Source organism: Nelumbo lutea, chromosome 2 (genome assembly GCF_056320005.1).
Source record: "Nelumbo lutea isolate HS-2025 chromosome 2, American lotus-T2T, whole genome shotgun sequence".
NCBI classification, from domain to species: Eukaryota; Viridiplantae; Streptophyta; class Magnoliopsida; order Proteales; family Nelumbonaceae; genus Nelumbo; species Nelumbo lutea.
The window spans coordinates 103722032-103782979 of record NC_142685.1 but is presented as its reverse complement, the minus strand read 5'-3'; the positions used below and the strand labels follow the sequence as shown (position 1 = coordinate 103782979).

The 60948-nt window shown below is 37.3% G+C and overlaps 2 protein-coding genes across 3 annotated transcripts; both read left to right on the top strand.

Annotated features, from left to right (window-relative positions):
- The first annotated feature begins 628 nt into the window (after positions 1-628).
- CCD1 (carotenoid cleavage dioxygenase 1) lies at positions 629-35486 on the top strand. Its single transcript, XM_088971095.1, has 14 exons — positions 629-993; positions 1924-1994; positions 2158-2172; positions 2490-2601; positions 3959-4058; positions 4253-4315; positions 4715-4825; positions 4910-5094; positions 24383-24521; positions 31044-31161; positions 31248-31349; positions 31943-32194; positions 34558-34669; positions 35174-35486. Exons 1-14 carry the CDS (start codon positions 694-696, stop codon positions 35201-35203), a joined length of 1710 nt encoding a protein of 569 aa, XP_088827221.1. The 5' UTR covers positions 629-693; the 3' UTR covers positions 35204-35486.
- A 20615-nt stretch (positions 35487-56101) lies between these two features.
- Positions 56102-59201, top strand: LOC148872445 (cytokinin riboside 5'-monophosphate phosphoribohydrolase LOG1-like). 2 transcript variants are annotated; one of them, XM_088971639.1, is made up of 8 exons: positions 56102-56217; positions 56358-56513; positions 56644-56741; positions 56857-56887; positions 56980-57079; positions 57184-57254; positions 57364-57507; positions 58866-59201. In XM_088971639.1, the coding sequence occupies exons 2-8, from the start codon at positions 56379-56381 to the stop codon at positions 58953-58955; spliced, it is 669 nt and encodes a 222-aa protein (XP_088827765.1). In that variant the 5' UTR covers positions 56102-56217; positions 56358-56378; the 3' UTR covers positions 58956-59201. The 2 variants fall into 2 exon arrangements, with proteins under 2 accessions (XP_088827765.1, XP_088827764.1); XM_088971638.1 differs by lacking the exon at positions 56102-56217 and having other exon boundaries at positions 56251-56513.
- Positions 59202-60948: the final 1747 nt, after the last annotated feature.

Below are 60948 nucleotides of genomic sequence, written 5' to 3'. Positions count from 1 at the left end.
GTCCTCAATAAATCAGTCCAAGAGTTGAAGAGAGAAGCGGTGAGGAGAAAACAGACCAGTACACCTGAGACCACCGCTGTTGAGAGTTGCAGCGGCGGTTAAAAGAAGAGGAAGAAACAAAAGATGGGGAAGAAGAGAAAGAGAAGGAGAGAGAAAAAACAAAGAAAAAAAAAGGGGGAAAGGGGATAAAAGAGCAGCATAGAGAAAATAAGAGAATGAGAGAGCTTCAAGAAGGTCGCTACTTGTTAAAACTCTGTTGTTGCTCTTACTCGATGGAAAAGGGTGGGGACAAGGACTTCACGCCGTTCCTTTCTTCATCAAGAGGAAGGGGAAGCAGGGGCAATTCTAGTAGTTTAAAATATTTTAATGATACTCTGACAATTAATTAGGGGTATTTTTGTAATTTTATTGGTTTTTCGTCTAAATCAATGACGAAAGGGGGATTTTTATTGAGTTCTTTAAAAGTTCGTGGGAATTTTTTGTTAAATTAAAATTACAGGGGAGGTTTTTATGATTATCAGAGACTTCATGGGACACGTAATGTTTCCAATCGCTGGCGTGTCCACGTCTCATTGGATGGACTGTTTCGACCACTGACACCGTATGCCTTGCTCCGTAGTGTCCACCCACTGAAACGGTATCATGAATTCATGGTAAATTATCGGTCGTCTGTCACAGTATCACCACCAACTTATGTATATTTTCGTTTTTGGCGGTAGTCTGAGAGAGAGAGAGAGAGAGAGAGAGAGAGAGAAGAGAGAGAGCTCTGCAATGGCGGAGAGTGAAAAGAAGAGCTCATATGGAGGAGAGATTGTATACGTGGACCCGAAGCCGAGGAAGGGAATCGCTTCGCTATTTGTCGACTTGGTGGAGAAGTTGATCGTGAAGTTAATGTACGACGCTTCGAAGCCTTACCACTACTTATCCGGGAATTTTTCTCCGGTTGATGAGACTCCGCCTTGCAAGAATCTGCCTGTTAAAGGATATCTTCCGGTGAGATGGATCTATAGATATACTCTGACTCTGTTTTGTTGTTGTTGTTTTATTACTTTGTGATGTGATGACGTTCTTCTTCGCCTCTCTAAATAGAATGATATATTTATTTTTAATTGTGTCTGTTTGAATATCTGAACTCACGAGTAGGGAGATTCTGTAAATTATTAAATTGTCATGTTGTTTACTTGGTATGACTATATTATATTTATTTATTTATTTATTTTATTAATTCAGATGCTGTTTAACTTAAAATTGTCAGCTTCCGAAAGTGAATTGCTCTTTCATCAGATGAGTTCAGTTTATTTAGGTTTGTTATTGGGATTTTGGCTTTCTCTAATGAGAAAAATAATAAGAAGAAAACTGTTCAGATGTGTTCATTATATTTAAACTGTTTTGCTCAAAATTTTTCTGTAAAGGGGAAGAATTTAAAATTTCATGGTTCTTCTTTCTTGGAGAAGAATGGATATACTGAAGGCATTGGCAGTTGCTCTATTGTTAATATTTATTTGTTGTATTATGTTCTTCGACCACTCTCGTCATGTTGAGCTAATTAAGAGAAGATTATTTTCTTGAGAGCCTTTTGTCATTGCTTCTTGGCATTCATGGTTTTGTCAGGCCTTAACTTTACAACTCCTGTCATTTGGATGAAAATATGTAATTCCTTGTCCAGAATGAGAGAAAGTATTAGATATTACACTCTGCATAGGCGCACACCCAACGGTATAAAAAGGAAGAAGCCTCAATATTGAAACTTTTCCGTCTGTGCTTGTTCTTTGGGTCCTCTATAAGAAAAGGAAAAAAAAAAAAACACTGTAATATTCTTTATTTCATTCAGATAAGCTAAATGGTTGATAATTTGAAATTCGAGCTGTGCTTTTCTTTGTCATTGCAATGACATGGCATAAAGTGGAGAGTTTTGCATTACAGGAGTGCTTAAATGGGGAGTTTGTGAGGGTTGGTCCCAATCCAAAGTTTTCTCCAGTGGCTGGATATCATTGGTTTGTATGCTTCTTTATTTTGGACCAATTTAAAGTGGAAAAAAACATCTAACGTTATAAAGAAAAGAACAGAAAATATGGTTTAGAACTTATATTTGTTTCCTACCTTGATTCTGAAAGTCATTATTTTCTCTGATGGATTGTATTTGTCATCTGTATGCAGGTTTGATGGAGATGGGTGTGTAATTTCTTCTTTCTTTCACAACTGAAAAGGAAATTTTTGTTAAGTTCATTTTTTTTTTGAAAATTTGATTTGTCTGATTTAAAAGGCATGATAAGATGGTTATCATGTTCTACAATTTGATTTGGCAATTGGTTACATGTATTTCTAGTCCACTCTTCACTCCTCGGTTTACTGAGATACATTTATTTTATGCTTTTCTTGATCATAGTGTCCTTTTACCATCTCTGAACTGAACTTCAGAGAAAACCCTGAAGCCATGTTGTAATTCTGTAAGCCAACTAATGACCTCTGATAATTTCCTAACCATTCAGAATGATTCATGGTATGCGTATCAAAGATGGAAAAGCAACCTATGTTTCCCGTTATGTGAGGACTTCACGTATAAAACAGGAAGAGTTCTTTGGAGGAGCAAAGTTTATGAAGGTATATTAGGATACTTGGATGATTATTTTACATGTTTCCCGTTGTTCATTTAGTGTTTTTTTAGAAGTTCAATCAGAAGTAACTCTAACCTGTCTGAAAAGATTGCTATTATTTTTAGTCTTAATTCTCCAAATCTTAATTTCATGGCATGGCATGAGTCAGTGCCTCTTCTGCAATTCTATTTAGATTTTCTTTTTCCTGAGTTTTCAATGGCACCATAAAGGGTTTGCTTTTTATTTTGAAGATAAAATAAAATAAATTTTATTAAGTCAAAGAAGCAATTACAAGGAAGGTGATAAGCAATCACCCGAGGGGAAGCAAAATCCAGAGAACCAAGCAAAGAAACCCCAAGCCCCAAAAGGAAAACCACCCCAAACAAGAATAATCCTTGTGACCCAGCTAAGAAGATAAAAAACCACACTTCAACACTAAGGCAAAACCTAGATCCTACAAACCAATAGTGACACCCGCCAGAAACCCACACTTACTGCCCAATCCCAACCCGGACTCCCATTCATAAGGGTTTGCTTAGCAGTGTCTAACATGAATATTAACTTGTACTGGTTTCAGATAAAGTTCAGCTAAATGTTACTTGTTGAAGAATAATTTATTCATCATCATCATTATGACCAATGCTGATTTGAGGCAGTCGAAATTGTTTGCATGAATATTCTCCCATAACTATACTCTATCTTGGGCTGTAACTTGTCATAAGCTACATCTTCAAATCTTTTCTCAATACCTCAAACTCATGGTCTTTGTTTTCTTCTTGTACTTTTCACTTGTACTGGTTTCAGATAAATTTTAGCTAAATGTTACTTGGTGAAGAATAATTTGTTCATCATCATCATTATGACTTCCAATCCTGTTTTGAGGCACTTGAAATTGTTTGCATTGATATTCTTCCGTAACTACACTCTATCTTGGGCTGTATCTTTGCAAAAGCTACGTCTTCGAATCTTTTCTCAATACCCCAAATTCATGATCTTTGCCTTGTTGTACTTTTAGAAACTGAACTTTCAGTGTGCCACTTCTGAAGGGTGCACCATTTGTCTTTGTTGAAATTTGGACATGACCAACCCTGGCAGTCCTTTACCTATATTCTCTTGTTTCTGTAGTTAGATTATGTAAAATGCATTCCTCAACAACTTAATCCTTTATATTCTTGCCACCATCTTTTATTTGTCCATGTCATCTGTTCTCTGATTGATTGGATGTCAGTAATGGAAAAGAGAGTTTTATGTGTTGAACAATCTACTAACCATAATCTCAACTAACTGCTAATTGCTAACTGCACCTTCATGTTGCACGTTCTGAAGATCCTATGAACTTGATGTCTGTTTTTTGTCGTCTGTAGATTGGAGACCTCAAGGGAATGTTTGGTTTACTTATGGTTAATATTCAACTTCTTCGAAATAAACTGAAAGTATTGGATGTTTCTTATGGAAAAGGCACAGGTAAGTCTGTTGGCCACATGGGTGGTACTAGGTAACTGTACTTACCATTTTGTGCCCTCTGTGCATCCTTTTATGTAGAATGATCACATCATATAATTACTACAGTTATACTGTTGTAACTCCACAAGTGACATGTATTCTTTATGAGTTTAAGAATGATAGTTCTGGAACTGAACTATTGTTTCCTTGGCCAGCTAATACTGCTCTCATATATCACCATGGTAAACTTTTGGCTCTTTCAGAGGCAGATAAACCTTGTAAGTCTTCTTTTCCTCCTTTTCTTTTTCAGATAAAAAATCCTATCACTCTTGCTCTGTAGTCTGTACTAGCATTTGGAATGAAATTCTTATCTCTCTCTCTCTCTCTCTCTGCATTTCTTTTCATTTCTCTCATTATGCATACATGAATATGCTCCTCCACTCAGAGTGTCATATGGGTAGTCACAGTCAATAAAGAACAATATTTTTCATATAGTTGCCACTTCTATGTTGATGTAACAACTACCAAAAAATTTAGGCTTTTGAGTTCATGTAATAGTCGATTCTGAACCGTCAGCAATAAGTTTGTCAAAATATAGACTACATCCATCTTGTCAGTGCTTTTTAATTGATTTAAAGTATACAATTAGAAAAAATTATCTCTTTTGTATCCTGCAGATGCCATTAAAGTTTTGGAGGATGGAGATTTGCAAACCCTTGGAATGTTGGACTATGACAAGCGATTGGCACACTCATTCACTGCTCATCCAAAGGTTGACCCATTTACTGGTAAGACCTATCCTCAAATAACAAATATATTTTGCCCATATGTTATGATAATTTCATTTTGATTTTTAGCAATCTTGCATACAGGAGAGATGTTTACCTTTGGTTATTCACACGATCCACCATATGTCACTTACCGAGTCATTTCGAAGGATGGTTTCATGCATGATCCAGTACCAATAACAATATCAGATCCTGTCATGATGCATGACTTTGCCATCACAGAGAACTACGCAATTTTCATGGATCTGCCATTGTACTTCCGTCCAAAGGTAGTGGGATTGTTGGTTATGAAATTTTTCTTAAGATATAAATTGTCCTTTGATATTAAGTGGTCAAAGTATTATTAGGAGTTTCTGATGCTCAGAAAAAAATGAAAATGGCCTCAAACATTCAGACAGCCAAGTTTCTTCTGGTTTGAAGAATACTTGAGATTTTAAGCATGTGACTCCAAGGAAAAAAAATGTAAAATAAAGTGAGAAGAAGATAAAACTAAGAAAAAGAGGGAAAAGAGTTGTGTAAATGTGTGTTTTCTTAACCTGATTTGATGACTTTCTTATTTGCATTTATATGAGGGACTACAAAATACAAATTACAAATCTGCCCTTAATTAAAGCTGCCCATTGCTAGATTAATTTCAGACAAAAACATCCTTGGGTACAAAGCCATCTGTCAACATGAATAATGGAATATTTGCTGGGATGTATATGATTTTTTCCCAATTTGGTCATCATTAGCTGTTATGAATATTTCTTCCTCAAATATAAATACCCTTGATATTAAGTGGTCAAGTTATTATTTATCACTAGTAATTTGTGTCCTTCATAAAATGATTAGTCCAAAGGGCCATGTTTCCACACGTCTTGGAGATTTTTTTTGGTAGGCCACAAGCTTTTTATAATTAGTGATAGTACTTGATGATGGTTGTTGACTTTCTCCAACAAAGTTAATATATTTGAATCAGACTTTTTATGTTACCCTTCTAGGGTTTCATGCATTCAACTAGGAAGAAGAAGAGCTTGGGAGGGTGTATCGAATTATTGCCTCCACCCTTGAGGAGCTAGTTATATACAATTACATAAATGCCTCTTATTAGTGGGCAAAGAATAAAAACAACCTACATAAAGACCATAAGGCCCACACACAAGGGAAATAAAATAAAGAAAATAAATGCATAGCATACAACCTTATCTAAACTCCCCTTCAAATCGATGTGGGGAAAACATCAATTTTCCCACAAGGAAGTCTTGGTGTGCATGGGTTATGGATTTAGTGAAGATATTAGCAAATTACAGCTCAAAGGATATATGTGGAAGAGTGATGTTTTCTGCCGTAAATTGATCATGAATGAAATGACAGTCAATCTCTCCTAGAGAGGACAGGATGATTAAAAAAAGGATGAGCACTCAAGGAAGGTAACATCTTTAGAAACATACCTCCGACTAAAATGAGGATCAAAACATCTATAGCTTTTCTAGACAGGAGAGTGACCAAGGAAAACACATTTAATAGACTTAGGGTCAAACTTATGTCTCGAAGGATTCATATCATGAACAAAATAGACATACTTGAAGACTCTAAGAGGTAAATTGAAGGTAGGTTCATTAGGAAGAAGTTGATGAGGGGATTGAAGGCTTAACACTCTTGATGGCTTCCGATTAATAAGATACACAATAGTCTTGACAACATCTCCCCAGAAGCAAGTAGGAACATGACTTTGGAACAATAATCCACAAGCAACTTCAGCCACATGTATATTCTTCCTCTCAACAACCCCATTCTGCTGTGGAATATAACTTCATGAGATTTTGAATAGTGCCCTATCTTTAAGAAACACACAAAGATGATTTTCAAAGTACTTTGTATTGTTAGATCTTGTTATCTTAATTCTTTTCTCAAATTGGGTTTCCACTATATTCTTGAAATTTTGAACAATAATAGGAATTTCATCACGGTGTTTCATCAAGTAAAGCCATGTATATTGAGTGCAGCCATCAATGAAGATAATAAAGTATGTATACTCACCCATGCAAAGAATGATATATGACCCTCAAACATCAGTATGAATAAAATGGAAAGCAACATTACTTCATCTATTACTCGCAAAATATGTGGTTTTACATTGTTGGATAAATGACAAACTTCACATTGAGGATTCAAGTTGGAAACTAAATTGAACAAATTTAGAAACAAAAGTTTTACAGGCTTAAGGACATATGACCAAGATGATAGTGGCACCATTGCAAAAGATTCAATTTCTCATTGGAACAAGATTCATCCTAGCTCAACAATCCATATTTTGAAGCTTCATAAAGAAGGTAAACTCCATCGACTTCATGCCCACTTTCAATCATCTTCCCTGTGACCAGATCTTGAAAAACACAGTGGGTAGGAAAAAAGGTTACAGAGTAATTATGGGACTTGGTAAGAGAAATGACAAGTAACAAGTATTTATGCAATTGAGGAACATGAAGAATAAATCCAAGGGAAAGGTTATGGCTAAGTTTGACTTCTCCCTGACCCCAAGATAGGGGTCTGAGATCCACCTGTAACAGTGATCTTACCCTTCCCAGGAGTTAACTTATATGAAGTAAAATGTAAAGGCATAATAGTCATATGAGTACTAGTCCCAGAATAAACAATCCATGGATTGGAGGATGTGGAACAAGCAAGTGCAGTACCTGTGTTAGCACATGCACTAGATGGATTACTAGAGCTAGATAAGGACGATTTCCCACTCTTTTCCAAGTGCAGTAGAAGACTCCGAAGTTTATCCGTCATGTCATAGGAGTCATGGGAGGGAATGGTCACATCAGAAGACTAAACCTCATCACCAACTATGGCCAAATGAGCATTGCCTTACTTTCCAGTTTTAAACTTGTCCAGTTTCAAGTGAGGATTGAATTTCCAACATCTTTCTTTAGTATGTCTTGGCTCCTTGCAATATTCACAGATGACATCATTAGTCTTCTCAGTTGTAGGATTTTTACTACCTACAACTTGGCTTGGGCTTAGAGGACATAAAAGCAAAGTGCTCAATCATAGAGGGCTGCATAATGGCTGCTCGTCTACTTTCTTCCCCTTAAATAAAAAAGTAAGTAGTACCTAGAGAGACAACACCCGCACTCAGGATACTTTACGTAATGAAATCAAACTTAGGATTCAGGCCAGCCAAAAAGTCAAAGAACTTGTTCTCCTCAATGTACTTGCATTGATGAACATCTATGGGATCCTTCAATTCAAGGGCTTTCAAGTGGTTCATTTCTTTCCAAAGAGACTTTAGAGAGGAGAAATACATAGTCATTGTTCTCTCCTGTTAAGATGTGCCGAATAGGGGTAGTTTAGTCTTCTTCTGTTTACTAAGTAACTTGCTTATGTGGCAGTGTTATTAGAGTTACTCTGCCCCACACTTAAGTAAGGTCGTTTCTGTCTTTGTAACTATGATTAGAATCTAATATAGATTAAGGGGGTCGACTGAATGGGTTAACCATCAGATTTTCGACAGACCCTTCTTCTCTTCTTTTTTTTCTTCTTTTTCTTCTTCTTCTCCTCTTCCTATTCGGACTACTGTAGCAACAGTCGAAACATGGTATCAGAGCAATGCTCCTGACCTAAGTCAATTGGTAAAGCACCTCAGCATTGTTCGTGACTCTTCACCTTCGTTTCTGATCAGTCGATGGAGAGAACTGGTTCACCCTAGGTCAGAAACATTACAGCTTGTCTCTCTGTTGCGCATAACCTTCTTCAACAAGGAAAGTGACTTCAGTAGTGAATGGTTGATTGATATTCTCAAAGGAAGGTCGATTCTCTCTTCTTCTAGTGTTACTTATATTTTTGGGTAGAAACCCTACAAGAAGCTGTTGTACTGAGTAGAACCTAGAGAACTAGGTTCATTGTTGCCCTAGGAAGGGTTGCGTGTGCAGTAGCCGAATGGTGTAGGGCTGCTGTAAATCGTTGAATGGTATTAGGGCTGCTGTAAATGGCCGAGTGGTGTAAGGTAGAATGCAGTGACCTTGCCGAACTCCTTGTGGTTGTGTAATGCCCTCTTAAGTGTGTTAAATAAGTCTGAACTGGGTGCATCAAATTTGGCTGTGTTGTGGTGCTTGAGTGGTTGTAAGAGGGCCTCTACTTGTGATTAGTGAATGGTAAACTGATGCTTATGTGGGAAGTAAGTGTGTGAAGTCAGCAGTAGTGTGAATAAGAACAAGTGTGTGAAGTCAGCAGTGGTGTTTAGAGGCTGCAATAGGGGCTGAAATATCAAACTGTGAACAACATCAATCAGCTTGTAGCTGAGAAGTAAAGTTAGAGACAACTGTGAAAAGGTACAATGGCAGCAATAGGAGATGGCTACAATGATCAGAAACCTAGTGTAGTAATTTCCTCCGACTACCTAGGAGTACAAATGACCTCAATTAAGCTAAATGGGGAGAACTATGTTCCATGGGCTAAATCAGTGGAAGTTTTTCTCAAGGCAAAGAAGAAAGCAAAGCATGTTAGAGATGAGAAGCCACTGGTTGACTCTCCAGGGTTTGATGATTGGGAACAAGAAGATGCTCAAATCATGACTTGGCTGTGGAATAGTATGGAACTCAAAATTAGTGCCAACTTCATGTTCCTTGATACGGCTAAGGATATATGGGAGCATGCTAAGAAACTATATTCTGGACAAGATAACACAACAAGAGTATATCAGCTGTATCAGGAGTACTTTGATTTACAACAAGGAACCAAAACACTAGAAGAGTACTATGTCTGCATGAAGAATATAAGGAATGAACTCAATGTTTATCATCCCCTTACTCCAGATATTCAAGTTCAGCAACAACAAAGGGAGCAGCTAGATGTTACAAGATTTTTAGTGGGGCTGAAGTCGGAATATGAACCAGTTAGAGCTCAAATATTGGGGGGCTCTACTCTTCCTAAACTTGAGGAAGTATTCTCAAGACTTCGTAGAATCTCTTTGTGCCAGACAGAGAACCCCACACAGTATGATAGATCAGCACTTGTGACAGCTAGAGGTGGTGGATATAGTACAAGAGGGGGAGGTCATTCCAGAGGGGGCCGTGGCAATTCCATGATTGGTAGGGGTGGCCGTGACTCAGGGGGAGGCCGTGGTAGAGAAAAAAATAACTCTACAAGGAAGTGTACTCATTGTGGTAGGGATGGGCACACAGTGAATTTCTGTTATGATCTACATGGCCCTCACTCTAAATGGGCTAATCATGCTGTAACAGGTGAGGTTGCTATTAGTGACAGTAAACTGGCAGACCTAACTCCTTCCACATCTACATCTACTTCTAGGAGGGAGATGGTGAGTGTTCCGCGTGATGAGTATGAACGGTTCCTTCAAACTACTTCACAGCATACCACTGCCACATATGCCCAATCAGGTATCGCTTGCATGTCATCTAAAACTCCTTCCTAGATTATTGACTTTGGAGCCTCAGATCATATGACCGGGACTCCAGGTGTGTTCTCTTCTCTTGCTGAAACCTCCACACCACAAACTGTTACACTTGCCAATGGGTCCTCATCTCCCATCTGTGGTGTTGGTAATGTTGACTTGGCTTCTGTCCCTTTATCATCTGTTTTATACGCACCTAAGTTTCCATTCTATCTTATGTCTGTTAGTAAAATAACCAAAGCTCTTAACTGTTCTGTTACCTTCTTTCCTTCCACTTGTGTTTTTCAGGATCTCAAGTGGGGAAGAAGATTGGTGGGGGGCATGAAACTGGTGGATTGTATTACCTTGACGGCGGTAGATCTTCAATTGCACTTCAGACTTCCCTTACTCCTCTACAATGGCATTGCCGACTAGGACATCCATCTCTCAAGGTCCTCAAGATGTTGGTTCCATCATTGAGTCAGTTGTCAGTTTTACAATGCGAGTCATGTCAGTTTGGTAAACACCGTCGTGTGTCCTTCAGTCCAAAAGTTGAGAGTTGTATGTTGAGTCATTTTTCTTTGGTTCACTCAGATGTTTGGGGTCCGATCAAAATAGAGTCTTATAATGGGTACAAGTATTTTGTCTCCCTTATTGATGATTGTTCAAGAATGATATGGATTTACTTAATGAAAGAAAGAAGTGAATTATTTTCCATTTTCAAAAATTCCATGCTGAAATACGCACACAATTTGGTGTTCCAATCAAAGTTCTCTGTTCAGATAATGGTCGTGAATACTTTCTTACTGCATTTCAACAGTATTTAAAACAACATGGCATTATTCATTAGACCTCGTGTGCTTTCACCCCTCAACAAAATGGGGTGGTTGAACGGAAGAATCGTCATCTTTTTGAAATTGCTTGGTCTATGCTTCACCACATGCATGCTCCTAAACGGTTTTGGAGTGATGCTGTACTCACTGCATGTTTTTTCATTAATCGGATGCCCTCTTTTATTCTTCATGGTCCGTCCCCCTTCTCCATCTTGTTTTTCACTTTATCTCCGTTTCCATTAACTCCTCGTGTCTTTGGTTGTGTGTGTTTTGTTCATAATCTGAGTCCTGGAATAGACAAGCTAGATGCACGCTCAATTAAATGTCTCTTCCTTGGCTACTCTCGGACTCAAAAAGGATACAAGTGTTATAATCCTATTGCCTGAAAGTGCTATGTCTGCCCTGATGTCACATTTTTTGAATCTGTCCCCTTCTTCTCCAGTCATGAAGCACCCTTGTCCTTGGTTCCGTTCGTGTCCTAATTTCCTTGGCAGTTATGTATGATTGGCCTCTCCTTCAACTTGACATAAAGAATGCCTTCCTCCATGGTGATTTAGTGGAGGAGGTATATATGGAGCAACCACATGGGTTTGTTGCTAAGGGGGAGGGTGGTAAGCTGTGCAGGCTGAAGAAAGCAATTTATGGGTTGAAGCAATCTCCACGTGCTTGGTTTGGGAAGTTCAGCGAAGTGGTGAAGAGTTTTGGAATGAAGCAATGCCAAGTTGATCACTCAGTGTTCAGCTATGACTCAGAAGATGGGAAGATTTTATTAGTGGTCTATGTGGATGTTATTGTCATCACTGGTAGTGATAAATTGGGGATTGACAAACTAAAGGTATTTCTGCAAAATCATTTTCAAACAAAGGACCTTGGAACATTAAAGTATTTCTTGGGAATAGAGGTTGCCAGGTCAAAACAAGGTGTGAATCTGTGCCAAAGGAAATATGTCCTTGATCTATTGGAAGAAACATGACTGTTAGGTGCAAAACCGGCTGAGACCCCTATGGAACCAAATGTTAAGTTGAGCAGTGATACAGGAGAAGTATTTGAAGATCTTGGAAGGTATAAACAACTAGTGGGAAAGCTGAACTATCTGACTATCACGAGACCCAACATCTCTTTTGCAGTCAGTGTGGTGAGCCAATTCATGCAGAACCCTCGTATACCTCACTGGGATGCAGTCCTTAGAATTGTGAGGTATCTAAAAGGAGCTCCGGGCTGTGGGCTATTGTATAAACCAGGAGGAAAACTTGAAGTAGTTGGGTATACAGATACAGACTGGGCAGGCTCAGTGAGTGGCAGAAGATCTACTACAGGTTATTGCACATTTCTGGGAGGAAATCTTGTGACATGGAAGAGTAAAAAGCAGACGGTTGTAGCCAGAAGTAGTGCTGAAGCCAAATATAGGGCCATGGCTCACACTACCTGTGAATTAGTGGCTGAGGAATCTCCTACAAGAAATTGGGTTTCACATGGATAAACCTATGAAATTGTACTGTGACAACCAAGCTGCACTACATATCTCATCCAATCCTTTCTTTCATGAGAGAACAAAGCACATAGAGGTTGATTGCCACTTTGTGAGAGAGAAGGTTCTTGCTAGAGAGATAAATACAGAACATGTGGGCTCCAATGACCAGTGGGCAGATTTGTTTACAAAAGCTCTAAGCTCAGGGAAAGTGAATTGTCTATGTAACAAGCTGGGATTATATGACATATATTCTCCAGCTTGAGGGGGAGTGTTAAGATGTGCCGAATAGGGGTAGTTTAGTCTTCTTTTGTTTATTAAGTAACTTGCTTATGTGGCAGTGTTATTAGAGTTACTCTGCCCCACACTTAAGTAAGGTCATTTCTGTCTTTGTAACTATGATTAGAATCTAATATAGATTAAGGGGGTCGACTGAATGGGTTAACCATCAGATTTTTGATAGACCCTTCTTTTTCTTCTTCTTCTCCTCTTCCTGTTCGGACTACTGTAGCAACTGTCGAAACATCTCCCCTTGGTGCATACTACAAGCTCCTCTCGTAAGATGATATATTCTAGCAATATGGGTTATCCTGTTCCCACTTTGCAAATTTAGGGTCTTCAATTTTTGGCTTCATCTCCTTGCCTTTAATGAATCCTAACTTACCTCTCCATGTGATAGTAAGTTTATCTGATTGGGGCCACTCCAAAAAGTTGGTCCTATCAAGTTTTACAGTGATTATCATACCACTAGAGACATCAACATTTCCAGGAAACACATTGGAACCAATTTGTGCAACCTTTGGTGATTTCATACCTCACAAACAACTTTCTCGACAACCAAGGAGCACCCCAACATCCAACTAGAATACAAACAAACCCCAAAATAAAAGGCTCAAACTTGGTTGAAGGCTAGAAAAGGGGCCAAAAAGCTGGCTGGCGGTAAAATAGAGGGAGAAAAAAACTCCCAAAAATTTTTTAGTGCTCAGAAAAGTACAGGATCACTTCCTATCACTCCCAAAATATAAAACAACCTAGAAGAACTAGGTTTTGTAGGATAAAAGCCCATCAATCAAGAGAAGCAAGCTTCTAAACCAGATTTGGAATTTGTGATTTTCCACTTGAAAAATCCATAATAGATCATAAGGGCATCAAAAAGTAATGAGAGATATACCAAAGTTCATCTAAGACCAGGGCGAATAAAACCATACAATTTTTAGAGATTGCCACCGTCACCTGTACGGACTTCTGATGTCATCCGATGACAGTCTAATGTTAGTATCTCATCCTCCAAGCAAAAAACAGTAGAGAAAGACTTTCCCAAGAACTTCTAGTTGTTTTGATACCAACTTGCAATATCTATGGTTTTGTTGAGAAAGAAATACAAGAAGAAGAAGAGAAGAGAGAAAGAAGGTTTGAATGAAGAAGAGAGTTACTGTTCACTCTCTCAAACTTGTGGTTTATAAGAGAAATTACAAGTAAGCCTTCACATGGGCGTCCAAATACAAAAGAGCATGAAATGAAAAAGTTACCGTTGCCCCTTACAATCTCAACAGAAAGGCACCAAGGTCAAGCCATAGGCAAGCCAACCTAATTTTAACAGTCTGAACAGTCACAATGAGAATGGCTATGAAAGATCCATTGTAGGAATTATCAATAATCTACCTAGTGGTTGTTCTCCTGCATTTCAGAACACAAAGAAACTAGATGAGTTAGCCTCAAAATACATATAGTTGTCATAGATTACACACATGCAAAAGGGAAAGGAATGAAGTATCACAATGCCCTTTTTTACTCCTAGTGGAGGACAGCACTGAAAATTTTATTAATAATCAGCAAAAAATAATCATCCTATGAGGGAGAGGGTTGTAGAAACCTTAACCCTCTAGAAAATCTGTACACTGATTTATCAAACCTAACCAATATTTTGTCATATTCAATTTAAAAAATCCATGAAAGATAAACTATCCTATTCACAGAAAACAGATATCCCTGAACCATCATAAAAAATTAACTTTTGAATATGAACAGGAAGACCATCTAAGTTATTAAAGTATGTACTGTCTTGGATATCACAAGCAAGGTCTGCTAAAGCATCTGCAACCTCATTTCCCTCCTATAAGGTGTGTGTTAGAGAAACAACCATCCCTTCCAACGCTTTCTCCAACTGTTGTTTCCATACCAAAGTTTCCATGCCTTGTAGGAATGTACAGTCCCAATATTTAGGAGACCAATACTTTATACTTTCAGGGAATTTAAAACTCATGAGGCAGGAATTCTAGAAACTATACTCTTGTCATAGTGTAAGACTGTGGGGAAGTTCTCATTTCATAGCAGTTAATACAATGTGGATTTGGATTCATTTGAACTATCATATCCAAATTCTTTAATGGAGGGAAAAGCGTTTCATCTACACACTGTGACCACCTTTGGAAGAAGCATGTACAAGAGTACCTTGCTTTTTCCATTGTTTGCAATAAAGAGTCTTGAGTGAACATGCTCAAAATATTCCCAACAATAGTGAACATGCGGAAGAAATTAATGTATTCTCCAGCCTAGCTGAGTTCTGGCTATATGTTTTTTTTTTTTGAGAAGGTAAGCATGGAATTATGTTAAAAAGAGAAAAGTATGCAAAGATTCTTGTTCTGGTTAATTATACAACAGAATCGAATATTTTTTTTTCATTATTTTCTTTTCAGAAGGTAAGCACAAAATCTTGCTAAGAGAATGGTACACAAGGATCTCGTTCTCTCTCTCGCTCTCTCTCTCTATCACTCTTTCTTGTATGTGCAGCTTAATCTCAAGAAGTCCCTTGCTGCTTCTCCCTCTGTCCTCCTTTCTCTAACTTCTTCTATTTCTTAGGGTAGAGTTCATTGTTGCATGGACTCTCCTAAATGGATGAAGTGTCATGTTGGGCATACATTAGGTTCCAACACTCCATGGATTTGTGAAGGAAACTTCTATGTGACATTTTTCTTTTTCTCCTTATTCAACATAAACAAATAGCTGATGTGCATATGGAATGCCATTTTTCCTATAAAATGTTATCAACAAAGCTAATTTTTACCTAGGTTTATAATGTTAAAATTCAAAACAGTATGGACTGTTTTAATAGTTTATACTTTTCTATAGGTGTCTTGACAGTCCTTGTTTCTTCATTTTACTGACTCAGACACTTGGACACATTAGATCTGATTTCCATGCCCATGTCTGTGTCCATGTGTTATGGGCCTGGGAATAGGATCTTGTCACGGGTCGGTCCACAGGGAAAACCTTCTGTTTTCCCTTGTTCCTCCCTGCTCCTGATGAACCTATCTTGGCGCCCTAATGGTGATTTGTCCAAGAGATCACCTAACTCTCCTTTGCTCTCTTTCTTGACTGAAATTTTCGATGATTTTATTCAATATTCTCAGCTCCTTAAATAGGAGATTACAAGAGATAAGAGTCCTACTTTTAGGAAGACTCCCTACTAATCTATCCTACTGAACTGATAAGATAAGATAAGATAAGACTCCCTTAATCTATCCTACTGATAAGATAAGATAAGACTCCCTACTAATCCATACTACTGAACTGATAAGATAAGAACACTGAATAGATAAGACTCCTACTAATCCCTACTATTGAAAGCAGATAAGGTAAGAATAAGAAGATCCAACACATATTTCTGCTAAGAAATGAAGACACCTTCTTTAGATTGAGCAACTTCAATGCCTAGAAAATACCTCAACTCCCCTAAGTCTTTGATCTCAAATTCAGAGTTAAGTAACTTCTTGATATTATTGATTTCTTGTGTTTCACTACCAGTAACAACAATATCATCCACATAAACAATAAGAAATGTGACCAAAGTATATCTCCTCTTAATAAAGAAGGTATGATCTGATTGAGTCTGAGTGTATCTATACTGGACAAGATCAACCCTAAACCTATCAAACCAAGCACATGGAGATTGTTTCAAACATACCAGGGAGAGAGACATCTTCAATTTGAGAAAGTGACCTCTTTAGTGAGGTTGTTCCAAACAAAGTGATATTGTTTCAAACAAAGAGGGTATGAAATTGAGAAAGTGACTTCTTCAATTTGCACACTTTGCCTTGCATCTCCTTACCATACATACCAGGGGGAGAGACATCTATACTTCTTTAGTGAGGTCATCATTCAAAAAATGCATTTTAAACATCAAACTGATAAAGAGGCCAATCATGGTTCACTGCGCAAGATAAAAGAACCCTCATAGAAGTCATTTTAGCAATTGGAGAAAAGGTCTCAATGTAATCTATCCCATGCACCTGTGTATATTCCTTGACAATAAGATGCAACTTATATCTCTCAATCGATCCATCAACATGATACTTAATAGTGCAAACCCATTTACACCCAATAGGTTCCTTCCTAACTGGCAAGTCAACAATGTCCCAGGTATTATTTTTATAGAGTGCTTCTATTTTAACCCTCATGGCATCCCTCCATTCTAGTTTGGCTAGGGCTTCGATCACTAACTTTCAGATGGGTTAAGAGGAAATAGAGGCTGGAAAGGAGTAGTAGAATGGGGACAATAGGTTGTAAGAAAGATGTTGGAAATACAATGAGTTGTACATTTATGCTTACCTTTTCTCATAGAAATGGGAAGGTCAAGGTCTAGAAATGGGGGTGCTAGTGGTAGAGATGTCAGACCTGTCCTGTTTAGTGATTGGGAATACCTAAGACTCAACTAGAGGTGTGAAAACAATCTGTGCTTGCCTTAGTCTTTGTCGCTGATACCACCTTCGGAGAATAGGATGAGTGGTAAAAACAATACTAATAGAAGGAGGAGGAACAAGAATAGGAGATTTGGAAGGAGAGAAATCCTCCACGGGAATGGGAGTAACTGTGAAAGGCTCAACATAAAACTCACTCGGAGCTAGCAAAGGAAGGGATGAAGAAAACGGTTCAAGAGGAGACTCCTCCTTAGAAGGATGACTATACTAGGGAACTGACTCTGCAAAAGTGACATCCATGGAAACAAACCGGAAGCCACTAATGGGATCAAAACAACAAGACCCTTTCTGTGTGAAGGCATAACCAAGGAAGATACACTTTCGAGCCTTGGGTTCAAACATGTCTCTTAGAACTGGGAATGTGGACATAGAAAGTGCAACCAAAGACACATAGAGGAATGGGAAAGACCTCAACACCGACAAAGAGGACACCTAATGGAGACTTTAACCTTAAGACTCGGAAAGGCATACAATTAATAAGATGAGTGGTTGTTAAATCTGCACCACCCCAAAATTTCACCGAAACATGGGTAGCAAAAAGAATATTCTTTCAACATCCACAATATGTCTATTTTTCTTCTTTGCTACATTTTGTTGTGGAGTACAGACACAAGAACTCTGATGAACAACCCCAAATTTTTTCATGATAGGAGGTAGGGTCCTCAAAATATTCCATAGCATTGTTTGATCGGAATATTTTGATGCGGGTATCAAACTGAGTGAAGATATATTCGTGGAATTGCTGCACAAGTTTAGGCATATCAGCACGAGAGCACATAAGGTAGATCCAAGTATATCATGAAAAATCATCAATAAACAGGATGAAAAATTTATAGCCACCCATGCAAGGTAAATGATAAGGTCCCTACACATTAGAGTGAACAATATTAAAAGGAATAGTCGGTTTTTTATTGCTTGTAGGATAAGTGTTCTTATAATGCTTTGAGAACTCATAAGATTCACAATGTAGACTCAACAAACTTATTCCTTTAAATAATTCTGGAAACAATTGACTCAATGAAGAAAAAAATAAATTACCCAAACGATAATGACATAACGTGACACGACTAGTGGACTTTGAAACTAAAGTAATTCTCCGAGGTTGTACTTGACTTTGCTCAATCATGTCTAATAAATATATCCCAACCACCTTTTGAGATTTCAAGTCTTGAAAACACAATATAAAGGATAAAAGGTCACAATGCAATTCAAGGATTTAGTTAAATTACTATTTGGAAAGCAAATTGGTATTAAGTTTAGGCACGTGAAGAACAAATGATAAGGTTAGGGTATGTGATGTCTTGATCTCTCCCTTTCCTGTGATAAGGTCAAGAGAGCCATCAACAAGGGATATTTTGTCTTGGCCAGAAAGGAGTTGATAAGAGGTGAACAAGTGTGAAACACTAGTCATGTGGTCATGGGCACCGAAATCAATTATCCAGGGGATTTTATGAGTACCTAAGATAGAATCATGATTTGTAGTGGCACAAATACTTGAGTGTGCATATGTAGAGGAAGGAACGATCTTTGATGAAGTAGATGTTGTAGTAGACTCCAAGTGATTGATTATTCAGCCATATTTCACATACTCAACCCTGGTGGTTGCAAGTTGTTCTCCCATTGACTTCTCACCACTCTACCCCTGTTCACTTTGTGAGGCGGATACATTTGCATTTCCACCTTTTTCCATTTTCAAATCTTTTTCCATAGTTTTTTTTCTTGAGTTTGGCATGAATGAGCTCTGGGGTGCAACTTCCAACATGTGTCTTTAGTGTGTTTAGGCTTCTTGCAATACTCATAGATAACATCTTTCTTCCCAATGTTGACCTTCGGCTTCATATTGACATTAGCGTAGTGATCAACTTGTGACTATATAGACTGAACCTGTCTTTTGCTTTCCTCACTACTCACCATAGCATAAGCTTGAGACAAATTCACCTCATCATTTTCCAAAACATTCTGCCTCACATTATCATACTCCGGGTTGAGTCCAACGAGGAACTCAAAGACTCGGTTTCTCTCCACCAACTTTCTATGTGTTTCTGCGTCCTTTGTATAACCCCAAACTACAGTCTCCATGAAATCAATCTCCTGCCAAAGAGATTTCAGCATTGAGAAGTAGATGGCTAAGGGCTTCTCCCCTGTCTTAGATTATTCACATCATTCTTCAATTTGTAGGTCTAGTCAACATTCAACTTTTGGGAATAGGTCTCTATGACACTATCCCACACTTCTTTTGCAATTTCCATCCATAGATAGTGCTAACTAATATGTGGCTGCATAGAGTTCACTAACCAACCAACTACTATGCAATTTTCCTACATCCACCTTTCATGGGTAGGATCATCCTTCTCCGGTTTCTTCTTTCTCCTAGTAATTTACCCCCATTTCCTTGTGTGTATTGATTGAGACTAGGCTAAGTGATTGGTTCCATCCAACATTACAATGGTCGTTAGCTCACTGCCCCTAATAGTCTCCACAGGCTCCCCATGTCCAAATCCAGAATCTTTGGGATATTTGGCATCTCCTCCAGTTTGCTCCATTGAGTAAATGGATGCAATCAAAAATCAAATTAAGGTTTTGCTAGGCTAGATTTTCTATTTCAATCAACAAACTACTCTTCAATCACCCAAAACTAGGGTTTCATAGGACCTGACTGGATGGGAGAAGGAGAGAAAGTTCAACTGCTCCTATCAGAGGCTTCAGAACTTTGTCCAACACAAACTGCCCTTAATAGAAATCAAAGAGCTCCCCTTTGATCCCTAAGCGCTAGCTTCAAATTGTTTCTAGGACTTGTAATAAGATTTCTCCAGTTATCTAGGGTTTTTGGGAAAAAACACCAAGAATCTGCCCTGAGCTTCAACTAAGGATGAATGTCACCACAAAACCTCTCCAAAAACCTTCCTAATTGGGCTACATAAGTTGCTAATTAATCATCCAATCAGTTATCCATACACATTGTGTATGGGTGGGCTAAGAAAGAAGAAAGATGTTGAAGGTGAGAACCCACTCTGATACCAAGTTGTGAAACACACCTGCAGTAAATCAGAAAAATATAGAAGAAGAAAAGAAAGAAAGAAGAATGGAAGGTTTGAGCAAAAGCTTGTGGAAGAAGAAGAGGATGGAAGAGAGAAGAGAAGATGTTCGAGGCCCATAACTAAAAGAGTATAAACTTAAAACATAACTTAAAAGAAATAAAAACACTAAGGCTCATTTGACCCATTCTCACTACAAGTGTTATCAATTTGGTGTAGGGATGACTAGTTGTTTTGGTTATATCCCATAAATAAGTCACTATAGATTACAAATATGCAATAAATGAAGGATATCAAACATTTTTTTTTTACAATCTTTATTTTACAAACATTAGAAAACTAGGTTAGATAAGCTAGGATAGGGAGTCAAGCCTTTACTTTTTCAAAGAAAGATTGAACCTTTGACCATTTAATGTACCCTTGTGGAAATTTCACACCAGCACAACAATGATTAAAACAAAAGAAAACTTAAAAGAACCTATCCTCCACTTTCATCTTTATTGTCTTATTTTTATTTTATAAACTATTAACCAACCATATTCCATCACAAAAACTTGAAGCAACAACATGCATATAAACAATAAAATCATATATTATATTAAGTAGTTAGAGATAAACACAAACATACACACACACAAAAAGAAAACTTTGAAGTAACTTTGTGGTTGATTAGTTGACCTAGTTGTTAATTAACTGAGGGGTTTTGGAAACCCGTATTGGAGAGATTACTAGAAAACTGGCCTCTTGGAAAAGGAATTATATCTCAATGGGGGGAAGGATAACTTTGATCAGGGCCCTCTAGAAAATCTCCCAGTTTATTTCCTCTCTACTTTTTGTGTCCCTTTTAAGATTGTTGGGTAATTAGAGAAGATCATGAGAGTTTTTTTATGGGAACCAGGGGTTGAAAAGAAGGATCACTTGGTTAGTTGGGAACATGTTAGTAGGCCAAAGGAGAAGGGGGGACTTGGGTAAGGTAATTTGGTTCAAGAAAAGCTAGATCTCTTAGGGAAGTGGTTGTGGAGATTCCCACGTGAAAGTGAAAGGCTTTGGCATAGGGTTATTAAAAGCATACATGGGCAATCAGACTGTGGCTGGGATGCAAAGGTAGCCTCTAATGCAACTTCAACCTCTCCTTGGAAAGCTATCTATGGGGTATATCCCATCTTCTTCAATCTCATTTGGTATGATGTGGGTAACGGACTAAAAGTCTTGTTTTGGGAGGATATTTTGGTTGGGGGCAACCCCTCTTGGAGTCCAATTTTCTTTGCTCTATGCACTCTCCACTTACAAACTTGAACCTATCTCAAAATTCGTGATTTTCTCTGAATCAGGTTTAATTTGGGACATTGGTTTTATAAGAGGGCTTAGGGATTAGGAATGTGATTCTCTTATGCTTTTATTGGCTAGACTTAAGTCAGTTTATTTGGGTCAAATTTTGGAGGAAAGTAGAGTGTGGTCAATTTCCTCAAACATGGGTATTTCACTTGTGCCTCTTTTTCAATTTCTTAACACAACCTACTACCTTGGGGGTAAACTTCCCGGTGAAAGAAATTTGGAGCCAGTGTATCCCTCCTAAAATTCAAGCCCTTTGTTGGGAGATCTTTCTTGGAAAGATCAACACCTGTGATGTGCTGCAGAAAAGAAGGCCAAATAAATGCCTGTCCCCTCATATGTGTTCTCTTTTCTTGAATAATGGTGAAACAATTTCCCATATCTTTACTTCCTATTCCTTTGTGCATTATATTTGGGAAAAGCTTTGTTTTCTATTTGGGTGCATATGGACTCCTCCTTAGGATCCAACAGGCCTTTTTGATCCTCATTTCTTGAGACAACCAACAAAAGTAGGAAGATTATTCTGGAAAGCAATGAGAGTAGCTGTGGTTTGGACTATTTGGGAAGAAAGAAATGGGAGAATTTTCAATGATAAGAGTAGTACTTAGGCAGAAATCATTGATTTAGTTAAGCTGAAAGCTACACACTGGGTGACTTCAATTTTTTTTTTCAATAAATGATATTTTTGAGAACCTGGAAAGAGGTGGCACTGTTGACTATAGACAAGGCAAGGATAGTGATGGACTGGAAGCCCCCATCCCCCAATTTTATAAAACTTTAACTTTGATGAAAGCTTTATTGGCAATAGGAGATTGGCTGGGGTAGGGAGTGTCTTCAGACAGAAGGTAGAGTGATGGCCTTATATTCAGGTTCCCTTGGTGCATGGTGATGCATTGACAGCTGAACTGGTTAGTCTACTGCAGGGGTTAAGGTTTGCAAAACACTTGGGCTTCCCAAGTAGTCATCTCATGGACCAAGAACAGTTCCCAGATTCCTTGGGTATTCCAGTATAAATTCAGGGAGATTGTAAGCATAATAAGGGAGTTAAGTGTTGCCTTTAAGTGGGTAAGAAGAACAGCAAATGGAATGGCAGATTCTTTGGCCAAACAAGGGGCTGTGAAACAACAAATGTTTTGGAAAAATCTGTAATTCTTTGTTTTTTTGGGGTGGAATTTACAACCAAACTCTTGTAACTCCTAAATTTTCATTAAAATATCTCTTTTTCTGCTGATCAAAAGAAAAAAAGAAACTAGTCAACCTAGTCAATTCTTAGTAGTCTTAGGCAATTGTATCATGTAGACCTAGCCAATGATTTAAAAGGAGTGCCTTCGGCACCTAGGCGCACAGGTGAGGCGCATTTTGGGGTATGCACCCAGCCCAGGTCCTAAGCGCACCCCTTTCAAAAGGCGCACGCTTGGTGTGCCTAGGCGTGCACTTGATGCACCTTGTGCCTCAGCCCAGGCGTGTGCCTTGTAAAATTTTGTGCTTTTTTCTTTTTTTTTTTTTAGTCTAATGGTTGGCCTGGGGGCTTTGCCCCCGGACCCTCGACCATGCTTCTCCAGGCACAAGGTGATGTTGTTCATTCATTCATTGCAATAAAATATCTTCTTAAAAGGCAATGAAAGTTGTCAAATCATTATTTTTCATGTGAGAAATAAGAACTTCAGACCCTAACATAGACTTGATCGGGCTTGCCTCGAGGGGTATGGTACAAAAGCGACTCATAGAATCAAGAATGCAATATGTTTTACATCACATTATCTACTTGAAGCAATGCAATTAAGGAAAAAAAAAGAGATTGTGGGTTTTACATGCTTGAAAATGCTTTATATGTTTGCTTTTATTTTTAAATTTTCATTTGAATACACTTCACATGTTATGTTTATGTATTTTAATTTTAGATAATAGGTTTTTTAAATCATTTATTTTAAAATTTATGTTTTTTATTAACATTATGTTTAATATTTTTTGCATTTTCTAAAAGAATTGGCTTTTTTTTTGAATTTTCTGACTTTTTTTTTGATATTTTAGCTTTTTTTTTGTAATTTTGTGCCTTTCTTAAAAAGGCGCGCGCCTCGCCTTGCGCTTTTAAAACATTGGACTTGGCAATCAAGTTGGGTTGGGTTGAGTTAGGTTAATGCATCTTTCAGTTCATTTCAGGTTGGATAAGCTTTTGGGTTGGGTCAACAAAGGCTAGACCTTAACCCTAAATATTCAGGTTATGGTTGACCCATGGATCAAATGGGTCAATGGTTCATCCGCTAAGGTTAACTTGTCTTTGATCAAGTTAATGGTTTTATACCAAAAAAATGGGTTTAATCATCCAGTTCAAATGGTTCAACCATCCAGGTCAACGCTGGTTTGAAAATAGGCGACCCAATAGTGACCCGTGATCCAACCCGATTCAACCCGAAATATTTTTTACGGTTGGGTTAGGTAAGCCCAACTTCTAGTTCGGGTCATTGCATAGGGGACCCTAACCTTCTTTTTTCACAACCTGCTTTTTTTGGGTTAGGCCAACTTTTTGCCAAGTCTAGTATCATGAGTAGAGACCAACTAGTTACTAATGCAGTCAATCTGGCCCTTAATTGAATAGCCAAGGCTTTGATTACCCTGGTGGTATATATTAAAATAGATGATGCAGGTAAGGAATACCATATTTTAATTGTATGACATTCTATCAAACCATAATTCTTTGAATGTTTATCAACATCTTTTTTTCTCCTAAACTGCTTGGATACTTCTATGTCAGGAAATGGTGAAAGGAAACAAATTAATTTTCTCATTTGATGATACAAAGAAAGCCCGCTTTGGTATACTTCCACGGTATGCAAAAGATGAGCTTCTAATTAAGTGGTTTGAGCTTCCAAATTGCTTTATATTTCATAATGGTGAGGTCTTTTCCCTTCTCTTTCATTCTTTTACTCTCCTGCTTTTCATGTTTGTAAGAATGGTTTCCAACAATGCTATATGGTTCAACAGGCTCAGTTTTTCTTCTATTTTTGGTTTAGTAATTCTATATCTTATTTTGTCTATTTAATTGAGGTTTAACTAGACAAACCTAGTGATATGAGCCAAGTGTTAATTTAAGCATAAATTTGTTCATCCAGGAAACTGAGATGTGTACATTTAATATATTCGTAGATGTTGTATTCACTAAAACCTTGGCCACTGTGTAGAAATACTTTTAGATAATGACATATCAGAGTCTATATGTCATCTAGTGATGATTTGGGATTAAGGGTTGATGAGATTTGCAAGTTGCTTATGCTAATCTGCATGCAGGTATTTTAGTTTTGGATGTTATTCTTGAAGTTTGAAGAAAAGGAAAGGAAGTACTCTTCAACAGACATAACTGGATAAATGGAATTTTTATATAACATAGTTGTCAAGGCACCAAGGTGAATCTTGGTAACAGGGGGCACCCTGTTGCCTAGGTGATGGATTTTTTTAAAAATAAAAAATCGTAAAGCCTGGTAATTCCTTAGTTTTCATAGCAATCAGAAGTAATCTTTCACTAATAATTACCAATAGTTTTCATCAAATAAATATATACTTCATACAAGTCATATCAAAACATAGAAAATCAACATATCCATGAGAAGAAAAAAACGAAAGAAATGATAGCTTGGATAATATAGGGGCTGAGCCCTTGTTTTCTCCTAGGGAGAAGAAGATCGTCCTAGACAAAGGAAAGGAAAAAACTTAGAAAATAAAGAGGATAAGGGGTGGATTCCCTCTTTTGTCCCAAAAAGGAAGAAAAGAGGGGCAAAAGAAAAGGAAAGAAGAAGACATGGTTGCTTGTGTCTTGGTTGGATAAAATCTTTAAGTTCTTCCTTTCTTATATGTTCAGGTTTTCAAGTCTTTTAGGGTTCAGGACATCATCCGGTGACTTGTGTGTTTATTTGTTTTTTTGAAAGGTAAAAGTAATGTGTTATATACAAAAGAGGGAGAGGGCCCCTCAAATCATATTTACATTAGAACTAGAAACATGTAAAGAGCTACATCCAAAAATATATTAAACTTGGAAATTAGCATTGAAAATTATCTTCTCTCAGTTGTTTGCTGATTGAACCCAAACAAATAAGAAAATAAAAAGAAACTAATATAATAATGATGAAAATATTCAAAATAAATAATTTAGTCTTATAGTGTCTGTTGTAATATATAATATCATAAAACAAAAAAATATAAAAATATTATGTGGCGCCTTATACAAAAATAACTAGGTGCTTGGGCAAGGCAATCCTCCATGGGTGCCTTGTTGCCTAGATGTCTTCTTGACAACTATAGAATATAACTTAATTTTAATGTATCAAATGGGCAAGGGCTGAGTTTGGTGGTGTAAATGTATCTTTTTTGTAAGGAAAGTTTATTTCCTTTTAGTTATGGTATCATACTTTCTCCAGGAAACTTTGGTAGTTGTCTAAGATACAGGAAAAACATCAAGCAACTCTAGTTGAGGGGTTAACCAGAAGAACATCTGTTTTAGTGACTCACTATCACCCTTGTTTTTCTTCAGTGAAGTTCCTCCATTTCTTCCTTGATCATTCATGGAAAACTGATTCAGATTTCATTCATGACTTCTTAAGCACTTGATTGATTGCTTAAATTGAAAATTTCACCAACCCATTTTTGAAAAATGAGTGGATCTGCTGAATGGTGAACCATTTCAGTTGTATCTAACCCTTGTATTTGGTATGCTAAAATCTTTATTGTCATTCATAATTAGTATTGTAAAACTTATTGATAAAAAAAAGAAATTAGTATTGTAAAAAGTAATGACGTGAGACTAGGTTGTAGAACCCTTGGATGCTTCAGATACGAAGTTCCAGGGATAATGCTTTGTTGACTCCTTAATTTTGCTGGACTAGGAGCAGTTTATTAAAGTACTCCAAAAAAAAAAAAGGAAAGAAAAGGGCCTTCCTTTCCAGGTTGATCTTCTAACCCAGTCCTATGGGTGGGCTGAAATAATTTGCTTAGGAAAGAAAGGGGCCTGCAATCCATTTTAGTGAACAGAAGGCCCTAAGTTAATTGGACCTTATTTAGGATGTGGTAAGAATTTAATGGGCCTGAAGTAGAGCCCATTTAATAGGACAGCAGGCCCTAAAAGAATTAAATGTATATTTTTTTTGATAAATAAGAATTATTTATAAAGGGGATACCACTTGTTCTATCATAACAAGAGGGCTATTCTCTCTCCTCTAGCCAGTTTAAGTTATAGCAGGAAATTTTCAATTACAGACTTGGATGAAGCGAAACAAAGGCCAAATGAAAGTGTAAATGAATTCATTATACGCTAGAGAAACATAAATCTTCAGTGTGTTGAGCAATTAAAGAAACTTCAACAATACAAATGTGTGCCAACAATCTCTTGTTAGAGATTGCTACCTTTGTAGGCACAACAGAACCGTAATTGTTTGATGCATTGGTTTCTAAAGCCAGCAACATGGAGAGACAAGTTGCTAGGCACAAGACTATGGCATGCAAGCCTAATCCTCCTTTAGAAATGAAAAAGGATGGCAAAAGGCTTGTAGACAAAAGAGAGGTGGTGTCCATCTTTGTTAATGTTAAAAAGAAGGATAAAGGAAAGGATGTCCCTAAGTCCATGACTTTGCAAGAAAGAAGGGAAAAGAAGTATTCCTTTGAGAGTGAAGATGTACAAGGAACTTTTGATGATCTCATGGCAATAAATGCTTTTAAATTGCTAGATATAAAGTGACCAAGTGATGTCAACAAGACAAAGGACCCAAAGTATTGTCCTTATCACAGGATGGTTAGTCATCCCATAAAGAATTGTTTTGTCCTTAAGGACAATATCCAATCAATGATAGACAAAGAGGAAATTAAATTAGCGGAACCTTCTGCGAAAGAGACTATTGCAATTACTAACAATATATCTCTTGTAGAAGAAAAGGCTCCAACCATCCCTTCTTTATATGAATTCATGGCAGAGCCAAGTATTTTTTGTTTTGATGACTCCTTTACATCAGAAAATGAAGAAAGTTGGTAGACTTTTGTCAACAAAAAGCCAAAAGGGATAGTTAAACCCATAAGAATAGAAATAATTGCTTCTTCAAGAATCACTTTCAAGAGATGTAGTGTCCCCAAGAGGAATACGAAAAGAAGGTCCAGAAAGAAGCCTCAGATAGTTTTTGAGGATGAATATGAACAACCCCCAAGGTTCCTTGTTACTCTAAAGGAATATGTTCCAAAAGAAATACTTGATGAAGGCCTAGATGAAGTGGAGATTGTCTTGACCATGCCATGTCATATGTCGTCTTGTTAAGAAGAGGATGTACCTATAACTAAAAATGAGGTGGACCAAATCACCTTATAATATAGCTGTCGTTGTTTTCCTTCTACACAACAAACTTTTTCAAGAAAGAAAGCAACTGAAGATGCTGGTAACTTTACTACACAAGTAGAGATTGAAGGAAAGGAGGACAAGGAGCTTATTACAAAAGACAAGACAAATAACTCACAATTAGAAATACCAATTTGAGTTTGTCCTGTATGAGAAGCTAGATTACACATCAAGTATGATGTTCTTGCTCACTTGAAGCATATTCCTATATAGTTGGTGTTTATGATGCTTTGCAGCTCTCTCGAGAGTTGAGAAGAGCACTAGTTCATGCAATATTAGATCCTGAACAGTTCAAAGATGAAGTGTATCAGTTGGAGGCACAACCAAGTTCCCCTAAGATGTGTGCCTCATGCATGTCATGCATCTTCTTTGATGATGAAGATTTGTAGCTTGGGACAGAGTACCATAACCATACCTATATGTGTCAGGTATAATGGGTACTGCGCCCATTATTCGAATACTCCTTGATTATGGATTTGTAGTAAATCTTTTGCCCTTAAAGACATTGTTGGTTATGGGTATGGCACCTGGCCAACTATCCCCTTTGTATCTAACTTTTCAAGGATTTAATTAGAAAGGACAAAAGGCAATTGGTACTATTGCCTTAAAAGTCAAAGTTGGGGACTTATATTATTAACCAATGTTTTAAAATGCGGAGGCATGACGCGAGGCGTTCCACTACCTAGAGATGTGAGGCATAGTTTAGAATGCAAGAGGCGTAAGCCTCCTTAAGAGGAGGGGGGTGAGGAGGAGGATGAAGAGGAAGGGGGGATCTCATTTGTTCTTTAATTTTAATAAAAATATTTTATATTAAGAAGAATAAAGATGCATAATATTAGTTGAAAGGGGGGGGGGTCTTGTCGAAGGGGAGCAAGACCCCCTAATTCAAAAAAAAAAAAAAAAAAAACAAATTGGGTTGCATCGTAAAGGGGGCGGGGGGGGGGGGGGTCTGGGGGGTGAAGCCCCCCCTAGTCGAAGGGGCAAGGGGCAAAACCACTTTCTTTCCCCTTATCTTTTGTTCCTTTCCCTTTCCTTTCCTTTTCTTTCCTTTTCTCTTTTTTTTCTTCTCTTTCTTTTTCTTTCCCTTCCCTTTCTTTTCCTTTTTTCTTTTTTCTTTTTTTTTTCTTTTTATATCAAATGTGTATGAGGTGCACGAGGCATACACCTCTAGCATGCCTCATGAAAAAAAGTGCAAGAGGCGTACACCTCTTGCACCTAAGGCATATGCCTCTGAGGTGTTAGTGCCTCTGGCATACGCCTTAGGGCGTTTTGGGAGCACCTCACCTAGAGGCGCGCCTCCAGGCATATGCCTCCCACCACTTTTAAAACATTGTTATTAACGCAAACACCTCCTACAATGCCCTCCTAGGATGCCCTTGGTTACATGCATATGGAGTAATCCCATCAACATTCCATCAATGTTTTGAATTCAACAAAGATGGAGAAGTAAAGAAGGTTGTTGCTGACCCTAACCTATTCCAAGGGAAAGAGATGCATTATGCATATGCCAAATTTTACAAGACTAATGATCTTACTTCGACTTCTCCAAAAAATAGAAACACAAGGGGTAATTTGAATATAGAACACAAACCTGCAACGCATAAGGGTCCATCAAAGACCACCAAGATCAATATTTCCAAGATAATATTTTAAGAGCCAAAACTGCCAATTGGCTCTAAGCCTAAAGTTATCTTTAGGTACACTCCCAAGAGTCAAAGATGCCAAGGGAAGAAAGCCCTCACATCACTACAGGATTCCATAACAACATTAATGACAAGTTATACCTGTCATTTGAGAATTGATCAATCAATCCCATAAACTTAATTAATAGTATCAACTTCTCTTTAAAATAGGAAAGGGAAAAATAAGCAGGTTGTCCTTCAAAGTTCAAGCCCTTATCATTTATGGCTATGAACAAGGGAAATTGTAATCCTATTTGTAGTGATGCGACATCAACTTCAGGGATCCCAATACTCACAAATCATGAAAAGACTATTTTTAGCCAAGAGGAAGTAAAGCCTCGAGTATCTGTGTTCAAATGGCTTGGAGGCTTGAAAGGTTTTGAACAAAATGAAAAGAAACGAGTTTATATCTTCAACTGACTCGTAATACCATCCCAAAAGATTGGCATAGATAAGAAGAAAGTTTCAAAAAAGAAAAGGCAACCTAACATTACCATTAAAAAGCTGGAGTACGGTGGAGAATTCAAAGCGGAAGTCAACTACATCTCCACCAAAGAGCACCGATTTGTAGATCCAAAAGAACAAGGTATGAATCTTATTCAAGACTCTACTACTCAACCTTGACTGTGGGAATTTTGAACAGATGGAATCTTCAAAGGAAGAGGAAACTCGACCTATTAAAGCCCTTCTTAAAGATGAAAGTCCCGAAGAAATCAAGGAGGGTCAACAAGAACCACCAAAGATTGAAGATGGAGGCCAAGCAACTGTAGACGAGCTTCAAGAAATCAACCTTGGAACTATTGAAGACCCCAATCCCATTTTTGTCATTGCTTTACTCACCAAGAAAGAGTTAAAATTGTATGAATCTATACTTACAGAATACAAGGATGTCTTTTCTTGGGGATATCAAGATTTTCCAGGAATAGATCCAAAGATAGCTGTACATAGATTATCTGTTTCTAAGGATAAGGATCTTGTTAAACAATCTCAACGTTGCTTTAGACCTAAGCTTATTGTACAGATTGAGTCTGAGGTTGAAAAATTAACAAATGATGGTTTTACCAGAGAAGTTAAATGTCCTACATGGCTTGCTAAATTCTGATTAAATTATGTAATATATATGTATTGTACTAAGTACTAACTAAACAAGCTTCATATGTTTCTATTTTAGTAGAATTTTGGAAGTCTCAAGCAAAGGACCTAGTTTTAGTTAGTGCATGTACAACAGTGATTTTTTTTGTTAGGCAATTCTGGAATTTGGATGGTAAATGCAAAACTTGAAGTTCACTTATTTATGAAAGGGCTCAATGGTTGGATTTTTCAACTCTGTATTCTAATTCTTTCTTTGGCTCTTGATGTACTAGCTAATGCTTGGGAGGAGGAGGATGAAATTGTTTTGATAACTTGCCGCCTTGAAAATCCAGATCTAGACATGGTCAGTGGAATTGTAAAAGAAAAGCTTGAAAATTTCAATAATGAGCTGTAAGACATCCTGAATTCATGACTGACCTATAAAATATTTGCATGCTCATTTTTCTTCATGGTGTTTTCTAACTTAGTTCTGTCAGGTATGAGATGAGATTCAATATGAAAACTGGTCTTGCCTCGCAAAGGAAACTGTCAGCATCTGCTGTAGATTTTCCTCGAATAAACGAGAATTATACTGGCAGGTTTGCCTCTGCCAACCTTGAAATTTTGGAGATTGGGTATCAAATAATATACATGTGGAAGAACACATTAATATTCAGCAAATTTTATATTCTCTTTCAAAAGATATATGTAAAAATTTATGATTACATTGTTTTATAAATCTGGATAAACATTTTGATCTTTCTTCGATTTTTTTTATTATACATGTTGAAACTTGAATATTTTGAGATGTTCATTTTATCCTTTTTAAGTTGTCTTCATTACAAAAACTTCATTATCCATTCCCTTCACTAAACTTCAGTTCTATTTTTGTTCTAGATTTCTTGTCTCTAGTAGTTTTTGATCTGCATTTACATCATTACATGACTTATTTGGGGATGTTCTCGTCATGGTTTAATCTTGGCCAAAAACTTCTTTCTTGAGTGGTTGAGATGGTTGGCTATATGAAGTTGCTTATGGTAGATGCATCTATTTGAAATTCCTTGTTCTTCATGTTATTTAATCCTTGACTGTAAAACATGTTTTTTTTTATCATCTTGTTAAAGTTTTGAAGAACTTCTTTGAAGAATTTATATTCATCATCCTGTACTCAAATTATCTTGCATGATATCAGGAAGCAACGGTTTGTTTATGGAACCATACTGGATAGCATTGCAAAGGTGACAGGGATCGTGAAGTTTGACCTCCATGCTCAACCTGAGAAAGATAGGACAAAGCTTGAAGTTGGAGGAAATGTTCAGGGCATATTTGACTTGGGGCCTGGAAGATATGGTTCAGAGGCAATTTTTGTTCCTCGTGAGCCTGGTATTTCTTCTGAAGAAGATGATGGTTACTTGATATTCTTTGTGCATGATGAAAATACTGGGTAACTCTCTTCTCTTTCTGCCCCTCTCCAACAGAAGTACCAGTGCCACAATTTTTTTCCCTAGTAACCATGTTCAACCAATTCATGACTGTGTTAACTTGCAAAATTCCAAGATCTTCTTTCTTTTACAGGATTTTCCTTTAAAATCTAGAAAATGAATTTTATATATTTCCTATATCCCATACATAGTTTTCAAGGCGTCAAGGTGAGGCTAGGCGACAGGGGGGTGCCTTGTCGCCTAGACGCCTAGGCGATGGGTTTTTTTCTGTAAAAAGCATAGATCCTAGGGTAGGTAGTTCCCCAGGTACTATAACCATATTTCCTTAATGATTATTCATAGTTTTCATAAGAGTATAGAGTTCATGTTAAAGTATAGAAAATCAACATATTCATGAGAAGAAAAAGAAGGAAAAGAAAACTAAAAAAATATAGGGGCTGAACCCTTATTTTTGTTATAGGAAAAGGAGAAAAGAAAAAGTAGTAGTAGAGGCGTCACCTTGACAACTATGATCCCTTAAGATCCTGGTTTTTATCCTTTGTTCATAAGCAAGAACCAAATCCGAGAGGTGAGAGACATGAAATATGAATTCACAAAAAAATATCTTCCCAGAAAGAGAGAAATACCTGCCAAGAAATTAAAAATGACCAAGCAGATATTGCACTAATCTAATGTAATAAATAATAGATGCTATTATTCTCTCCCTCAAGTTGGCATAAAGTCAATGACATTGGACGTTGTTCAATAAGAAATTTATACAATTTATTCCATCATGTCTTTGTAAAGGAAGAACTAAATCTATAAAGTTGGTTACAATGAAGGTAGATGTGGCATATATACAACACCAATTTTCTGGTTGAGTTGTTTTAAAGAAGGAACCCAAAAGACCAAGTAATCTTTCATGTATCTGTATAATGGTGGACCCAAAAGGACCTCCTTTGTTCTTTCTCATCATGGGGAAAATTTCAGCCTAAAAGCCCCTGCCTTGTGTCCTAAGTAAATGCTTTTTATTTTAGAAGTAAAACCTTAAAATTTTTAGAATGATAAAAACACTTTCCAGTCTTAATATAACTACCTAAAAATCCTACCGTAAAAGGTTGGAAAATGGTCCAAATGAAGGGAGCAAAATAGCAATAAATGGCATTTCTTCATGGGACCAGAAATTTGGGTTGTTTCCTGGCCTGATAACTGGTCTAGGTCTATGTTCATCTAATAGTGTATTGACTTGGTTAATCTTCTCTTATTCTATACATGAAACAAATTTACTGTGTATATGAAAAGTTTGTGTTTATTCTTTTCAGAAAACATATTTCTATGTTTTTAATTATTCTTTAGGATTCTTTTTTTTTTTTTTTTTCATTTTCTTCTATTCTTGCAGAATGGGTTGTTGGTGAATAGCCAGACTATTTGATTCATCACCCACCAGTCTGGGTCTTGTACCATGAACAATTCATTTGCTGTCACCCCCTTTATTGTCATTCTTGGGCTCATGCATTGCGGGAACAGTCCCAGGAGTCCAGGATTCTAATGTTGTGCATTATAGTTCTAGAAAATACCAATGTACTTTTTAGGCTCAATTGTATAAATTAGATAGGTTATCTGAACATTTCAGTACTTATTAGATTTTATGAAAAAATTCCCATTCTCTGAACTTCAATTTAAAATCAACTTGCCCATTAGGTCCACCAAAAACTTATCAGATACATTTCTACGATCATACTCTGGTTTCAAGGGAAAGAATGGAAAATCTAGATGCATTAAATTATGAAACCAATCATAATAGTTTAGAGTCATATACAGAATACCTATTTCACTTTATTCTATTACTATTTCTCTTATTTTCCCAGTTATCAAAATTGATAAGGGAACAAAAGTGACTCCTTGATTTGCTCGAGGAATTATCCATTGACTCCGACATTTCTCTCCTCAAATGTAAACAACCAACTGAAGAAATTTAATGACAACATTCTGTAACCAAACTTAATATCTGATTTTCACAAGTCCCATATGATGATTCATTGGTTTGAGCACTCAAATTGTTAAATGTGAAGAGTCAGAATATCATTGTAACTTAAGAGGACCAAAATTGCATTTTTCCTTTTTTTTTTTCAAAAGTTATTGATATTTAATCCCTTGTAAAAGGTTAGATTGTTGAAATGTTTATCTTCCATGCATCATATATGGTTTAATGTTATTTGTGAGCAGAACCTTGATTGTTATTTTCATGTTCGTTTTTTTTTTTTTTTCTGTTGACAGAGCTCTTGCTACTAAAATTCTTTCCTGTTTAAATCCAAGTAGGAAGCTTAATTACCATTGCAATGATGGTAAGGCTTGAGGTTTACCTTTCGAACTTCCATTTTTGCAGAAAATCAGCAGTCAATGTAATAGATGCAAAAACAATGTCAGCTGATCCTGTTGCAGTCGTTGAGCTACCTCATAGGGTTCCATATGGCTTCCATGCATTTTTTGTGACAGAGGTCAACCTTACTGTTTCATTAGTCAATAAATATCTATATTCCATCTAATTCTTTCATAGATTAGTTGTTCATGCTGATTTAAGAGATAAATGGTGATTAATGCTGTTGTTTCACTTGTATCCTGTGATGCCAAAGATAACTGATTTTTAAATGATATAATTGCCTCCTAAGCTATTATCATTGTGTTCTTATTCTAGCAAGAAGTGTCATAACACTGGTCAGTGTTAACTTTGCTAAGGGGAAGTACATGTATGATCTTGGAACTTAGCTTATTTTTTTTGTTAAAAAAAAAACAATAAAAAAGCAAGGAAACTTACTGATAAAATTGCTAGTACTCTATCCATAGACATTTCTTGGTCTAGTTGGTTTGCATTTTTTCTGTTCTATAAAATGTTCCCTGGAAATTAGTTTCACTTGTTTTTCTATTCTGTTCTTGTCACTTCTCTTTTTTTTTTTTTTTTCTGTTAATTCTTTCCCTGAAGTAGATGGTTGGATATCTAACAGGAGCAAATTCAGGAGCAAGCAAAGCGCTGATCATCAAAATAATGTTCAAATGGTAGAAAGTTGATGTAGTGAAAGGCTTTCGCAGTCTTATTTTTTTATGTCCAAATGTTGCTATTACCACTTCAAGGTACTCTACCACTGTTGTATCTATCTTCTGTCTGTAAAAATAAACTTCTCTGTGAAAGACACCCATAGACAATTTATCAGAAAAAAAAAAAAATGACACCCATAGACTCACAAGACATAACATGTGATTCTAGGTTTCATGACTTTTTAATAAAAATTGCCTTATATTTCATATTTCTAGAACTAATACTGGAATTGCAGGATGCTGTCTTGATTTTCCTCATTATTGGTAAATGCCTCATTTTAATATTTTTTCTACATAGTTGTAGTTTCTACATTTGGCATTGATGAAATAAAAAGTAGGCCTACCCGGTTATACCGATTTACTTGGCCCCTCATCTGGTCTAGGTTTTGCTGGCTGGGCCTGGCTTAGAGAAGTTATTGGTGGGCCAATTTAGCCCCCTATCTTTTCCCCTTTGCCAGAAAAACCATTGGGTCAGTGACTAATTGATCAAATGATGGTGCTAAATATTTTATATTTCTTATCAAAACAGCACTTTCACTTTTGGCAGAGTATGAGTGTAATCATTACTGGGATAAAATAAGCATTGCATCAACAACTAAGTTTTTGTTTCTGGTTACTTGCACATCTCAGTCGTTTGGAACATGCAAATTTAACTTGTGATTGGATGATAAATATTCACTTCTCTGGATAGAAGGGAAAAAAGGGGAAAAATATAAAAAAAGGGGGGAATAGTCGATCAAGACTACAATCAGTCTTGAATCCAAAAGTAAAAAAGGTTTCAGATGGAGAAAACAAGAAGAAAAAAGGGAAAAGAGGGAGAAGCAGAAGTACACAAGGGTTTTAGGAAAAAGAGAGGGGCGAATCAATTAATCTGTTGACCCACTCTTAATATTTATATGTTTACTAATTGTAGAAAAGGCAGAATTGCCCTTAATGCTTACATGGCAAATAAACTAATAATAAGACTGAAATAACAGGTTGTAACAACAAAACTGAAATAACAGACTGTAACAACAAAACTGAAATAACTACCAACTAACACTGACATAACTAACAAAGAATACATGCTGTGTTGTCATACGGACACAGTGGGGACCACAGTTGTGGGGTTCACATCAGTGTTCTCTACACTCCCCCTCAAGTTGGGAATAGATATGCTTAGTTCTGTCATGTTGTACCGGATTGTGAACTATATTAATAGCAGCATGAATATCACAATACAACATCAATGATTTCTCATAATCAATACCCAACTCTTCAAGTAATGACTTCAACCATAGGATTTCAGCCACACTATTAGCTATCGACTTATATTCAGCTTCAACGCTAGAGCGAGAAACAATAATTTGTTTCTTACTCCTTTAAGAGACAATGTTACCTCCTACAAATGCACAATATCCAGAGGTAGACCTCCTGTCATCAATACTTCCAATCCAATCAACATTTGTATAGACCTCTATCTTCATGTGATCACTATTCTTGAATAATGTACCTCTAACTGGACATCTCTTCGAGGATGCTAATATTCTCTCAACTGCAAGGAGATGAATAATTCTAGGAGAGTGCATGTATTGACTGATAACGTTGATTGCATAACTGATGTCTGGTCATGTGAGACAAAGATATAGGAGTTTTTTAACAAGCTGTTGGAACATAGCTTTGTCTTCAAGAGGCTCTCCACCCTTTACACTGATCTTGTGATTCTGTTCAATAGGTGTATCTGTAGGCTTGACACCCAACTTTCTAGTTTCTGCTAATAGATCTAGAATATACTTCATCTGAGAAATAAATATCTCATGTTTAGATCTAGCAACCTCAATACCCAAAAAGTATCGTAATGCACCTAGATCTTTTACCTCAAGCTCTTGATGAATGAGTTATTTGAGGGACTCAATCTCACTATTATCATTCCCTGTCACCACAAAATTATCCACATATACAACAAGCAAGGCTAAAGAAGAGTCCACTCTTTTAATGAACAATGTATGGTCTGACTGGGCCTGTACATAGCCGAATTTTCCAAGGGCTTATCTGAATCTATCAACCCAATCTCTGGGGGATTGTTTTAGTCCATACAAGGTTTTATTCAGCCGGCAAACTTTCTTAGTTGTCTCTGCATCATAAAATCTAGGGGGTAATTGCATGCAGACTTCTTCCTATAAGTCTCCATTTAGAAAGGCATTTTTAACATCCATCTGAAACGGAGGCCAAGAATAACTCGCTGCAAGGGCTAACAGAACTCAAATAGTGGTCATCTTTGCCACTAGAGCAAAAGTCTCTAAGTAGTCTATACCACAAGTTTGAGTAAATTCTTTTACAACTAACCTGGCTTTATACCTCTCAATGGAACCATCAACATTATGTTTCACGGTAAATACCCATCTACATCCAACCGGTTTCTTTCCTTTGGGTTGGTCAACTAGCTTTCAAGTATTATTCTTTAGAAGGGCATCCATTTCAACATTCATTGCATCTTTCCACTTAGGAACTGACAAGGCTTCCTACACTGTTATGGGAATAGGAATATCAACAATGGAAGTGAGAAAGGACCTGTAAGAGGGAGACAGGCGATCATAGGACAGAAACTGGGAAATGCAGTGAGCTGTGGATGTGATGCAACGCTGTTTCCCTTTACGGACAGCAATAGGGAGGTCAATGTCATCCGAAAAAAGTGAAGTAGCAACAGTGGAAGGTATCTCAATGGGATCTGGATCTGATAAGGGGACTGTAGTACCTGGATCTAGATCCGCAGAAGGAACTGGGGCTGGCCTAGACTACTGATGACCGAAATCAACCTGCCTCCACTGCCTGTGATAGAATTTCAACTCCTGACACATCTAACAACCCTCCCCATTACAACCCTCATCACTCAATGGAATGGGTAAAGGAACTTCAGATGAGTTAACCCCACTCTCATTGCTCTCCCCCTAAGGAAAAAACCCTCCATTCTCACTACTCTCCCCTTGAGGAGAAACCCTAGGGTAATAGGGTACCTCCTCAAAGAAAGTAACATCTATCGACACAAATCTCCTCTCGGAAGTAGGTTCATAGCAGCAATAACCCTTTTGAGTTTGTGCATAACCGAGAAAAATGCATTTGGACGCCTTAGGGTAAAATTTGGAACGATGAGGTCCAAGAATTTGAACAAAGCAGGTGCAACCAAAGGTTTTAAGGGGAACAATAAATAATTCTTCATCTGGGTATAGAAGGGTAAACGGATGCTTCATGTCAAGAACCCGTGAAAGAACCCGATTAATGAAATACACTGCTGTGAGAATAGCATCGCCCTAGAAATGGATAGGCACATTGGAGGTAAACATAATGCTTCTAGCCACCTCCAAAATGTGCCTATTCTTCCTCTCTGCAACTCCATTATGCTGTGGTGTATAAGGACAAGTGCCCTGGTGAATAATCCCATGATCAAGTAGATAAGAGGCCAATGGCTTGGTAAAGTACTCTTTCGCATTATCAGATATGAGGATTTTGATTTTGACCCCAAACTTGGTTAAAATCATCTGATGAAAGGTTTGGATCAGAGCAGGAACCTTATATCGAGAACGCATAAGGTAAACCCAAGAAAAATGGGTATAGTCATCAACAAACAACAAGAAATATCTGTACCCCCCCATAGAAGGAATGTGATAAATGACCGAAATGATAAATGATCTAACCGATTATGCCAAAGCATAACCGGACTAACAGACTGAGAAACAAAAGACTTCTTATCTTCATGATATTTCCAATTAGAAATCTCTCAAGCATATAAATCACATTTGTCTCATGGCCAGTCCTAATCACCTTCATTGTCTCCAAGTCCTGAAAAACACATCGGTCAGGGAAGAAGGTTACTGAACAGTTCTGATGTTTTGTAATACTACTGACTGAAAACAAATTAGTATCAAGCTTAGGGACATGCAAAACTGAGGATAAGGAAATGGTATTAGACAATTTGATGTCTCCCTTGCCAGAAATGGGAACAAGGGAACCATCAACAATGGACACTTTATGTCTACTAGAAGATAAGTGATAGGTAGTGAACAGTGATGACAAGCTAGTCATATGGTTAGATGCATCTGAGTCTATTACCCAACAATGTTCAGTGTTACCTCGAGCGGAAGCATGGTAAGCTGAGGCCCGAGTACCTGAATGAGCAAAGGCTGATGTGGCAAGAGCTGATGATGACTGAGCTAAATTTCCAACCTCCTTTTTCAACTATATTAGGGCAGCCCGAACAACAGCTAGGGTGTCTAGGGGTGTGTCTTTTGTGCCTGATGAGGATACAGAATCGGTATTAACAGCCATATGAGCATTACCCCTTTTGTTCCTCAGTTTTGTTGGGGCTAGATGAGGGTGTAACTTCCAACATGTGTCTTTAGTATGCTTGGGTTTCTTGCAATGTTCACACACTAAATCCCGCTTATCTTCTTTCTTCATATCCCTTTCTGTATCACCCCCAGACTTAGGTTTAACTGCTGCCAAGGCTGGTGGGAAGGGCTGATGCTGCATTATAATCTTTCTCCTAGTCTCTTCACTATGTACCAAGGAGTAGGCTTGAGATAAGGTCACACTGTCCCTTGTTAACATCTATTGTCTCACAATATTCTCAACTTGCTTTCTATGAGTCTGTGTATTCTTTTGACTTTTTCACTCAAGTGTTTCCAGATGGTCAATTTCATGCCACAGAGATTTCAAAGTAGAGAAAGTAAACGGAGACTGCTTTCTCTTCTTGCTTGAGGTTATTAACCTCACACTTCAATTCATAGGCTCTAGCAACATTAAGAGGTTGGGAGTAGGTCTCTTTCATGACATCCCAGATTTATTTGGTTGTCTTTGCCCACAAATAGTTTCAGATGATATGTGGCTGCATAGAGTTGCACAGCCATGTCATAACTAAGTAGTTCTCCTGAACCCACTTGGTATACATTTGGTCCTCCTTGGATGGTTCTTTCACATCTCCCAATAGGTAGCTAAGTTTTCCTCTTCCCCCAATAGCCATCATGGCCGATTGGGCCCATTCTAAGTAGTTGGATCCATCAAACCTCACAGTTGTAATCTGAAATGCAGTCTCAGACATATTACCAGAATTGTTAGTCCCAAAAACTCCTTCCCCCTGATTTTTGAACTCCATTGTTGGTTAAGAATTAGTAATCAAAATCCGTTAGAGCTACTGTAATAGAAAACAACACTTAAACAACCGATCACAACCAGCCTAGGTCTTCCATAAAGGGAAACAAAGTTCTGTATGAACTCAGTTCAGACTGATCTGAAACCAATTGACAGTTTGGAATGTAGGCAGTCCAATTCTTGATAAAGGTTCTCATCCCAAAAACAAGATTTGAAGTCAAAACAAGTCTAGAACTCACTTAGAAAACAATCTAGAATGCTGAAACAGATTTAGGGTTTGATCGTAAGGTTAAGGAAATCTTTGTGAGAACAAAACAATGCTCAACCGCACCTTCCAAATAGGTCCACAGTCAAGTCTGGTCGTAGGGTTAAGGACAAACCCTAGAAAAAACCAGAGAACTCTGATCGCCTATGAGAAAATAAAGGAGAGCTCAACCGCTCCTCCTAGATAAATCCAACCTATCTTTAACTGATGACAGTCTCAAGAAAAGATAAAAAACTTACCCAGAAAACTCTGATCGCCACCTTCAATCTTGGCCTGAACCCTAATCTTGATCCTTTTAACCTTCTCTGATTCTTCTTTATTACCAAAACACTCTCCAAGGGTCTACAAGCCTTTGAACATCTGCTAAACCCTTTTGGTAACCTCCAAGAATTAGCCAACGAACAATTCTTTCTAAGCTTCCAGCCCTAGGCAATTCTCATGTGGTCGGCTAGACTAGACACATGAGAAACCCTAGATTGGCTCTGATACCAAGTAGTTGATCAAGACTATAATCGGTCTTGAATCCAAAAGTAAAAAAGGTTTCAGATGGTGAAAAGAAGAAGAAAAAAGGGAAAAGAGGGAGAAGCAGAAGTACACAAGGGTTTTAGGAAAAAGAGAGGGGCGGATCAATTAATTTTCCGACCCACTCTTAATATTTATATGTTTGCTAATTGTAGAAAAGGCAGAATTGCCCTTAATGCTTACATGGAAAATAAACTAATAATAAGACTGAAATAACAGGCTATAACAACAAAACTGAAATAACTACCAACTAACATTGACATAACTAACAAAGAATATATGTTGTACTGTCATACAAACATAGTGGGGACCATAGCCGTGGGATCCACATCAGTGTTCTCTACAAGGGGAATAGGAGTAGGAGTGTCAGTGGACCGGTTTTGGGTTGGACTCCATTCAAATCAAAATCTAGACGGATTAGACGAACCAATAAGACATTGAATTTGGACGGACTGGACATACCAATATGACATTGGATTGGATCTGGTCCATCCATAATAAATTTATATTGGATTGAGCCAATATCTGATCCATTGATAGAAGATAAGAACATAGGTGTCAATGGACTAGGTTTGAGTTGAAACTCAATTTAAATTAACAGGAATTTGAACAGATTGAATAGTCTCTTGACCAGTTCAAAATGGTCCAAAATATACATTGGACTAGATTGGACCAGGTCCATTTGTAATGGACTCCCATTGAACTGGATCGGATTGGACCAAATCCAGTCCAATTGACACCCCTAAATAGGAGATCTACCACATCACGAGCAGAGACCCCTCCCCATACCATTCTATAACCACATCCACGGAAGACAGCCAAGCCCTACCCATGTAAAGAGAACCCAGACGATGACACCATTCTCTCGAGGAATAGGACTCCGCTGAAGTAAAAACCAGTAAACCACCCCCTGAGCCAGGGGTGACAGCACTCTTAACCAAGGTTCAAAATATTGATATGCCTGATATGCCGGTAGGGGCGTATTGGGTGAATCAATACTTTTTTTTTTTACTTTTTTATTTTTTTCAAAGCCGGTTTATGGGACTGGTTTAGGACTCTTCCACCCCCTGAACCGGTCAGACCCCTGATACACACACTGTAGGGGCGTATCGGAGAGGTCCCAGAATGATACGTATCGACCTATACAGGCTGATACGTGCCAATACTTTGAACCTTGCTCTCAGCCACAAACATTAACAGAAATGTCGCAAGAAGAGCAAAACACCTTATCTGACAACCAAAAGAAAATGCCAAAGATTCGAACACTTCAGCTCCTTCCACATGCCCATCTTGCATCTCAGTTCACGACTTCTCTTCCTATTCATCCCCTCCACTGATCCCTAGCCTTTCCTTTGCACTGATAACCCTTACAAACTCACGATACACAATTTTTTCGTATTATGAGTATTGATACTTTTGAACCATTACTTTAGATATTGCCATTTATTATTGCATTCTCAAGACTCCTTCCAACAAGTATATAAGTTCCAAGTCATTTCTTTAAAGGTAGACTCCTACACCTTCAGTATGCAAAAAGTGCGTCATTACTGTAAAAACCTTCACAGAAACTAAGACCAAAAGCAAGAAGCTTCAATTGAAGCCTCCTTCCAATTTCTGGCTTTGAGCTTCCATTTTAGAACCCTAACTATTTCTTGAATGAATTAGTCATACACAGTGTTGTTAGACTTGAGTTGGACACAACTTGATTTTCCTCAGTGTCATGGACGAAAGTAGACCTGTTCATGGGCCAAATAGTCCAACAGGCTGGCTAATATTTTATATAATAAAAAATGTATCAATAATATATAAATATGTATAAATTTTCTTTATTTTTCTTTTCTTTTCTCAAGGTACAGTGAGATGTTTCAGTATTTTTGAGTTCTGAGGCCGTTTAATATAATGGAATCAGTTCTGTTGCCCAATTTCTAGGCTGGGCTTTGGGCTTTATATGAGGGCCAGACTCGGGCTCAGGCTTAATATATTTTGTTAAAAAGGCAAAGCCTGGATCAAACCCAGCCCAGCCCATCCCATGAACAGTTCTTATTGAAAGGTCCAATCCATGGTTCAAAGTGTTGATATGATATGCCCCGTTTCGGGCATATCATATCATATCTTTTGAAAAAAATATGCTTCGAAACGCCTATTTTCAGGGGTTTTGGAACCCCAATTTTTTTAATAATAAAAAACATGTTCTTAGCTTCCCAAAAAACTAAAGTTTGAAAAAAAAAAAACCAAAAAAAATATAGTTTCAGCCGTTTCTAAGTATTGATACAATACGGTCGATATGCATATCATGTCAATACTTTGAACCTTGATCCAATCATCTGGTTCAGTTCAATTATTCAATTCACTTAATTAAAAAAAAAATAATAAAAATATTCAGAACTGATCTTTTAAACTTTTATATCAAAATAAGATTGAAGCAGTAAATATCGTCCGTTGTTATCATAGCTTTACACATGTATTTGAGGTAGGTTTGATCGAGTCAAAATTTTTAATAACTCGGAAACCTAAAAACTGTTTACTGTTTGGCTGTTTATATGTTTTGAAAGTTGGGTAGTTCGTTCCCAGTTTGACAACACTCGTCAAACATGTTATTTATGAGGTACACTCTTTGTTCAATTTCTGTTGTTGCTGGAAGGGTATGGAGAAATAGTGCTACCAAATAGGCTTTCAAAACTCATCTCCATCTTTAAAGTCTAAGGCTGTGTTTGGTTTTGAAGGAAAAAGTAGGGAAAGGTAGGAAAATTTATACAAGCTTTGTATAGGTTTCCCTACCTTTTCCTTCAAACCAAACATAAGGGATGAATAGTTAAATTCTTTTTTTCTTTTCTTCATGGGCTACACAACGGGGGTAGCTTGTCACATATACCCATTAACCCCCTGGAGACAAGGGATTTGGTCACAAGTATCTATTATAACCAGTCAGAGAATTTACCAAATGAACCACAATTAGTTGAGTTCGGATCTGTTCCCTACAGAGTGCTCCTGACACCAATCTCACAGAACATCCCAACCATATATTGGGAACATCTCTCATACCTGTGTGTTGTTATTCATGGGAGATGTTTCCAATACACAGCTGATTTGTGTTGTGAGGTTGGTGTGAGAAGTGCTCTGTGAGGAGCAAATCCTGATTCCCGTTAGTTGATTTTTGAGTTCCATTTGTTCATAATGCAATTTGATTTGCACTGGCAAAAATGCATGAAAATGCAAGATAACATCAGTTCCCCACATGTACATCTCAGTGTTTATTGACAACATCTCCCGTACTTGTCATTGGGAGATGTTTCCAATACACAGTTAGAATGTGCTGTGGGGCACGGGCCCTATGTACCACCGATGTAAATTCTAAGATGCAATTACTTGGTATAATGGTAAAATCTTGGACTGTCAAGCAGGTCTGAGGGCAGCCACTCTGCAAAAAATGCCATAATTAGGACTGTTTCCAGTCTACCCCTTCCATAGTTTGGACCAGACATTGGATAATGGCCTGTATCTGCACTGCACTACAAATAAGCAAAACAGAGTGAGAACTAAAACAAAAATAAACCAAAATTTGTACTCAATTCTTTTGCGCCAGTACAATGCAATTGAGTGAGAACAAAATGCTACATCATTTTTTAACTGTCTAAACAGCTATAGCCTTGGATATTAAACCACGAGGCGTCCCATAAAATGGTGAAATCATGTTCCTTTTCCGTCCTCTTTTCATGTCATACATTTCACCAACCGCCCCTGCCATGATGGGAATCATGAGGGTTTAAACTAAAAAAAAAATAACATGAAGTGGTGGCTGGAATACACTGTTGATATAGACCAAGCACTGGACACAGCCAATCCAGTAGCTACGCTTTATATGAATTAGTCATGTTATCCCTCTACATATATAGCCAAAAGTGTCCTGTATTCTAGAAAATTATTCAAGCCAGCCATCCATTTATGTCAGACAGCCTAGAATAGGTCCAAGGTTGATCATAGAGCATGGGAATTGATTGATGTTTTTTCTTTCTGTTTTGTGTGTAGCGCAGTAATGAGCATGCCTTCCACTATCCTACACATGTAAAGATGAGGATAATCACAATTAAAACTAATGAATCCCCTGCATATTAATCAAGCCATTATAGTTGTTTTTTTTACAAGAAAAGCTTTGACTGCTTTATAACAACACTGTACAGTGTCAGTACTACAGTGTCCATCCTAGTGGAAGTTTCATAATTCTGTCTTGAACTTGTGGAAGAGATGGTACAATTCCGATTTCATATCCAGCATCAAATGGAGTTTTTTATACTCCATTAGTTTGAATGGAGAGGTATGTTTCCAAGGGTTCAGGTCAGTCTGGATTCACTGGATTGGAAATTTGGGTCGGATTAAAATATGAAAACTTGAACCATTAACAGTGTTTCTATGATCTGATTAACTAGATGGTTGGCGTTAAATCTAAATCTATCTTATACACAAATGAATTAGTTGATCGAAAATATCCAATGGGAGGGGTATAGTTACAGCTTAAATCAAGTGATTCAAAATTTAAGATCAGTCATTAACCGGGTCCGTTGGTAAGGGTTGATTTTGATAAGCCTATTTACAAACCTTCTACTAACATTCCACTGCCAAAACAAATAATTAAAATTTGGGTAAATTGTAGATTAGTATCCTGCACTTTAGGTTTAGTCTAAAATTGTTAACCGCTGTTAAGTAGCACCTGAAAAGATGTAAATGCCCTTTGGGTGTCATCTAATTTTCTTATTAAACCATCCAAATGCCCAAATCTAAATGTCCTTCAAGTTGTTCATCACTTTTTTAGTTCAATCTTGATTCTTGCAGAAGAAGATGATGAATGGACTTGTTCATGGGCTAGGTTCAGGCTTGGCCTTTGCCAAAATTTGAATGGGCACAACTCGAAGCCCAAGCCTGAATCCCTGCCCCGTAAACAGATCTAATGATGAACAATGTCTTATTTCAAAGGGTAATTTTCATTTTTAGAAGTTTAAAATCACACAATGTCATCATGTGATACAGATGAATGACGGACTACTTACGATAGGGATTAAACTAGGACATTTTAGGGGTTCATCAAGTTCTAGATTGGTATATTTTCAAATTTGGGTACCAAAGCAAGACTAGTCCCAAAGTACAGGGTACTAATATGCAATTTATCCTTAAAATTTTAATGGGACACCAATATAGAAAGTCCATACAGTTTTGTTAACATGAATCTTATTGTTAATAACATGGTTTTCAAACCATCTGTTGATCCAGATGGTCAAGTAGTTCAACTTAAAAATCATCCAAACAATTGGTTCCATTTCATCCTTGTATTGTTCTTTTGCCAAAAGCCATTGACTTGGTCAGTGATCCATTGACCTAAGTGGTCGATCTATTTGACCCGAACAATGATTTTTATCATTTTTAACTATTTTTTAATCTTTCAAATTTCAACATACAATTCACTCGGACCAAATGGTCAAACTGCTGATTGGAAATCGGTGGCTAAAACGGTCCCGGTTTTGGATTGGTTTTTAAAGCGTTGGCTAATAATGTCCACCATCGTCACCATCCAAGTATAATCTCAACAAGCTGGTTAGCAAGAAAGTTGGATCCCTTCATTTCACTTTCATGAACTCCATATCTTCTCTTAGCACAAGCCCTTAAGTATTCGTATGCCTTAATTCATTTTCTAGTGACATTGTTTATAAACGTTCCTTTCTCTCTTATAACTTTTGACCCTTGTCTTAGTGGTTGTTGTTTTGTGATGTTGCCTCTCCTAGTAGAATGAAGACAGACTTCCTCAATTGCACTAATTGAGTAGGAAACATGTCTTGTATCAAGGTTCAGTATCGATGCATATTTCAACGTATTGACTTTTTAAGGGAAATTAATAGAGTGATGTGTAGATGGGAATCCTAGAAAACGCTACTGATCCCCCTGGGAATCTATAGCCCAGTCCAGATGAGCTGGAGACAAAATCATATACACTCGGCTGAACAGTTGAATTCGTCAGTACTGTGGACTCCATTCAACCGTGATAGATAGTTCAGCCGGGTGTCTATGTTTTTGTCTCCAGCTAATCCGCTCCCTCCATAGCCCTATGTATGCATCATTACTCAAATCTGCTGCTATTTTGACTCCTGTCATCCCTAAGAAGATCGTAATTGCTGAGAAAGACCCATCTCTATGTTGAGGTGCACCTGCTATCTTATTAATAGAAGAAGAGATCTATAAATCCTTGGGTCCATTGAAGTTTGCCCTCATTGGTATCCTTGAGATTAAGGAATTTCTGGTAAGAACTTTTCATCTAAAGAAGAACCTGGGTAATGCTATTTTGGATTCACATAACATTCTTATTAAATTTGTTGATGAGGAAGATTTTTTAAGGGTTTGTTTGCATGAGTTTTTTCAGATTAAGGATTATCACTTTTATTTAAATGGATTGTACATTGTAGTGTTTAATCTTGGAATTGAACCCTTTATAGTACTGAATTGGATTTCATTCCCCCAGCTGATTGCCAATTTTTATAATGAATGCTTCCTACGAGCCACATAGCAAAATTTGTAGGTCAAGTGCTCAAGATTGATTCTACTATCATGAATTTTAGCCGCACAACCAAATCAAGGTTTGCATATAACTTGACCTTTTGAAGGAAAATCCTAAAAGGCTTTGGATAGCACTGGACGGGATGGATTTTGGCAACCAGTTATTTATTATAAGAATCTCTCAGATTATTATAACTTTTGTAGCAGGGTCAATTGCACAAAAAAACCTTTATGGCTTGAAGAAAAAACATGATGTGAAGCAAGATGATAAAGAAAGAGGATACGAGGAAGGAAGCAGATACTGGTGCTTAGGGACAGAGCCAAGGGAGACCCGGGGAGCCATGGCCCCGCTTATGGTCCAAAAATCCCCACTCTTTCATGTATATATTTTTCTCCTAGCCCCATTCTCCACCCCAATTAGGCCCCGTAATGGCCGATTCATATTTATTCTCCCTCACCCCACCCCCAATCCACTTTAGGTTTTGGCCCCCCTTACAAAAAATTCATCGCTCTATTAACTCATAGTGTTGTCAAGTTGGGGATCCTAATGACCAACTTGCTATTCTTGGGGACATTTAAGGTGTTCAGGAAATTGACTATGAACAATGGTGTAGATCAGGACAGACTTGTGAGTCCTTGAACAATATGAGAAGAAATCAACAAAAGGTATTTGACAAAATGCCAATAGGGGACAGAGAAGGAACATGAGAATCATGCATCAGAAGGTAATAAGGTAATAAGAATCTCTCTGACACAGTATTGCAAGAGATGGTGAAAACAGAACAAACAAATGATGAAGAGTGCAATGATAATAAGCTGTATTTTCCTTAGTCAAGGGTAAATCAATGAAGTCGTGACAATCAGGAAATTGTAATCCATGACAATATGCACTTCCATTTTTAGTAGATCTTGTTGTTATAGAGCTAAGAGTGTTCCTAATGATATATCGTGATGACCTTTGTTTATATAGCCACTTTGCAAAGAAAGGTGATTCTATGGGTGAGAACTTGTTAAAACTGCTACACCCATGTTTTAAATAATGACTTGGAAATGGAACCGTTTTGGCCACTGGTTTTTGGGTCGATGGGTCGATAGTTCGACCACCTAGGTCAACATGTCATTGACTTTTTCAATGGCTTTTTGGCCAGGGACCGGGTTTGGGGTAAAATGGAACCGGTTGCCTGGACGTTTTCCAGGTCTGACCATCTGGGTCAACGGCAGTTCAAAAAACATGACTACACCTAAGGAAACAAATGACTCAAATCAGGATTGAGTGACAGTGAAAAGAAAGAAAAAAAGAAAGAAAGAAAAAGAAATAAAGAAAGTAGAAGAAGAAGAATTCTAAATCGAAGAAGATCCATGAGGTCTCATTCAAAAAATGTTCATAGATCACCGAGAATAAACAAAGACTACCACCTTTGTTATTTAAATTACTCTTGTTATTTTATTTTTAACTTTTCTTTGTATGTAGATGTGGCTCCTTTTCTTTGTTTGGAGGGTAAGGTCCCATGCCCCCTCCTTTTAATTATTAATATTTTTTATTTTTTCTTAAGGATAAGTTTGGAAAGAGTACTAATGCAAATATGTAGAGTGCAAAACCTTGTATTTTGTATTATTTTGTATGTATTTACGTTGTACATATTTTCATTTGTACTCTTTCCAATTGAGCCTAAAAAATATCAGTTTTGGGGGTCATTTATAAGTAAATATAAATATTTATGACAAATGATCATATTCAATGGTTAGATGGTGCATGGCTGCATGCCATTTTCCATGCACTAGATGCACATATATAATGAAAGTAAATCATGATTTCGTACGTTTTAGAGATCAATCGAGAATTTTACTTTTTGAGGAAATGTCTCAATGAGAAATATAGGGAACTCAATGAATAAAAAATTTCTGATGCAAGGATATTGAATTTTTGAAAATTTATTCATTTTGACCTCTGAAATTACTTTTTATTCATTTTAGCTCGAACCTGATTAGAGCTAGTTGTGTTGGACCAAATGCACATTTCAGTTAAAATTTACGGTTTAAGGTTATGGCTTAAAGATTTAGGGGTTTAGGATTTAGGGTTTATAAGGGTTTAAAATTTAAAATTTAAATTTTTTATATAAAAATCAATAGGTGGTCGGACCAAAGCAGCGCATCCGACCATGGTGGGAGCCAGTATGTGCTCCTGTTTTTTTTCTTTTTTTTTTAATATTATATATCTGAAATTTCAGGTGAAATTTTTTTGGTTGGAAGGTTGAAACAAATAAACAAATAAAGCGATGACCACACACTACTCTTTCACTTCTTTCACCGAAAATGAAAATACAACACAAATGCATGCCATATACTTAGAGTCCATACTCATCATGCATATATAGATTATTAGATCAGAGCTCTGCTGATATGTAAGTACTCTTTCTCTCTCTCTCAGTCTGCGGCTGGTGTAGCCTTTATGAGACATAGATAAAAGTGGAAACTTATTGATAGATAAACACCTGGAGAGAATTGATAGATCCCTGCCAATAAAGGAAGTGGCAAACAAGAGAATCTAATCGTTGGCCCAATGAAATGCTTTTGAAGTGTCTTTAACTAGGAGATATGGGTCCTATTGATCGAAAAATAAGTACTTAACTCACATTTCAAGTTTCCATCAAACCCTACCATTCACCATGAGATGGGTAAGCTATTACTTTATTCATTAAAAGCCACACTTCACTTTTATCCTAAAGGCTAAAGGTACATCCATCCTTGAGAAAAAAAAAAAAAAAGAAAAAGAAAAAAAGAAATTCTGGTACTACTCTGCTACATTATTCTGAAGTGGTAATGATCATGTATTTGACTGAAACTCATGTCATATATGCATGTTTGTCACCATCATTCATCTGTGAAAATTTAAGTTAAATGACTTTTAACTTGATAGAAATTAAGTTGTAAATTCAAACAACATTGAAAATAGCTAAATAATTACATGGAAGTCGGTTCTTTACACAATTCAGATCTTTGGTTGATCACTCTCATCAACTGGGTTCAAATTCTAACGAGGTTTGGTTTATAAGCAAGTTCCGATTTCCAACCTAAACACAACCTGTTCTTACGTAAATGGTGAAACAATTGGCTATCTGGGTTAACGTTTTTCTAAGCTTGGGTTTAACTCAGAGTTATTACGTAGCAAACTCCAAAGAGATAAAAGAAATTAACGAGTGATGAAAGCAACGAATGTGTAATCTACGAGGGAAATCGACAGAGTAGTCATGGGTGGTTAAAAAGCATGCAAGTACTGTCCTTGGGAGCAGATGTTGCCTCCTCTGGATCTTTGCATTATGGCCTTTCTATAAGCGGGAATCCCAATAACTCCACCATAACAGCTCAATCTGTATCTTCTTTTCTTTTCTTTTGCGTATTAACAGCTCAATCTGCATCAAAACCAACTTAAAGTATTCAGTAATTCGATGGAGAAGATGATCAGAAAGGGAAAGAGGAGAAGGAAAGCTTGCTCTATAGTCTATACTTGGTTTCTACGTGCCTGGTTTGAAAGGAGCCTCTCTTGTATGGTGAAGCGTCCTCGACCCACAATGATATAAATCCCATTTACAGGCGTAGAACAGATAGATATTCACGAAAAGAAAAAATGGTAAATCCTTAGAAAGAAAGGGTCGTTCATGAAAAATCATTGGAAAGAAGAAACAGGTAATAAACATAGTAGCTTTCGCGATGATTATTTATTAATTTATTTGTTTCTTTCTTTTTTGAAAGCTGTTCATAGTGACGAGAGACGCTATCAAACTAACACACATTCTGTAGATTAGATAGGCTGTGAGGTGGGTCTATATGTATAATGGGAATTGCTTTCTCTGGAAGTAATTATAATAGTGTTTTCAATTCATTGAAGCTAATTAACAATTTTATATCTTTTATTAGCAAACAAAAAGAAGAATATCCCTACCCCACAATATACCTCTGACCTTCACTTGGATACGGCCTGGAAACCCTGTAAGTAGTCAAATAGTCAAGATGAAAAAGTGAAGAAATAAACTTCCAATCTCTAGGGTTTTGTTAACACCATATGGAATAAAATTTTTCTTTTTGAAACTGGACTGCCCAGCAGCTGATATGGATTAAGTTGGAAGGAACTCCTTTACAGTTCAACAGTAATCAAGACAGTTTTGGCAGTTTTTTTGGTTAAACATCCTGATTGAACCGATAAACTGAAAGTGGACCTCTTTCTGGTTTGATGTCTAATCTGGCTTTCAAGACATTGCCTGATAGAGAGAGGTGTTTGTAAGTGTTGTAAGATTGAGAACATTGAGCTGTTTGTCAACTGACTTTATCTGGAGGAATGAGACCCTCACCAATGAGGGTTGCTCTTCTAAACTTTTTTGTGCCGAGTTGTATGCTAACAAATTAAATGAGAAATCATCAAAATTCATACGGGTGATTTTGATTGATCGGGCTCTAAAAAGTGGGAGTGGGTGGGTGGTTATGATAGTAGAAGATGCCACTTTTTTGAGCCTTACAATCAAAACCACCCATGGATTTTGGTGAATTCTTCTTCGTTGGCATACAACTTATCTCAATTCACAAAGCTTAAAGATTAAGAGACAAGACAACTTGACACCAATGTAATATCTTGAAGCATTTTTGTCTAAGATTGTTTATTTGGCCTAAGGAAATTAAGGGTCTGTTTGGTTTGTGGGGGAATAGGGGTCTGAAATCGGAATTGGGTTGGTCCATTTTGATTCAAACTATTTGGATGGATAGAATTGGAATCCCATTCTCATTCCTGGTGGAACGGCATCTCTCCATTTGAGGGAATGGCCATATTCCCTCCTCTCTTAGGAATGAGAATCCATTTCAGATTATTCTAATTAATTTTGATTATGATTCCTATTTGAACCAAACAGGTGGGAGGAATGGCCATTCCAATACCAATTTCGATGGATTTCAATTCTGATTCCTACTGCAAACCAAATGGATCCTCAATTAGATTTAATTTTTTATTCAAGGCTCAGTTTGCTTGTAGTGCAAATAAAATTTTGTACTAGTATAAATGCCTTGTAGTGCAAATGGGCTTTAAACTCTGGTTTGATCTTGTTTCAGGTCTGACGTTTTTGTTTGTGAGGAGTAAAATGGAAACTTGGGAAGTAGTTAACAGACCTGTTCAAATTTGGGCGGGGAGTTGGTTTTGCATTTTCCAATAAACTTGATCCACATAGGCCATTCTTGGCTTGTGATATGTAAATAGCCAAAAAGGACCTTTAGGGCCGGGTTTGTCTAGGTTTCCTTACCTTTCCTTTCAAACCAAACACATCCTTAAATATAAATAAACAATAAAGGAATCTTCTCAGGTTTAAGGCCAATAAGGTTTAGGCTGCCCTTGATGAAGTTCTTAAGTTTGCTCAATAACTTAGCATTGATTCAATTGTATTTGAGTCATTAATGTTGTATTGGAGGTAAACTTAGACTCCTCGAGCTCCCTGGCGTATTAGTTCCATTATCACTGACTACAGACTAAGTTTTCCCAGCCGGTGTTCAGTTTGACTTGTTTTGAGAATTGGAAATGAAATAGCTCAGGGGGTGTTTGAACCCTAGGTCCCGCTGTGGTGTGGTTGAAACCACATGCATGGTCTGATCCACACCACACTTTATAAGAATTTTTGTATTACGTAAAATCTATGGTCCATGCCGGAAAGGATTTGACCAACCAAAACCCTCTATGAATTTTGATGAAAATCTATTTGATTGATTACCACTTCTATGATTTTGGTTGATTGGCTATAAGTTCTTTCTGTATCATGACTGTCAAGCATCATAGTCTAACCCACTGTTTTAAAAACCAAACTGGACCGGACAGTCGAACGGTTTGACTTAGGAACCAGTTGTTTATCCGGGGGTCTGTTTTTAGATTGAACAATTTTTTTCAAAAAAAAAAACCGTTGAATTGATCAGAGAACCACTGACCCAAATGGACAAACTACTAAACCATTCGACTGGACAACGATTTATGGTTAATAAAAAATATTTAAATTTTTTTAGAAATATTAATAGAGAAGAAAAAAGAAATTGATATGGGGGAGGGACTGAGATACCTTCTCAGATCTAAGATCACTGAGATTTGAGAGAGAGAGAGGTGAGATATTAGATCTGAGCAGAGAAAGTAAGAAAAGAGATCTCAAATCTCAAATCTGAGAAAGAGGTCATCATCATTATCGCTGTGACAGGTGAGCGTCACCTTCTTTCTTCTTTCTTCTTCTTCTTCTTCTTTCTTTCTTTCCTTCCTAACTTCCTTCCTTTCTTTTCCTTTCTTTCCTTCCCTCCTTCCTTTCCTTTTTTCTTTCTTTTCTTTTTCTTTTCTCAGCTGACAGCCACTTAGTTCTAGCTCTCTCTTTTTTCATAAAAGGAGATAGAACCCTAATATACTAAATTTCTAGTTTAAAGCTCAAACCACCCAAACCATTTGACCTAGACAGTTGAATCACTGACCCAAAAACTGGTGATCAAAGCAGCTCCCTTTCCAGGTCCAGCCTATTGTACTAAGTTGTGAATAAGTTTGGATACTTTATGAACAAAATATATCTTGATCATATATATATATATATATATAGATAGATAGATAGATAGATAGATAGATAAATAGATAGATAGATAGAGAGAGAGATTAATGATTGAATATACTGTGGTGTGGAAAACTTTCAATCCACAGTTTAATTTGATTCAATCAGCACTACACCTTCAAATAAACAACATATGGGTGTGATGTGAATTGAAACCAATCAATTCACAGAAATTCCCTGAAACCAACACTGACTTAATAGCTAAGTTTGCATTAAATTGCCCTAAGTTTCATACCTGTGGTCTCTGAATTTCTCAAGGATGTAATCTTGAAAGGGATGTATGTTGAGCTTTATTGATGCAATGATATGATTGTCGTCTGGCTTAAATAAATAAATAAGTGCCACATCAACAAAGACAATATGACTTTGCTGATATCGGTTGTTCTTTTGTTTTAAAAAGTAACATCACACATGTTGGCAAGCCCCCTAAGGGTAATATCATCATCCAACAAACGTTAGTCCCATCTAAGGAATTTAATACACTAAGTAAGCAGGGTTAGATAAGTTTTAACTACTTGATTTATGCATGAGATTTTAGGTTCATGAGGGTTGTATTACAACTCTCTTTTCACCATCATCCAAATACATAAATACACTCTCCCTCTTCATATATCCAAATCAAAAGCAGATTATTAGCCAGACGGGTCCCATTTAATGGGGGATTCCTATGATCTGAATATGGATGTGGTAGACATATGATGGATCAAGTTTTGTACTTTGTACTCAAATTGTGGACATATATTAAATACCAACATATCCAAGAAAGGACTGGAGAGAGAGAGAGATGAGAGAGAGAGTCTCCCACAGAAAAGTTTGATGCATTGGGCTTTAGAAGTGACAAGTAAGTTTGATATATTGGGCTTTAGAAGTGACAAGTCAAACTTTTGGGCAATGCTTCATTAAGAAATTGTCAAATTGAATGGCCTGGATTTATGATCTGATGGACCATCTGCTGCACAACAAGGTAACCAATCTGACCCATTCATATCTTAGAGGGGTCCCAAAAAACGTACAATGATTCTCCATCAAAGTGCATGATTTTCAGAGGGAAATAATTTGGGTGCCGGCCATACCCTGCAATTAAGAAACAGGAGGGGAAGTAATAAGTCTTGTGTGGTCAGGGATTCATGAATTTGCTCGTAGAAAGAACAAATGATGAGTCTTTCTTTGAATCATGCGTATGTTGCAAAATGAGCTAGATAGATCTCTTTGCTAGGTCACTTTTGTCTGCTTTGCCACGTGGATGATGATCTGGCTAATGTGGACCATGGATGAGATAGGGGGACCCTCTGGACTGGGCTGTGTTCAGTTTCTCTTGGAGTTGATTGTGTGCCCCTTCATCTGAATCTACCCTTATATGCGCCCCCCCCCCCCCAAATTGATGTTGGACAATATCAGTAAAAAGCACCCCCAAAATGGTCTGTTTTTGCCAGGTGTCAGAACGATGAGTCACGTGGCTGACATAAAGGTTCCTTTTGGACCGCCACTGATCCGCCACGTGGAAGATTCCTGACTGTCTGTTTTCAAGGTGACTCGATTAGCGAAACCGTCCCCACGGCAATGAAATGTCAGAATCCTCCAAGGGAACAGGACGATTTTGAGCCAATCAGAAAATGCCACGCCAGTCTGGCATGTGGGACCACGTGTACGGAGCTGACGTGGTGTACCATGATTGGCTCAGTGGCTCAGTAATACAATTAGAACTATAGGCATTGGCGGAGAAAATTGGAGAGAGAGAGAGAGAGGGTGCAACTCTATAAGACAATGGGTATGAGATTTCTCTGAAATTGAACAATTGAACCTTTGCAGATATTTACTGCGGGCGCTGAAGAGAGAGAGAGAGAGAGAGAGAGAGAGAGAGAGAGAGTCCTCTGACGCCAGCTAGGATAATAAAAGGGTGAGAAGATTCAAAATAAGAGTGTAGGGTTATATGCTTGTCGATACAAAATTCTCTTGGATATATCTTACGGTTTTATTAATCACTCATTCATTCTTTCTTAGTTTTACTTTTGTGGGTGTCACTTTCTTTCTTTCTAGTTTCTACATCGTCTCAGGAGAATGGAAGGAGATGAAGAAGTATCTGTACCAAGTGAAAAGAAAAGGAAATTCAAGAGGATTTGTGTCTTCTGTGGGAGTAAAGCTGGATACAAATCTGCGTTTAGTGATGCAGCTCTTGAACTTGGTAAACAACTGGTAATGGCAAACTTGATCTTCTCGAGTGAAGAATATGATACTGGGTTCTGTTCTGTTCTTTCTTTATTTTTCTCTTCTGTTGGGTGAGGTCTTTTAACCGTCACTGAACTAAGCTTCTTTTCCTACTCAGGTTGAAAGAAAAATAGATTTGGTTTATGGTGGAGGAAGTGTAGGTCTAATGGGTTTGGTCTCCCAGACTGTTTTCGATGGAGGTTGCCATGTACTTGGGTATTCTTCTGTGTATATATATATATCCCATGTTCATCTTCCTTTTTTTTTGAGATTTATATACGCTTGTCATAAACGATTTGCCTGTTTATGCTTTTCTATTCTTTTCTTGCAGAATAATTCCAAAAGCTCTCTTGCCACATGAGGTAAAGTTTTATCCCCACTTTCTGTATTTCTTCATATATGAAATAATGAAAATCTTCTCCATGGACTAAATAAAATCAAAACCCACCTGCAGATATCAGGAAAAACTGTTGGAGAAGTGAAAACTGTTGTTGATATGCACGAAAGGAAGTCTGAAATGGCCAAACATGCTGAGGCTTTTATTGCTCTCCCTGGTTTGTTCAGATGCCAATACACCAACTTTAGATGAAGGATCTTTCTTGCACTCCCGAATCCTAATTACTATGTTCCAATTAATCCAAATTTCCAATCTGCTTAGGTGGTTATGGAACCATGGAGGAGCTACTGGAGATGATAACATGGTCTCAGCTAGGAATTCATGAAAAACCAGTAAGATGGGTGTAGAGGCAATCTCTTCTTGTTGTTTGCTTGCTACTCTTGATTAGGCAAAGTGGGTTTTCATTTTTCATTTACTTTCCTTTTTCGGAATTTGGAACAGGTGGGGTTATTGAATGTTGATGGATATTATAACAGCTTGCTTGCATTTTTTGATAAAGGAGTGGAAGAAGGTTTCATAGAGAACTCTGCAAGACATATTGTTGTCTCAGCAGACACAGCAGAAGAACTGATCAAGAAAATGGAGGTGAGAAAGACAAAGTACAATTTTTAATATTATTAAATGAAGCCACAGGGTAAATTACAAAGACCCTCCTGTAATCTGTGGTTGTGACACTTAGGCTCCTATACTACTTTTTGTGGCACTCATGTATTCAAAGTATAATTATAACAAGACCCGTTCTAATTAACCGAATATGCCCATGTAAGTTTCTGATTAAAACCCTAAAACTACTCTCATCTTGCTTATAAGACAGCTTTATCCTCTATCCTATTTAAGTTCCATCATTGTCTTTGTAACCAAAAATTTGGGCTATTAAAATTGATCAATTAATCTTGAAAATCCATGTGATGTGCCAAGGTTTAATTGAAGTAGTCTAGGCCATGAAAGTGATATAGTAGGTGAAACAAATTAATTATATGGTCCATTAATTAGGTGGTGTTGTAACAATGGTCCAGTTATATATCTTTGTCCTTAAGATAAAATACCCAAATTTCTAAAAGGTCCAGGCCATGTAATTATGTACGAAATCAATCCAAATATTTGAGACATCAGAGTGGTAGTGATATACTAAGATTCAACTAATATAGGCCATCTTAAAAATGTAACAAATTTATCTAAAATTTAAAGCTACCAAAGTGATCTATAAAGACCAATAAATGATCAATCCTGACCATCCAACTAATGTACACAGATTTCAATTAATATTGACCATTCAAGTAATTCCCCAAATTTTCTATAAAATCTAAGTAAAATGATGTAATAGATAAACTCGTAAACCTAAAGATCTAGATTATCAAAACGGGCTCCTAAGATGAACCAATATAACCCATCCATGGTATTCACAGAATCAATGAATACAGGCCACCCAAGTGATGAACCACCACCACCACCACCACTACCAGCACAGCAGTGCTGCACCAGTGCTGCCTTCTTCTCCTTCACCTACATCATTGCCCACACACCAGAATCTTTTTCATCTCTTCCTTCACCCTTACCTTCTTCTCACCACTATTATCATCATCACCACCACATCTAGTCCATTCACCCTCACCTCCATATATGAACAACTAATTGGTAGTTTATCACTTTCTATTAAGGCCATGATCAGGGGATTTGATTAATATCATATGTAGGTGAGCCTGGTAAAGTATCACAAAAAATAATACAAGGGGCTAAGTTTCATACCAACAAACTACAAGGAAGGACCTTGTAATTTACCAATAATAATAATAATAATAATTTATTATAGATTGTAGTGCACCTACGAATTAAATAAGGATGTACAGTATCTGGTTGTTGAATTATTGGTTTTGATGACAAAACAAAGTTGCAGAAAAAGGTAGGGGATGATCTGTTGCTGTTTTCTTTGGTATTATTTGCAGGAGTATGCACCACTTCATGACAAAGTTGCACCAAGACAAAGTTGGGAGGTGGACCAGTTAGAGTCTACACCAAGTGGACATAATTTATGATCTTAATCCAACGTACCAATTTGTATATGTACACCAAACATATATTTTTACCTTCATCATCTTATCATTTAAAACATCTCTCCCTCTCTCTCTCTCTCGTTGCTGTTTCTTATTTGCTCATCTTTTCAGGGATGTGGTACAAGGGCTTGGTTTGTGTTTTGTGGTCTTGTGGTGCATTCTTTTCTTACATTCTAATTTGTTGATGAGATACTTTGGGTTTTGTCTGATTATACACTGAACTTCTGCTATGGTGGGTCCTACTGTACAAATTTGCCGTTTTGTTTGCTTCTATTTTTTTTCAACCCTTGCTTTGGTTAATAAAAAAATAAAACTAAAATTAAACCAACAATCAACACTCTACAATCTACATGCTTTTGATTTTAATGGTCAGATAGCACGTGAGGTTGCTAGCTCACGTGTAGAGAGAAATAGTGGAAAGGTAGAAACAACATAAACAACATTGGGTTGATATTAATTATTTTCTGGTTGAACTTGAATCATGGCAAATGAGTCCCACTATACTATATATATGTTCAAGACATTGTTGGCCTGGCCAACCAACCCTCGCCTGGACGGCTGGACCAGCCCTTTGCATGGTTTGGTTTTCTACTTATGAGACCGGGTTAACTTTCAATGGTCGAGTTGGCTTGGATGGTTCTTTTTCTAGAAGGTGGGATTGGCACATTTGAACCTTAAGTAATCTAGTCGTGACTGGTGGTTAAGGTTGGTCAGCTCTTTTTATAAATATAATGGCTTCAGTGCTTCATTGCAGAAATGGTACACAAGATGGTCCTTTGATTCTACAAAATGGGGGTCCTTCAATTATGTAATAATTACTTGAATTTTTTTGTATTTAATGATTAAAGGCTTTTAAGTATAATGGGTCTGATCGGATAAACCAATAACCCAATTGGATCCTGTAGGCACACTAGCGCACTGAGCACTCCAATTGACGATAGGTTGTTCTGCGTCTAATAATTACGTATCATAAGGTTTGTTTGGTTCATAGAAAGAAACTAAATTAGAATGGTCTATTCTTAGGGATGGCAGTTTTCTTCATTCCCAACGGGTATTCGGGCTCTCCGACCCAATGGGGTCGGGTATGGGGAATACTTTGGTGGGGTCTGGGTCAGAGATGAAGCTATCACTGAATCCCCAATCGGGTTCGATGATGGGGATGGGGAATGCATTTCCTACCCCGCCCTGGCCCGACCTCAATTATATATATTATTTATATAATATTTATATTATAATATTATATATTATTCATTTATTTGATTAACAAAATAACATTATAACAATTTCAATTAATAATAAATTAAAAAACTAAAACTAAAAAATTTCTCAAGAGTCGAGAGTCTCTTGACTCTCTTCTCTTCTAGACTACCACTTGAGTGACTTGACAAAGGACAGAGAAAGACTCAAAGAAGAAAGAACAAACTACAAAGGTAAACCCTAGTTCTTCCTTCGTATATCGTCGTCAACCGTCGTTGCCGTTGCCATCGCCTGTCGGATGTCACGCCTCAGTACTCAAAACCCTTGTTCTTCAGCTTCCTTCTTTGTCTATCAACGCTGCAGGCCCACAACTCACTACGGTCCTCTCTCTCTTTCTCTCTCTCTCTGCTTTCGGTTTCTAATTTTTTGTGCTTTTGATTTATTATTTTTTAAATCTAGAACATATTACAAATACAGATCCGAATCTACTTCAGTGCAGATCTGAATCTATTCACAAGTCTGAAGTCTCTCTCTCATTTAGATCTAAAGAGCAACTTTGCAAGTTCCTGTAAAACTCACAAGTCTCAACTTGGTAAGTACAGACTCATTTCTGATTTATTGATTAATGCAAAAAGATAGCTACGAAAAAATTCTTCAGATCTTCCTATCCTTGTTACCATATGTTATGGGATTCTGCAAATAACCATTTTAAGTTCAACCGGTGGCTATTAGCTTTCATGTAATTGGGGATTCAAGTCTCTGACGGGGAATTCATCCC

Coding starts and splice junctions, on each gene's coding strand:
- LOC148872445 (XM_088971639.1), top strand. CDS start 56,379: ATGGAAGGAGATGAAGAAGTATCTGTACCAAGTGAAAAGAAAAGGAAA. Junction 56,514..56,643: donor TTGAACTTGGTAAACAACTG/GTAATGGCAAAC, acceptor TTTCCTACTCAG/GTTGAAAGAAAAATAGATTT. Junction 57,508..58,865: donor AACTGATCAAGAAAATGGAG/GTGAGAAAGACA, acceptor TATTATTTGCAG/GAGTATGCACCACTTCATGA.
- CCD1 (XM_088971095.1), top strand. CDS start 694: ATGTATATTTTCGTTTTTGGCGGTAGTCTGAGAGAGAGAGAGAGAGAG. Junction 2,602..3,958: donor GAGGAGCAAAGTTTATGAAG/GTATATTAGGAT, acceptor TGTCGTCTGTAG/ATTGGAGACCTCAAGGGAAT. Junction 34,670..35,173: donor ATGCATTTTTTGTGACAGAG/GTCAACCTTACT, acceptor GATATCTAACAG/GAGCAAATTCAGGAGCAAGC.